We start from the raw sequence: 71,707 nt of genomic DNA, 5'->3' as shown, positions 1-71,707 counted from the left end.
GAGGGGAGAGCCTGGAAGTGGAGAGACCAAGTATGAAGCTTATGTAACAGTTGAGAAAAGAGGATAAGAGAGTCTGAACTAGGGGAGTGGAAGGGAATGGGTGAGAGAAGATAATGACCAATTAGTAACATTGGAATGAAGAGGAAAGATTCCAGGATAGACCCGAGGTTGCAAACCTGGGTGGCTGGGAAGACAATGAGTTCTAGGCTAGCATTTTTATATAGTGCCTACTACGTGCCAGGCACTATGCTAAATGATTTACACATATCTCATTTGATCCTCACAACAACTCTGAGAGGTGGGTGCTATAATATTTTGCATTTTACAGTTGAGGAAACTGAAGCAGGCAGAGGTTAAGTAAGAGATTCATTCTGCTAGTAAGTCTAAGACTGGATTTGAACTCAGATTTTCCTGACTCCAAGCCCAGTACTATCTACTGTACTACCTAACTACCCAACATCTTCTAAAATTCCATTTTGATTAAACACGTTGAGTTGGAAATGTCTAACAAACATTTGGTGATGTGGAATGGAGACATTAGAATTGTATATGGACCCCTGGGAGACCTGCACAGAATCAATCGTTGGACTTATGGGAGTGAGATCAAATGAGAAAGAAAACAGAGAAAAATGAGGAGCCATGCAGAACAATGGGCAGAAAATTAAAAGAAGGTTGAGGCTTGATTTAATGAGCAACAATTCAATGGTCAGAGGCATCCAAAAGTGGAATGGTCCACCTCCAGAGGTAATGAGCTTCCCTTCACTAAACGTCCACAAGAGATGTGAGGTAACCACTTGTCAGGTATTATAGGACCATTGACAGAGACCTGGAAGGGACTCAAAAGGCTATCTGGTCCAGCTGCCTCATTGTTCGGATGAGGACACCAAGGATCCCAAAGGGAAAGTGACAAGCCCAATGTCACACAGGCAGTGAGTGTCAGAGGCGGGATTTGAACCTGGATCCTCTGACTCCAGAGCTCATGCTGTTCCACTGTACCAAAATGTTAAGAGATGGTGCACATGCTTTAAGTGGAGGTTACACTGAAGAGCCTGTGATATCTCAACCATGAGACAGGCAGCTTACTATAGATGGAATAGGGGAGGTCTAGACAACAGTTTGTCTGAAAAAGATCTAAGAGTTTTAGAGGACTGCCAGCTCAGTGTAAGTCAGCAGCCATATAATGCAGCCCCTAAAAATCACTGCGAAGCTCAACAGCTTTGGGAGCAGCAAAGTGTGGAAGACAAGGGAAGTGACAGTCCCACAGTGCTGTGCATAGCTTATTGCCCCAAAGGTCAGAAAGGGGTGTTTTGGGTAATCCTTGTTTTGCAAATATAGTTTGAAACACTCTTCTGTTCATTTTCTAGCAACAAAACAGAAACCATGAATCAAAATAGCAAAGTTTTTCCATTAGAATTAGCAAACAAGGTGAAAATCACCCCAACCCAAGGGACCCAGTTACCCACAAATGCCTAATCTGATGGCTCAGATTCCTAGCATGGCACTCCAGCTGGAACCCTCCTTCAGGCTCTGCGTCCCAGTAGTCAGCCATGCTTTGTGAAGCCTCCTCTGAAGAAGCCTCCTTTGATGCCATTCCTCTCTGAAACCCAAGTGACTGTTTGTTTCCAGAGATGCTCTTCTGCCACTAAGAGATCTCCATTGAGCCACTTCCTAACAACCTCAGCGCTAGGCGGCTGCCATCCTATGGGGCTGCCTCCTGCTGCTTGGGTTTCTGTCCCAAAGAGGGTGTTATCTCTCTTTAGTGAGACTTTCCCTTCAGCTAACCTAAAGATTTTCAGCTCTTGCTAGTCAGGTCCACAGTCATGCCCACAGAAAAGGGTCCTTCCAGTAAAGGAATCCCTCCCTCCTCAACACTCTCTTTCCCTCTCAAGAAGAATTCCTCAGAGTTCACTAGATATTTATGTTGGGGAGACTAAGGTTGTCTTCATTCCCCTGCCAGCTGCAATGTAAACTATCATGGATGGTGCTTCAACAAGGCTTTGAGACCTTGAGAAAACTGGAAGAGGTGGAGCCACCAGGATCTCTTTGCCATCCATTTTGGGTGGAACCAGTAGGATCCCTTCATCTGCATTTTAGCCACTCTTCCCCTCCTCAGAGCAAGAACTGTCTTTGTTTTTCCTTACAGTCTCACCGAAGTACTTAATAAACAGTATGTGTTTGTGTAGGTGTGGTTAGTTCCTTAATATTTTTGACCTTTGAGGATGAGCCTGACCACTCTTTTCTATATCACAAAACTGGGCTTGCTCTCTTGCTTGTCAATTTCCCTTTCAAATTATGGTAGCCAGAACTGAATACAAGATTGCAAATGTCTTCTGAGCTGGATCAAGTCAAGTCAACAACATTTATTAAATACCTACTATATGCCAGCACTGTGCTGAGCATTGGAATATAAAGGAAAAAACTGACAAGCAAACCTAGGACCTATCCTCAAGGAACTTATAGTCTAACGTGAACACCTATGTACAGGCAAGCTATCTACAGGCTAAATTGGAGATTAGAGAGAAAATATTAGAATTCAAAGGCATTGGTGTAACGGGACGAGTTAGAGCTGACCCCTGTCCATCGTAGGACGCCACACTGAGAGTCTGCCTAGATAACCTGGGGGCTTGTCAGTAGGGGTGGAATTAGATGGATTTCAGGAGGAAGGGTCTCGTCTTTGTTTGCAACATGGCAGTTCTTTGTCCAGCTCCAGATGTCCAGTGGAGAAGACACCCATATAAGGAAAAGTGTTAGGTGATAGGTTTAATGTATAGGCTTAGGAATGTTCACGTAATTAAGACTACATATGCATGTGAGCTAGCTGGAATAAACGGAGTTCTCACCAACTTGCCTCCCGCCTCATTCATTACTCACTAGATCAAGGTCTCTTGCTGGACAAGAGCCTTGGGTCGGGTTTAGGGATCCCCATAATGGTCTAGGGGACCCCAACACATTGGAAAGTGAGATTTTAGCTGAGAGGAGAAAGAAGCCAGAGAAAGGTGGTAAAATCACATTCTTTCCTCTGATCACTTGCTACATACATACACAGATACAAGGGTGAAAACACTGTTCAGTTAGTATATCAAGCTGCCAACTCATTTGGAGTTCACACTTCAGGAAAAACCAAGAGTTTCTTTCACATCAGCTGATGTCCCAGAAATCCTATCACCCCCTCCTTATTTTTTTTTTCAGAAAGACAAGTCTTCATTTCATTCATAGCCTCAGATCGGTGCTCTCCCCCGTGCCCCCTCCTTCCCCAGCCTCCCCGGCAAGGGTGGCTGACTTCTACTCCTCCTCTGAGTTCAATCAGAGAATCCCAAAAGACTGGAGTGTCTCTACTCTGACTCAAGAGTCTCATTCTTGGGCATACCGTTGATTATCAGTCATTAATGCCAGTTAGCTTTTATCACTAGTATTTGCTAAGACGGTATAGTAAAAGTCTGGGGTATACCCCCTCCCACAAGTACTCAAAGAGTCAGGGGTGCAGGAGGGATAGGCATAAACTTGGAGTGTGGAGGTGGTGGGATAGATCTGTGTGTAGTGAACATATGTGACCAAAGGCTAAACTCACAGGTCTCTGTTACTACTGTCATTTTCATCCCTTTATGAGCTCCCCAGTGATGATTCTCTGCTGGACTCTGAGACTTTTGTCTTTATAAGGTTCCTAGTGACTGTGTCTCTCTGTCACAAGAAGTCAGATCCTGGAAATTGCCTTCATTCTTTTTCTCATGTGCCTGACTTTCCACGTTTATCCATAGCTGTCTGTCACAATCATGCCATTGGCCATTGCTAACAGCAGTGGACTCTGTTAAGTACTCAGATTGTGTGTGTGTGTGTGTGTGTGTGTGTGTGTGTGTGTGCATACACAGAATGGTAGGGAAAAGAGAAAGAGGGAGATAAGGAGGGAAGAGAGAGAGAGAGAGACGGAGAAAGAGAGAGAGACAGAGAGACAGAGACAGAGACAGAGACAGAGAGAGAGACTTTCTCCTCCCCAAAGTGATTCCCTCTCAAGGGCTTGACTGAAACTCCTTCCCAGTTTTTCCTCCACCTCTCTAACTTGATTTTCAAAATCCTTTTTGAGCTCTTCCATGGCCTGAGCCCATTGAGTGGGCTGGGATACAGAAGTCTTGACTTCTGTGTCTTTCCCTGATGGTAAGCACTGTTCTTCCTCATCAGAAAGGAAGGGAGGAAATGCCTGTTCACCAAGAAAGTAACCTTCTATAGTCATTTCTTCTCCCTTTTCTGGGCATTTTCCCAGCCAGTGACTTGACTTCTGAATATTCTCTCCACACCCACTTCGCTTCCAGATCCTCCCAGCCAGTGCTTGGGGTCTGAGATTCAAATGGTGCTTCCCAGCCTCAGGGCTTTTTGCGGGGGCAGGGCTGCTATTCAGCGTGAGATCAAGTTCAGGTGCTCAGGTGGGGGCGGGGCTGCCACAGAGGGCTCAGTTCCCTCAGGGGGTTTATGCAGAGACCTTCAACAATGGATCCAGGCTCCTGCCTGCTTGGGGAGCCCCAGTCTGCTCCCACTTCCACTGCTGCCTCCCGAGGGGGCCCGAGCCACGGGGACACCCCACTCCCCTGTTGGCCACCCAAAAAGACTCTCTCACCGACCCTTGTCACCTGTGGGTGGAGGAACCCATGCGGCTGCTGGAGATTCTGTCCCTGAAGCTGGCTCGGATCTGCTCCTCTTGGTGCTGCAGCCAAGGTAGGGCTGGGCTGGGCTCCCGGTCAGGGGCGCAATGGACCTTTTGGGTCAGGTCTGTCTGGAACAGAAATGTCTTACGCTCCATTGTTCTGTGGCTTCTGCTGCTCCACAATTTGTTGCTCCAGAATCTTTTTTACAGATATTTTATAGGCAGTGGGTTCGGAGCTAGCGTATCCTGCCTCTTTCTATTCTGCCATCTTGGCTCCACCCCCTTGACTGAAACTCCTTTCGCAATGAATGGGCATGCCATTGGACTGCAGGATCCCAACCTGGCTTGCTGTATTTTATTTTGTTTTGTTTTAAATATGCAAAGCAGGCTGTGTCTGCTTCAGTCAGTCATGGAGTGTTTTCTGTGTGGCACCACTTGGCTTTATTCAATGACCAAAGTGCTTTATTCCTTTCAAATCAATGAACTCATTTCATTTACCTGATTCATCCCTTTGACCCAGTTCGTTGAGCCTTCTTTGATGACATTAATTGGGCTTTGGCTAGAAACCTCCACCTTGCACTTTTGCTTCATGTTCTCATGGTGGGGTACCCATCCACAGGACCCATCTGCCCTGTCCCTGCACTGTTCAGAGTATTGGAAGCTTTGCTTCTGGGGAGCAGAGAACATAACAAGACGCCATTGCCTAGTCAGGGAGGGAGTGAGCTGAAGGACAAGGAGGGAGTTTCAGCTGGATTTCTATCACCAAATACTTCCACTTCCCAATAGAAGATCAATTCCTTTAGAGAAGAGACTGTTTCCACTTTCATCTTTGTATCTCTGGCACCTAATGCAGTGGATGGCTTGGGGGCTTAATCCACACTTTTCAACCGTATTAAACTGAATTGAGAGAAGAGGTTGCCAAACTTTGAATGGACTGGTCCTGAGGACCCTCTGCAAGAGGAAGAAAAAGATTTAGCCTTGGTCATACAAGAGACTGCCGTCAGACTTGGATCACACCAAGCTCTCATCACTCTTCCTGGTTTGACAGGTAGGATGCCTGGTTCTTCATCCTCCACACCAGGACATGGTAGTAGTCACAGCTCTTTAGAGAAATGCAAAACCTCCTTCAATGCTTCTGATATCACAGATAGGAGAAGTAGTCAGGGGCCAATCAGTGTCCAGGTCCTGGTTCTGACTTAATTAGATAGCTGTTTCCACTAAACTAGGTCAGTATGAATAGCTCACAGGTAACTTCATATGAGAATAGGGGTTACAGGACATTAGTTCATGTTATAGAGTCAAGGAAGTGATCACTGGGTTCCACTGCTTTGCAATCAAATGGTGACCAAGGAGTTGATGATAAGAAACATCTGTGGAAGAAAGCATTGTGACATCCTCTCAGCACATCCTTCAGACCTCCCTCAGGCATCCATTTCATTGGTTCTCTCTCCCAGCTCTGGAGTCTTCTGAAAGTTTGAACAGGTTCCCCTCTAAGTTTGTGTAGACATGCATTGTTGTTGATTTGATTTTACTTCATTAATAAAAATAGTGAAAACGCAGATGATGGCAAAATGGACAAAGCACTGGGCCTGCAGTTAGGGAGACCTGAGTTCAAATCCAGCCTCAGATACTTGCTACTTGTGTGCCCTTGGGCAAATCACTTAACTTCTGTCTGTCTCAGTTTCCTCAGTTGTAAAATGGGGACAATAATAGCACCCACCTCCCAGAGTTTATGTGAGAATAAATTGAGAATCTTTGCAAGCCTTAAAGTGATATATTACTTATTTATAATCATAATAGAGTAGGGCTAAAAAACAGAGTCCTATTCTAGGTATCCTCCTAGAGAGAGGAGGGAGGGAAGGCATTTCTACGGTACCTACTATGTGCCAGGCATTAAGTTAAGTTCTTTTTACAAATATTATCTCATTTGCCCAGATTGGCAGGAGTCACTTGGTCAGCACTTTCATAGAGCATTCAGAACACCAGTGATGAACTTAGCCAAATGCACCATCATCCAGGCCATGTCTCTCCATCTTGTGTATAAAGATATCCGCAGGGTGTAACAGAAAGAGCACTTGAATTCTGTCTCTGGGTTTAGCTCAGCTTCTGGCACTTAACTGTGGGACCCCAACAAGGCAAGTAAGCTCTCTGAGCTGCCCCTCCACAGTCCCCTAGATGTTATCTAAAAAGTCATAGAGGGATTATGATCTGCATTAATGCAACAAGTTCCCACACTGGGAATTATCTAAGCTGATGAAGTGACTAATGCATCTTCTGGAATTCACAAGGATATGTGTCATGGGGGAATTGGCCAGTGGGAGCCCTCTCTGCTGCCAGATAATGTAGAAGAGACTGAGGAGTCTGCTTCCAGAAAGATAGGCTTTTGGTCTCTCCTAAACCAAAACAAGAGCAAACAAAGACTCCTTCGGGGACAATGTTTGCCCTCTTTCCTGCTTGGCTGATCCAAATGAGAAAGACACCTAAGGCTTGGAGTGTGTGGAGGCCTCATATCCTCCCTCCACCCCAGGCTGCCATGTGACCCCTCATTCTGGGTCTGTGAAGGAGGATCAGTCTAGGCTGCGACCTTGGGAGCTTTGAAAGGTGGGGAGAGTGGGGTCCTGAAAATCCATGAGATGAGGCTACTGCCAGATGGAGTGAACAGCTAAGCCAGGGGAGGAGTAAACTCCCAAACAATTTGCTTGATCCAACACAGCAGTGAATCAAAGGTGCCACACCAGAGAGACTGTCACTCCTCCTCCTCCTCTAGGCTGCCTCCAGAAGTGATAGAGTAAGAGGAATGCTCCTAAGCGATTGCTGGAAGGCAGATCCCGCTCTTCCTAGGGGGGCAACTCTGACCCCAGGTGTTGGGGGAGTCAGAATCTCTTTTCAGCTCGAGAGCCACTTGATAAATTCTCAGTATGAACATTTACACCTTAGAAACTGGCAAAGCCACAAATCAAAGCTTGATTCGTTGTTTTGCTGACAGTCTAGACTTTTAAAATGGTGGGGGAAATGTCAATAACACACATTAAACTTAAAAGTGTGTCATATCTACTTTTTTTTTTTTTTTTTGGTAAGTCAATTGTTAAACACTTACCAGCACACTGGAGGAGAGAATGGTTTATATCTCTGTTCCTGCGCGATCTTTTCAGTAAACAACTTTTTGTAAATTTATGTTAACTGACATTAAATAATTCTAGATCACTAATCACTGGAGGATATTGATAATACAAGAGAAACATTCATTGTAACTGATGGTTAATGTTGGGGAGACACACTGGAGTAGAGGTTCAGGCTGACAGCATTAGAAAGATACCTCAATCCCTGTGATGAGGGTGAGGGTGAGGGGTTACTCCTAGAACCCTGAGGAGGCAAGAAACTTGACAGGATGAGAAAGAGTTGGAATAAGGATCCCCAGGGTTTATAAAGGCTACAGATGATATTTTTATAAGGGCTTGAAGTAAAACAGCCTATGTGGTTTGACTCCTTCAATACTACAAAAATGTGATAAGACAGGAAGTAGACCAACATCATGGAATAGAATGGGACCCTGGGTAGGTTAGTGCGAAACCACACAAACAAAATCAATGCTTATTGATTAAGAAGGGAATTGGTCTAATGGGGAAAACATCTATATCATATTTCTCAGTCAAGAGATCACCATTTCATCTCAAGGAGATTGTCTGAGGGATTGAATTCCTCCCCCAAAGGAGAACACAGCCAAGGCTGCTAAACAGGTGAAGTATTAGCATTCTCATAATTCCCCTTCCCACTCCACAGACTCTCTATTCCAGGAGGAACTCACCATCTCCAGAAAGGAAGCAAGTGCAGGCCTCCACACATGTAGCAGATGAACTGCTCTCTTCCCCTGGGAACTGAACTGCCTATACTGCATTAATGTAGACCAACTATGGCCTTTGGCCACTCCATATCAAGGGACATTCAGAGCCTTCTTGATGACTCACCAAGTACCTAGAGTGACATTCACAAACCTCTCTCTGAGCATTTATTCATGAAATTTCCCTTTTCTGTATAGAAAGAGGGCTGCATCCATAAACTCTCATCTAAGGCTTACTCACAAAATAATCCCGAGGCTACTGCCACCCTACAAATCCCCCTTCTCCTGCTAGAAGACTCAGCTCCAGAACATGTCCCATCTCTGATGGGAGGTATTGATACTTCATCAACTTCCTCCTTTTCCAAATATTCAAAGGCGATGGTTGTCTGGATTACATTTTATTTCCAATTATTACAGTTATTGTTACATATTATTTCCAATCCCAAACCCAGGTTTTGATATCTTCGAAGAGTAAAATTCATTGAAAAGTCAGGGAAGGTAAGTCTACCTCACCCCGTGGCTGAGATTTCACATTTATCATTCAACATTCAGAAAGGAGCTTGATCTCATAGCCGTGGGCTGTGGGCTGTGAGCTAAAAACACATTTTTTTATTCTATACATTCTCAGAATAAGCAGAGCAAACAGCAGTAAAGAAAGTTCGGATATCATTGAGGTTATCCCTGGCCTGCATCTGACAATTCTTAATTCATCCAAGTCAGTCTCCAAACTTTTAATATTATTAAAGTACAGAAAACAGGCTGACCTTCTCTCATGGTTTTTATTCAGTTCTTTGTATGTAGGAGTATCATGCGGCTATGAGATGAAGTAGCATGGAAACTGGAAAATGCTTCCACTCCACAAAATGTAGCCATTCATTGTTGGTGGAATTGCACTGTAGTCAAAATGACAAAAGTTATCCTATCCTTTGACCAAATATTTACCTGGCTGGGAACATACTGTGAAGGCAATATTTTTAAAAATAGAACTGTCTGTTCGATGATTTTTCATAGCAGCAAGAGTTATAATTTTCTAAACCTGGAAGCAAGTTAAATGACCAATATTAACGGAATGGTTAAGTATGCTGTGATACATTAATGTAATCAATCTCTCTGTTGTTGGTAAGGCCCACACATGTGACAGATGTAAAGAATATGAAATAATCTGAAGAAAAAGAAAAACAAATGGATTCGAACAAGTGTACATGACCTCTGACCATTCCAATGGGAAAGTAAAGGTGATGAATGAACCAAGGATCCCAGTGAAACCTTAGAGAGACTGGTGTCAAAGCTGTTTGATGCTTTAAGTGTTGGAATTAAGATATTTAAGTCTGAACAATGGCCAAATTAGAGGGAGTATTTAGTTTACTGTTAAGTTAAATCATTTAAAAAACTAATCTATGCACATATATAACCTATATCAAATTACTTGAAGTTTCAGGGAAGGAAGAGGGAGTTCAGAGAGGGAGAAAAAAACTGGAATTCAAAATCTCATTAAAAAACAAATGTTGAAAATTGTCTTTATATATAATTGGAAAAATACTATTTACGTTCAAAATTATGCTAAAAAATAAAAGAAAAAACAAATCTAGATTTTTCATTGGTGATTCCTATTTTTCCAGCCTCAAAATTAGTCTCTTCTATTTTAAATGAAAAAGCCAACAACAGTGTTTGGAGATAGATATTGTTTCAGCAGGGAATCATGGCAGTTTGGGACTTCGAGATGCTGTATGGAGAAGTAAAAAATTGTTGGAAGTTGGAAAGAGATGTAAAGGTGACCTGATCTGTCTCCCCTCACAGAGGTGACTTGCCCAGGGTCAATCAGCAAGGTGGTTGCTGAACTCAGTTCTTCAGAAGCTTGCTGTAGACCTCTTTCCATTTCATCATGTTTCCTGGCCTCTATTTGAAGCTCATTTCAGAGAATAGATGGGTCTAAGAGTTAATCAGCCCACAAAACCTCACGGAACACTCCACATTGGTTGGATTGGACCCTGAGTTTGTTTATCTGGCTCAGAGCTGGAGGCTACCACAGAGGCTTGTATGCCTCAGACTCCTGCTTAAGCAACGTGAACTCAACCCTCAAAGCCCCAACTTCCTGGGGCCCCACAATTCAAGACCTCCCACCTTTTACCATCAAGCCAAGTGCAAAGAACATTGGGGGCTTTGATTTGCAGAACGAGAGACAAACCACAAGGAGAGCAAAAGCAGGAGGCCAGTGAGCTGAGCCCCGCAGTGCTCCCTTCCCACCAAGGGCAAAGAAGGCTCCAAACACCTGGCACCGATGTTCACTCGTTAAAGTCATACTATGTGCAGGGCACAAGACTGTGACTGGAAGGCATAAATCGCCAGCCCCAGAATCAAGGAGACTTCCTGCCTCTGCTGGGTCAACTTGGACAAGTACTCCCAGGCATCTGAGTATTAATTATTCCTAGGGGACTTTTCCTAACTGGTAGTGCTCTATGGCAAGGAAATGGCAGATCTAGGGGGGAAATGCAAGGCATGAGATCGCAGCTACAAATTCCAAAGATAAAACAATCCCAGTCCTGAAGGACCTGACATCCTATGGGAGAAAAGGACATGTATTTAGACAAGTCGATATAAAATATGTACAAAGCCACTTCCAAGGGTGGAATCAGGGAAGGAATTGAGTTGTGTGGGATGCGACCATAGAGCTGAGCCTTCAAGGAAGGGTCGGCCAAGTGGTAGAAGTGAGGAGAGAGTCTTAAGACCAGGGCTGTTTCTCACAACCAGGAAGAAATGAAGGCTGAGAGCAGGTGGAAGGGAAGGAGGCCCCAGCAAAGACTGGCCACGGCTGGGCTAAGATCACATAAGGAAGAAGGTGAGCACTTGCCTCACTTCTAGACTTCCTTTCTTCTCTTCCCCCTTTAATTTAAGAGGTAGTGTGAAAAGAGGAACACTTTGGAACCTCCTCAAGACTTCCCTTTGGTCCAACCTGTGGTCAGAAGGCCACTGGATTGCTTCCAGACATGAGGGACTTGATCTTCCACAGACCTAATCCCAAACTGTTAGACTCACAGTCAGAATACAGCCAGGGGATGCTGTTATGAGATGTGAATTAGGCCCTGGAGTGAATCAAAAAGGGAGAAAAAGGAGATGAAAAATAGGCAGCACCATTTTGAATGTCAGTTCAAGGAATATAAGACAAAGACTCAAAAAGCAGCATCAGACAAGTGGATGGTGGAGGTAGACAAGAAGCACAGTCACAAGAAATGGTCACAAAGAGAGGATTCTGGCCTCTGTGGCAGAGGTTGCTGGGAATTTCCTCCTCTTTGGGTGCCCATCACCCAAAGGAATCACCACTAAGATAGGTTGGAGAAGACGGGGAAAAGAGGGGCCTTCCAACAGAGCCATAGCAAGGATGAAGAAAAAGACTCTTGGGGTATTTTTCCCTCTAAGAAGAAAGGACTTTCCCTACAGAAAGACCTTTGTTATGGCCTCTCATCCATCTCCATAGGGGCCCATTCAACATGGAGGAGGTCTCCTTATGGGTCTTGTGATCTTAGTCTGGCACCGCATCAGACAGGTTCTATCCATACGTACCCAACTCATGGCTTTTCTGATCATTCAATCTTGACATCATGTTGATTAGATCACTCTGCAAAGCCTCCCTTTTGTCTATGGAGCAAAGTCAGTTCCCCTCTGTAGGCCTCAGTTTCTCCATCTATAAAAATGAGTAGGTTGCATTAGATGACCCCAAAGGCCCATTCTAAATGTAAATTCCCTAACCTGGCATTTTAGGCCCTTTGCTTAGATCTAATTCTGGGTGGTGCAATGGAAAGAATACTGAATTTGGAGTCAGAGGACTCCTGGACCTGCTTCTTAATATCTTTGTAACTACTTCACCCTCACCTTTCCAGAGGTAACCAGACCTCTTAGCTATACTCAAACAGTTGTCCTCATTCCAATCCAGCAGGAGTCCCATATCAAAAAGAGAGGGTTGATCTCTGCCAGGCTTCTACATCTTCACTCATGCTTATGGATTTTCCTTGCAGAGAGCTGATGAGCATTTCTATCATCGTGTTATAGGACTGTGGGCCTTCATGGATCTGTGTGAGTTGTTGTATCCAACTATTTGGAAGACTGGGTGGTACAGGAAGTGAAGGGGTAGCTACCTTGTGTTTACTCCTATAATATATGGACCAAGGACCCCTGCCAAGTACCCTCCTCAATGAATGTCATTATGGATCTACTCCTATCCTAAAGGTAGAAAAATTGGCAGTTGGGTGCCTTCCCAGACTGCTCTGATCTCAAATGACTATGGAGTACTTTAGGGAACTTTTTGTCTAATATAGATGTATAACCTACCTAAGGTGTCTTCTATAGATGAGAAATCATATTTTTAACTAAGTTTGAGGATAAACATACATGGGATTATAGAACTCTAATGCTGAGTCTAGAAGTATAAGGTAGAAAAGAAATGAGAGAAAAAGGAAAAGAAAGACAGACAGAGAGAGAGAGAGAGCTGGAATGGTGTATAGCTTGATACAACTCTCCATTTGTTACTCCTAACAAAGAAGGGTGACAAAGTACATGTAGGTGGAGGGGACAAAGCCTTCTCCCTTTCAATTCATTGGAAAAAGGAAGAAAGAGAACTGAGAAGTACATCATATGAGAGGGCTTGTGGTGCAGTGAAAAAAGCACTGACTCTTAAGTCAAAAGACCTAGGTTTGAATCCCCACTGGTGGATTGTGTATTTGTAGGAGAGCATGCCCAGATTTATGTGGGAAATGCTTTCTTGTTACTTTTCTTACTAGGCTATTTTATTCAGAATCTTTGCTTTAAGTTAACTATGTCCTCTGATTTAATTGAAATGGTATACACACTGATGGAGGCTCATTTGAGTGAATGTTATCTCATCAAGTGCCTTGAAACTCAGATAACCTTGTCTGGGGGACCCCCCATGTGAATTGAGGGGAGATGTTCCCAAATACTCCTTTAATTTACATGGATAAATATCATATCCTTCTTCACTAGAATGGAAGATTTGTGAGAGCAGATACTATTTTCTATTTTTTTCCTTGTATCACTAGCATTTAACACAGTGGTTTGAACATGGTAGTTGCTTAATAAATGCTTGTTGAATTGAATTAAATTAGTCTTGATATTTACTAGCTGCATGACCTCAGCATCTCCCCAATTCAGTTTCTTCATCTGTAAAATGGAGAACACACTTGTACTGCCTGAGAGGATGGTTGAGGGAAAGGTCTTTGTAAACCTCAAAGAAATGTCAAAATGTACAATGAGACCACCATGGTCCCTAGGAGGAGAGTGGAAGACAGACACATACACATACACACATTTTCTTCCAGTTGAAATACTTACAAACCTGTTCATAGTATGCCTTGCATGAGTGTCCAGATAGCACCACCAGAAGCAACACTTCTACAGTAGCTGCTCCTGTTGCACTCCTAAGGTTCCAAATTCCAAACTAAGCCATATCAAGTCTGACAAGGCTTCTTGGTGTGACTGCTCCTTGAGAGACAGAGCCAAAGGGCCCTGCCCTGTGGACCACAGAAAGTCATCCATTATATTCAGTTACGCGGAGGACTATATCTATCTATCTATCACCATCATCACCATCATCATCATTTACATATCACTTTTAGGTTTGAAATGTGCTTTACATATGTTATCTCAGATCCTCAAAACAACTCTAAGAAGTAGGTGCCATTATTATCTTCATTTTACAGATGAGGAAACTGAGGCAAAGAGAGGTTAGGTGACTTGCCCATGATCACTTAGCTAGAAAGCTCTCAAGCAGGATTTGAAACTCCTCACTCCAGGTCTGGTGATATATGCACTGTGTCCCCTAACTGCCTAATCAAGCAAAAGTCTAGCCAAGTCCCAACCTACCCATCCAGTTGTCCATCTCTGCTGTCACACAACTCTAGCCTGGTCTCTCTCTCTCTACCCCAAATTGATTGGTGGCTTGATGCATTTGCTCATCTCCTTGCCTGTGTTCGGAAGGACCTCTAGGCCCTTCTTCACTGTGGCCTTCTTTAATGGAGCCAGCCCAGATCCTCATTTTCCTTCTCTGACCTTTTGGGGACTTGAATTGTTCTCTGTACTGAACTGTGCATTCATTCACTCATTCAATGAGCATGTGTTAGGCAATTATTATATTAGACACTATTCTAGGCACTGGGTATACTGAGACCTTATCCTCAAGGAGGTTACATTCTGTTGAGGGAAAACATGTCTAAAAATAAGTAAATATGAAATATGTACAACGTAATTTGGGAGAGGCCACCTATAACTGAAGGGATCAGGAGAGATCCCCTGTAAGTGATGAGTGGAGCCTTGAAGCTGGGGGCTCCAGGATCCCAGGCATGAGGCTCAACCTGTATGAGTCAATTGTCTAACCAGATGGACCAAGCACCCTTTCAAAGGAATGAGGGTAGGGACTAAGCCCTGGGGGAATTGATTTAGAGCAGGATGGAGTCATAGAAGTCTGGGCTTTCATAGAAGCCATTTTCTTCTTTTCTGCTGCAGTCCCCAAATCGCTTCTTAGTGCAAGACATAGTCCACACTAGACACTTTGTAAAGACCTAATAAATTAGTTATCCCCAGTGCTGTCTGGTCATAAATTTAACAAATATTGGACTTTGCCCCACTTTGGGGGCAATGTGGCAGATTTCGGTGACAGATCAAGACCAGTTGGAGACCCAAGGCACTAAGATTTAGGGATGGTCACACATAGGTAGACCTTCATATCTAAAAAAATACCAGCAACACCAGCTAGCAGAGCTCAGTCCTAGAGTCAGCAGGGACCAGGGACCTCCGAGATTATCTGCTCCAACTCCCTCATTTTAGAGAAGGAGAAAACTGAGGAAAAGTGACTTGCCCACAGTCACTCAGGTAGCAAGTAGCAGACCTGGGATGGCCTCATATTGAAAAGGAAAAAGAAAAGCTTTTTAAAAATACCATAATTTTTTTTAAAATGGGAAATAGACTGTCTTCTATTATTTTATTTACAAGTTGATAGTTATAAAAATTGACATGTTAAGATCAGAGCATGAAAAGAAGTCACTCATTTCTTTTTAGATCATAAGGATGTGTAAAATATGGAAATTATAATGATCTTAAATCAAATAAAACTATAACCTATACAAAATTTGGCAACATTGAACTTGAGAACAGATGACAATCACTAAATGAAATTTAAAACCTTGACAGAAAGGTATTTTTTAAAATAACATGGTAATAGTAATCTCCCACATTATCTGTAATACTACTGAAAACAGACAGCAGAAACAAAAGAGGCAATAAAATGATTCTTTGATTAATTCATAATAGACTAAGTATATAAAGTCGTAACATATTTGATAAAATTTCTTTATCACCAAGTGGTGGTTGCAACCCGTATAAAATTCTATAAAATCATGATTTAGAGGCATTTAAGGGCTGTTTATGATACTGATATAAATTTAATGCTAAGAAAAGCTTTTAAAAGCTGCACATTTGTTTTCCTTTCATCTTTTGGATTACTTGCAGGTCTCCTGAATGGCCAAAGAGCTCTATTGATCTTGAGTAAATCCAAGATTTCTCTGAGACTGAGCCAGATCATCCTGGTCATTAGGGAGGAAATCCAGGAAAATAAAATGAAGTATAACTAGCTCCAGAGATGGCCCAAGATCAAAGTCTGGGACAGCTGAAGGGTCACTAACCAAGACCATGAAACCAGGCATCTGATTCCAGATCAAGAATAAAGCCTCCTGAAACTGACACACAAGAATCTTCTAATATCAGAAAATAAAGAACAATGATCTTGGACTTTGACATTATGGACTTTGACATGGTAGTGTTGTGGCTGCACAAATCCTAGAGTATGTGACAACGTAAAGGATAATCACATCAAAAGGTTTTTTTCCTAAAACCTGGGAGTCTAATGCAGAGTCCAAAGGCTGCTTCAGAGGAATGACTCTCAAGTCTGCCTCCCTCTTTTTCATCAGTGAGATGATGGACCATCGACACAGAATGAAGCGTTCTGTACATTTGCAGACATGGTCAACGTAAATGTCCTGTAGTTTGTCAGTCGGTCAGCATTTATTAAGCACCTACTATATGCCAAACACTGTGCTAACCAGTGGGGACAAAAAGAACCAGAGCAATAGTTAATATTCGTCTAGTGCTTAGCATATAAACACTGTCTTCACAACAACCCTGGGAGGTAGGTGCTGTTGTCATACATTGTGGAAACTGAGGCAGACAAAGGTTTAATGATTTGCCCAGGGTCACACAGCTAACACACACACAGGGTCTGAGGTAGGCTTGAATTCAGACACTTCCAGGCTCCAAGCCCAGCACTCTTATCCGCTGAGGCACCCAGCTGTTCTTGGATAAGTATCCTATAGGATCTCAAATTCAACAAAACCAAAACAGAATCCATTGTCTTTAATCCCAAACCTACTTCCCTTCCAAACTGTCCAAGTTCACAGTCCAAATTGTCCTTTGCTAATCCCTGACCCTTGCCCCACATTTCTGATGAGTTACCAAATCTTTCCAGTGTTGACACCATCTCTAGCCTTCCTCCCGTCCCCTTGTCTCCATTCCCACGGACACTGCCCCAGTACAGGCTCTCCTCACCTCTCACTGAGCCCACTGGGTAGCCTCCTAAGTGGCCTCTCAGCATCAGATCTCTCCCTCCCCCTCCATTCTCTGTACGGTTGCGATGTTGTTAAAGCAGAGGTCTAACAATGTCACCTCCCTGCTCAATAACCTTCAGTGACTCACTATTGGCTCTAGGATCAAGTGCAAACTCCTCTGTTTGACATTTAAAGCCCTTCACGACCTGGCTCCAACCTTCTTTCCAACCATTATTACACATCATCACCCTTGCATTCTTCCATCGGGTCTCATGAAGCTTCCTGCTGCTCCTCGAACACAGCGCTCTGTCTCTGCTTAGCATGCCTAGGATGTCCTCCCTGGTCACCTCTGATGCTCAGAATCCTTAGTTTCTTTCATTCCTTAACAAGCATTTATTAAGCACTTACTTGCTACTTGCTAGGCATTGTGCAAATCGCTAGGGGTACGAAGACAAAAGCCCAAAGTCCTCGGCCTCAAAGATCTTCCATTCTGCTAGAGGAAACATTGACAGATGAGTCCACACAGGATGGTCAGAGTAGAGGGAAGTTACCCTTGGAGGGAACACTGCCTGAAGCTGAGGATCCAGGACAGGCTTTCCTGTCCCAGAGGAGGGAGCCCATGAGATGGATGTTGAAGAAAGCCATGAAATCCAAAAGGAGGAGGTGAGGACAGAGCATATTCCAGGCACCTGGAACAGCTTCTTCAAAGGCCCAGGAGATAAGTGATGTGGCATTGTGTGAGGAGGCAGATGGGACCATAGAGTGAGGCAATGGAAGTAAGACTGGAGACATAAACTTCTCCAGGTTATAAAGAACTTTCAAAGCCAAACATAGGAGTTTCTGTTCGATCCTAGAGGAAATAGGGAATGCCCAGAGTTTATTAAGCTAGGGGAGTGACCTGATCAGGCTTTCCCTCTAGGGAAATACCTTTGGCAGCTGCATGGGATGAACTGGAGTAGGGAGAGATTAAACAGTGGGATTCTGATCAAAAGACTATTCATGTTGGGTGTGGGGGTGCACAGGTGGATGTTCTGCTGCTATGGAGGCTGGGGCTGGCCAATTAGCTGAACTCAGAAGTCCTGAACTATGGTAGGTGACTGTCACTCAAGTGTCTACACTAAATCTTACATCAGTACAGCAGCCCCTGGCGTGGAGCATCTCTAGGCTGTCCGATAATGGATGAAGTGACCCAGATCAGAAACAGAGCAGGTCAAAACAGAGGAGTCTGACCCAGGATGGACCACTGTGTATCCAGCCTACTAACATAAGCAAGCCTGGTCACAAAAAATAAAGATAAAAACTAACTGCATCAGTAATGGTTATTCACTTCATAAATAAATGCATCATATTATAATAAATATATTGATTATTTATTATAATAACCCAGGATATTGCAGTAGTCTAATAGAGAGAGGTCTTGGGCATCTCATCTGGGGGGTGGCCATGTGAGTGGAGAGAAAGGAATGTATACTCAAATGCTACCTTTTACATGGGACCTTTCCTGTTCTTCCCTCCTCATTTACCTTGTATTTATATTGTACGTATTTTGTACGTGAGAAGCAGTTCTAGGCAGTGAATAGTGAGCTGGCCTCAGAATTGGGAAGACCTGACTTCAAGTCTGACTTCGGGCACCTTCAGGCTGTGTGACCCTAGTCCAGTCATTGATCCTACTAGGGCCCTCGGGCAGTTTTCTAAGTTGCCTGGCAAATGCTGATGTCCATCGACAGACAAAGGTCCTCATAGTGTCCCCTTGCTAAGAAGTCAGTGGTTCAGTCCTCCGAAAAATAAATCGGCGTGTATTTATTGAGCACCTACTATGTGCTAGGCACTGGGGAGACAAAAACAACATAGTCCCTTCCCTCAAAGAGCATTCTGCTGGGTGAAGGCAACATATGAGTGCACTTTTATATAGTTACATATGTGTTATATTTGCTGTCTCCCCTACAAAATGTACTAAGTAGAAATCTGATAATTGCTTGCTGATTGATTGAATAATAATTACACTATTTTGTTCACAGAGCTACCACGGGGAAATAGATTGTCAACCTTAATGAGCTATAGAAAAATGAGGTGAGGGTTGTTGAGGGGAGCTGGGATTCCCCTGGTATAGGGAACTCCCAGTAAGGAAATTCCTTCTACCTATGTACTTTTGCCATATAGTCTTTAGAGAGTTTCCTCAGGCACTGAAAAGTAAAGTGACCTGACCAAGGTCACACATCCAATATGAGTCAAAGGCAGGACTTGAGAGGAGATCTTCTTGACTTAGGGTAGCTAGGGGGTGCAAGATGGATAGGGTGCTGGGCTGGAGTCAGGAAGACTCCTCTTCTAGAGTTCAAATTAAGCCTCAGACATTTCCTAAATGTGTGACCCTGGGCAAATCACTTAACCCTGTTTGCCTCTGTTTCCTCATCTATAAAATGAGCTGGAGAAGAAAATGGTAAATGACTCTAGTATCCCTGCCAAGAAAACCCCAAATGGGGTCATGAAGAGTCAAACATAACAGAAATGACTGAAAAACAACGTCTTGACTTGGAAGCCAAGTATCCACTACACCAACCTGCCTCTCAGAAATGTGCCTTATGGAATGTGAAATAACAAGTCCCATGACCCCATATATTTAGTAGGTACTTAATTATCTGTTTGTTGTCTCCTCTATTAGAATGGTAGCTCCTTGAGGTGAGGAAACATTCTGCTTTTCTATGTATCCCTGGTGCTTAGCACAGAACCCAACACCCATGTGAGGAGAGGGCCATGGGTGTGGTGAGGGTTGTCTTTGCATGGCTCAGAGGGAGGCAGGATGGACATCTTCAGCCTCTTCTCTGACCCCTCTCTGCTCTACCCTGCCCCATCCTTCTCCAAAAGAGACTCATTCTTGTTAGAAGAAAGAGAAGGAGGTTGGAGCAAGAGGCTGCTCTGCTCTCCTCAGAATGATGGAGTACTGAGCTAGAATCATTGCTGTCTGCTCCCCAGAATAGTATTAGTCTAGGAGTTCTAACTTCTGATTGCTTTGTCATTATTACTGGTGGGGGGAGAAGAACCACAAGCTTTGATCCCTTTCCCACTAAATACCAAATCTACAATGAACACACAGAATGAATAACAAAGAAACACATTTATCCAAATTGTAGCAAAACAGAAATCAGAGGACATATACCAGACAATAAAGAACAAAGGAGCTGTCCCATTGGGAGTAAGATAACTCAGAGAAAGAGAGAGAAAGAAGAGATCCTACATCTTACCCAAAGGCCTGACAAAGTCTCCAGGTAATCAGATTGTCTATAGGGACATGATGGAGACTTGCCTGCCCCCTCGTGCTTTCCCAGTCTTTTCCTTCAGCAGTCTGAGGTGGTTTTCAAGGCTCTGCCTGCTGACCTCTAGGAAGAGAGGGCCCATCATCACCACCAGAGGCAGCTTTGCTTCCTCTACGACAACTCAAGCCTAAAATCATCAGCTTGCAACACCAGCCACTGCCCCGCCTTGTGTGGCCAAGCACAACCAATCAAACACCTCTTTCTCATGGTGGTCAGCCAGTCAAGAAGGCAGTCTTTATAGGCAGTTACTCAGCACCAGAACCACTGGGAAAAGACTCCTAAAGAAGATGGAATTTAACTGAAGGAAACCAGGGAAGGTATAAGGCTCAGTGAGGCAGGAGAGGAGAGCATTCTGGGCATGGGAGACACCAGGGCAAAGGAGGGAAGTAAGAAAAGGAGCGTTGGAAATAAGGAACAGTAAGAAAACCAGCGGAATTGGATTATAGAGGTCATGGAGTAGAAAAATGCATGAGAAGACCCGAAAGGTAGGAAAGAGCTGGGTTGTGAAGGGCTGTAAAAGACGAAAAGAGGACTTTACATGTGCTCCTGGGAGTAATAGGAAGCCACTGAAGTTAATTGACATGATCAGGCCTATACTTTAGGAAAATCCCTTTGGCAGCTGTGTGGAGGATGGACTAAAAAGAGGAGGTAGAGAAGTTAGGAAGCTATTGCAATAGTCCGGGTGAGAAGTGCTGAGGGCCTGTGTGTCTTAAAGGAAAACAACTGCGAAAGGCTTAAGAATTTGAATCTATGCAACGACCAATCATAACTCCAGAGGACTAGGAATGAAATGAGTTTCCTGAACAAGCTGTGGTATAGGATTGTGATGAAATACTATTGTGCTAAAAAAAATGATGAGTGGGATGGTTTCAGAAAAACCTAGAAAGATTATAGCAAATGATACAAAGTGAAGCAAGTAGAATCAGAACATTATACACAGTACCATCATTCAGATGATCCACTGTGAAAAACTTAACTACTTTGATCAAGACAACTTCAAAGGACCCATGATAAAAAATTCTATCCACCTCCAGAAAGAGAACTGATGGAATATGAGGGCAGACTGAATCCTACTTTAAAAAACTGCTTTATCATTATTTTATGGTGTTTGTATTTTCTTTTGCAATGTGGCCAACATGGAAATGTGGTTTGTAGGATGTCACATAGATACATATAATAAATAAAAAGAAAAGTGCTTGCCTTCTCGGGGAGAAAGGAGGAGTGAGAAGGAGGTAGAGAACTTAGAACTCAAAATTTTCAAAAATTATTGTAAAAAGATTTACATGCAATTGGGAAATATTTAATGAAAGTTTTTTTTAATGAAGTAAACTTCCCACCTCCTGGTGGTGTACCAGAAGACAGATATTTTTAGACATGAAAATATAAGGCAAATGTGTTTTGCTGAACTGTTATTTATTACAAAGAATTGACTTTTACTTGGGGGTACAGTTAAATTGGGGGAGAGGGCAAGATAGTGATACAGAGAATAGAAAAAAAAAAAAGGAAGGGAAAAAACTACCAAGGAAGCATTTTAAAAATCAGAGGAAAACGGAAGAAACACCAAAGGAGTTCAGACAGGCTGGGCAATGTTGGCACTCTCACGTTAATATGTGAGAGAGAGAGAGAGAGAGAGAGAGAGAGAGAGAGAGAGAGAGAGAGAGAGAGAGAGAGAATGTCCCTCTATATAAACAAGTTATATGTAATAGAAGAGCAGTTTCATAATTTGTTGTCTAGTCATTTTTCAGTCATCTCTGACTCTTTGTGACCCCTTTGGGGTTTTCTTGGCAGAGACACTGGAGTGATTTGCCATTTTCTTCTCCAGGTCATTTTACAGATGAAGAAACTGAGGAAAACTGTGTGGAGGATGCCTTGCCCAGGGTCACACACTTAGTGAGTGTCTGAGGCCACATTTGAACTCTGGAAGATGAGTCTTCCTGACTCCTGACTACCCTGTAGTTTCATATATAATCTTTTCTTTTCTTTTGTATATTGAAATGTCTGTTCGTTAATGATTTACTAGTTCACAAAATAAAATTTTAAAAATCAAAAGAATTTATCAAGTGCCTGCTATATGCCAGGCCCTGTGCCAAGTGATGGGGAAGCTGGAACAGAAATGCATCATTCACTGTTTTCCAAGCTCACTCTCTAAGAGGTAGAGCTAAGGACAGAGGGCATTACTCCTACAAAGGTCCAGCATCATGAGGAGAAAGGTCATGTACCAGGGAGACCAAGAGTTTGCCTAAAACAGGAACCACATAAAAGGGATATGAGATAGAGAGCAGCAAGGTGATTGGGAGCCACTGGGAGGAAGGCTTCACCTGCCAGGCTGAGAATTTGTATTCTGTTGAATCAAGAGAGCCATGGAAAATTGTGTGTAATCATATGATCAGATCTGAGTTGTCAAAATATTCGTTTTGCAGCTATCAATGAAGTGGAAAGGGAAGAGCCTGGACACAGAGAGAGCATTGAGTCAGCTTTTGCAACAGTTCAAAGAAGAGATAGAGGCTGAATCAGTGGAAGGAAGGAAACAGATGTGAGAAGATGTGGTGGAGGTACCACCCACAAGACCTATCAACCAAATGGATGGAGGAAGGAAGAAAGGAGAGAAAAATGTTGAGGTTGACTTCCAGGGGACCAGAAGGACAGTGGTACCCTCCACAGACAGAGGGAAGTTTTGAGGCAGGATAAGTTGGGGTGGGGGTGGGGGGTCATCAGGCTAGGACTCTCTGAACCTACACCCTGATTATATCCAATGGACCAATGGATGCTTCCATTACCACTTGTTCAATGAGATGGCTTTCCTCCATGGAGGTCTCCAAGCAGGTCCTGGATGGTGCAGCCAACATCCGTGTTCATATCACGGTTACACTAGATGAGGTCCTTTCAAATGGGAGGATCCCAGGATTCTGAGACTGGCAGTTCAAGATTTTCAAGTCTTGTTGGTCCAGACACTCCCCCCACCCCCCTGCATCCCCTTCTGATCTCTCAGCCCCAATCAAGCCAGGATAGAGCTAACTCCCAACGGTAGACATCCAAGTCAACCCAATTCAATTCAGTCATCTGGTACAATGGAAAGAGCATGAAAAGAGCCAGAGCATTTGGGTTCAAATCCCATTTCTCTGTCACTGCCTATGTGACCTTAGTCAAGTAACCTCACTGTCCTTCTGAACTCCGTTTCCTCTGTAAAACAAGGAGGTTGGACAAGAATTCCAACGCTGGTTTTGGGGTCTCAAGAACAAACACACATTCCTAAGTATAAGCAGGTTGGGCTAAACTTGGTGGTGGTCTCTGGGCTGCCTCAGCATAGGGATCCTAGCTCTGATTCGAAAGGAATATGCATGTATCTGGCTCCATATATGTGGAAGCCTAGGTTGGAGGCTCTCACGGCTCAAAAAGGCTTGGATGCCTTGCAGGAAATTTTCTTCCTCTCTTGGCTTCTATACCCCCATCCAGGAAACTTGGGGGGATCTCTGCAGGGAAGTCCAGTGTAACAGGCAGTGTGGGACAGTCCTGAGGGAATTTATTTGGCATTCCAGATGGCCTGTTTCAAGCTTGGCTCTGCCACTTATCACATTTGTGATCCATGGGCAGGACTTAGCTCCTCTCTGGGCTGCCCTTTCATTGTAAAGTGAATTGGCAGACACTGAAAAACTGCAAAATGATGAGAGATGCTGTAGCCTAGGATGACTGAAGTGAAGCCGGTGCTTGGCAGTGATATGTTGGCCTATGGGTGCAGCAGGAGGCATACACCTGCAGGTGCAGCGCGTATGCCCGTCTATTTCAATGGATGGCCTGTGCTCATTTGTTAGGAGAGGAACATTTTAGTGGGAAATGAGTCACTGGCAAATGACAAGGATTTGCATTTAAAGCATCAATGAGACATTCACAAAGAAAAAGAAAGAATGAGGTTGGACAAGGTCACCCTCCCTCCCCGCCCCCGTCCCTTCACCACCCTGGTGCATCTGTGAAAACCTCACCCCCCCTGGATGAGGACCTGCCGCTTCTTTCCAAGATCCCCTGATGCAAGCAAAGCATCCTCCCACGCACATCCCAGCACCCCCACTGGGTATCCAGAGCAGGGCTCAAGTCACAATCCCCAGAAGCTCCCAGCGAGAGACCTCTGGTGCTCCTTCCCAGTGGGTCTTCTGCTCACCAGGGCAGAATTGGCGGGGGAGGGGGGGCGGTATCTATGGGTCTCTGCTGCCACCTTCTGACAAGCCGTTGGCATTCTTTCTAAACTAGAAGGGGAAAGAAGAGACAGAGAGAATGGGCTGGAGAAAGGGAGGGGGAAAGGAGAAAGAAGGAAGGAGTGGGACAGAGAGAAAGGGAGGAGGGGAGAGAGACTGATACATAGAGATAGAGAGATAGACACAGAGAGACAGGAAGACAGAGACATAGAAATGGAAAGAGATAGCAACAGGACAGAGACACAGAAAATAGAGACAGAGACACCAAAAGAAACAGAGGAGGGAAGGGAGAGAGATATAGATGTAGGAGAGAGGGAGAAGGGAAGGAAGGAGAAAGATATACAAAGACAGACAGAAACAGAGACAGAGGGACAGACACAGAGAGAAACATAAAAACACAGAGAAACAAAGACAGGAATAGACAGAGACACAGAGTGACAGGCAGAGACAGAGGAGGGGAGGAAGGGAGAGAAAGGGAAAGAAAGAGAGAAGGAAGGAGAGAGAGGAAAGGGGGAGGGAGGAGGAAGAGACAAAGAAGAGGAGAGAGAGGGGAGAAGGAGAGAGGGAGTGCAAGAGAAAGGGAGGGAAGGAAGGACAAAGGGAAAGAGAGAGAAAGAGAGGGGGAGAGAGAAGGGAGGAAAGAGAGGAAAAGAGAGGAGAGAGACAGAGAGAGATCTCTCATGGAGCACATGCCTCCAAAAGGGCCATAACTGGAGATCCACCCAAGAGAAAAACTCAAGAGTCCATGCAGTATGTCTGCAGTATATCACATCTCTGAGGATATTCGAAAAGCTTAAGAGTTTTAAAAGTTAACAATTAACCTAGCTTAAGCTACCCAGATGTGGACTGCTGCCTCAGAAAATCCTAAAATTTTAGATGTCCTTAGAAGGACTTCAGGCCAACCCTAATCCAACTCCTTCCTTTTACATATGAGAAAACTGAGGCCCGTGGAAGTGAAGACATTGATCCAGGGTCACACAGGTCATCCTTCCCCAGTATGAATGCTGCCTTCTAAAATTCAAAGCAGGTAGCAATAAACTTTGAACTGGGACCCCTCAGTTTTCAAAGTCACCCCCTGAGGCTCAGGGCCTCCCATCACTGGAGATCATGGGCCACAACATGATTTAGAGCTGGGAGGGCCTGAGGAAGGGCAAAGCTTCCTTGTGATCAGGTGCTGGGTCAAGTCTGTGAGTAGCCTCTGTGCTTCTGGCCTGGGAAAGACAAGGACACCCCAAAAATAAAATAATAAATATTAAAATAAAATTAAAATAAAATAATAAAGAAAGACCTTTGTTACAAAAGATGATTCAATGAGTAGGATAAAAGAATAAAGCTGGAAAACGCTTCTGGGCCATCTTACCTATCTTCTCGTGGTTTATTTTTACAAGTACTTATAATCACCTCCGCCCCTGCCCCGTTGAACCAAAAAGAAAAAAGATCCTTACCATAAACATGCAGAGTCCAGCAAAACAAATCCCTGCTTTGGCCACGCATCTTAAGCTACAGGCTCTTAGGCCAGAGCTGAGTGGTTCATCTTTAGTCTTCTGCTTTATCAACTGCAGTCCACAGAGTTCTAGTCTTCCAAATCTACCCCCCTCGCTTTACAAATGAGGAAACTGAGACCCAAGGAGCCTGTGGGACTTGCCCACAACTGTAGTTCGTTCTGGTACTTGCCCCTTCAGGGAACATGAGGGCATCCATTCCATTCTGGAAGCCAGGCCATTATTTCTGAAAGGCTCCTGGCATCTAAGGATTGGGTACTGGGGATATTGGTGTGACCCATTTCAATGGAAGTGTATCCGCGGTCATACCCTGTCACTGTTGTCATTCAGTCCTGTCCAACTCTGTCAGAAAACCCATTTGGGTTGTTTTCTGGAAAAGATACTAGGGTGGTTGGCCATTTCCTTCTCCAGCTTGTTTTGCAAATGAGGAAACTGAGGCAAACAGGATTAACGACTTGCCCAGGATCACATAGCTAGCAAGTTCTGAGGTCAGATTTGAACTCAGGAAGAGAAGTCTTCTTGACTTCAGACCTGGTACTCTATCCACTGCACCATTTAGCCTAAAACGCTCTGGCCTCTATGTTTAAGGCTTCTTGGAGTTAATTGTTTGTTTCTCTAGGCTCAGCTTCAATGACTTGAATGCCAAGGGTGACATATATATGTGTATATATAATATAATTTATATGTTTATATATACATAAACATATGTTGATAGCTGTTTCAATACAATTGACTTCCTTGGGGATTTCGTGTATTTTACTTTATACATGTAAAATCTTTATTCTGAGAAGAGGTCCTTTATGCTTCACCAGACTGCTGCCTGAGGGGTCCAGGACACAGAGAAGGTGAAGAAGCTCTGGTTTAGACTCTCTCCTCTTTACCCTGAGAAACAAAAAGGTGAATAATCAGATATTTTCAGGGGTGCATGCTGCTTGCTGAAGTGGGACGCTGGTTATCCCCACCTAACAGAGATCTTCTGACTTTCCTGAAATTGAGCGGACAAAAGTGAGAGCCTTTCATATCTGTTTTCTTATCAGTTCTTAGGATGAAGGCAAACAAAACAACAAACCAGATGTTCCCACAGATAGGAAGCCCCAGAACTTCAGCTGTATGCACCAATGATGTAACCTCCATGTCTTCTGAGGTGCCAGTTAAAGGATACTAAGCACTTTCTACTGAAGATGTGATCCTTGAAAAGGAACCTCATTTCAGGTCTTGCAAACATAAGGTTCTCTCTGAGGCAGCCCAGATGCTCCACAATGACCTTGGATGGATGTCCTGGTTTGCTCCTTCTGTGTTCCTACATTTTTGTTTTAATCTGATCCTGAGTGCAGAAGGAGGTATGCTTTGTCAGACATGGCAAAGACGTGGATTCATTTTGCTTAGCTCTACTTGGTTGTTAAAAGGGAGGTTTTTCAGGAGAACATTGTATACAGAAACAGCAATATTGTATGATGATTAACTGTGAATGACAACTATTCTCAGCAATATAATGATACAAGACAGTTCTAAATGACTTAGAATAAAAAACCTTCTCCATTCTAGAGAAAGAAGTGCTTTCGTCTGAATATAGATTGAAACATCCTTTGACTTTCTTTTTCTTGGGTTTGTTTATTGTTTTTTGTCTATGTTTGCTTTCATGTGACTAATATGGAAATGTTTTTCATGATTACACCTGTATAACCTAATTTAAATTGCTTACCTTCTCAATGAGGGGGGAAAGAAGGGAGAAAGAAAATTTGGAATTCAAAAGTTCAAAAAACAAATGCTAAAAATTGTTTTCACATGTAATTGGGGAAAATAAAATACTAAATAGATAATTTTAAAGGGACGTTTCTTTGGGGGATGAAGGGGTAAGGGGAAGCAGTCATCAGGAGTGACAATGTTTAAAAGGATCCATTTACACAGTCCTTTTCAAAAATGTGTCCTTGATGCATTGGCAAAGCAAAATGGACTCCCTGACTGGACATCACCTGATATTGCTTCTCCTAATTTGTGCCTAAAAGAGAAGTGGTAGATTTCATGGTTGCAAAAGTCCATAGGAGTAGTGTTCCATGGTCTTATTGACTCCAGGTTGTCTTTAGACTACATGATCACAGCATCAAATACTAGTCTAACTGACCTCTACTTGAAGACCACCACTCAGAGGGAGTCTGCGATGCCCTGAGCTACCCATTCTACTTTTGAGAAAGCACCAATCATCAGGAAACCTTCCCTGAGAAAATAATACATATGATAATAATGCTAGTGGTAGTAGTAGCAGTAGTAGTACTAGTAGTAGTAGTGGTAGGAGGAGGAGGAGGAGGAGGAGGAGCAGTAGTAGTGGTGGTGGTGGTGCTGGTGGTAGTGGTGGTGGTGGTGGTAGTGGTGGTGGTGGTGGTGGTGGTAAACTACCATTTATATGACCCTGTGAAGTTTCCATAAAAATCTCTTTTTGTTCTCATCACAGCCTTGGGAGTCAGGTGTTACTATTATCCTCATTTTACAGAAGACAAAACTGAGGTACACAGAGGGTAAGTGACTTCCCAGGATGACACAAATGATGAACTCTGGGGATAGAAAAAGATACAGTTTGGGACTTGGCCTCATGGGGATCCATTTTGCTTGACCACACTTATTACGGGTTTCTAATTTGAAGCAATGCATGTAGGGAGGAAGGGGATGTTTAGCAATAATGATGAAAGCAAAAAAGAACATTGCACCATTTTAAAGAAGAAAGTTCAGAAGGAAACAGAAAAACTAACTTTGGAAATAACTGTGAAATTGTTAAAGCAATGGGTAGAATTATCGTATGCTATTTTTAAAAGTTAGAGGTATGAAATGGAAAGTTATGGTTTCCTGCACAGTCCTTTTGTCCGTGTTTTGATGTGTATGGAAACGGGCTTTTTGTTTCTGTTTAAATTGAAGCTTTGTTGCTGAAGTTAAATAAATTTTTAAAATATTTTTATTTAAAAAAAATAAAATTTAAAAATACCTGTTTGGCAACTGAGCAGTGGACAAATTGGAGAAGGGTCAAGAGTCAAGGAGACCAAATAGGAGGTTGGTGGAATAGTGAAGGTGAAATATAATGAAGTATCAGTGTGATAGTACTAGAAACAAAGATTTTGTGGAGGTAGGAAAGGACTTGGTTGTGGATTGTCTGTGGGGGGGAATGAGAATGCAGAGTCAAAGATACAATTGAGTTTTTGAGCCTGGGTGTCTGAGAGGATGGGGCTGCTGTTGACAGTATTAAGGAAGCCCAGATGGTGGGAGGGTTCGGTGGGATTTCTGGTTTGAAAAACCCAAAGTGGAGAAAATATTGAGGAGAAGGCGAACAACAGTGCCAAATGTTTCAGAGAAGTCAAGAAGGATGAGGATGAAGAAGAGGCCATTCGGTTGGGTCCTTGAGATACCATTGGCCATTCAAAAAGGGAATGGTAGTTCCCTTTGAGTGATACAGTCAGAAGCCAGATCGTGGAGGGTTTAGAAAAGTGAAAGGTGAGGAAGCCAACACGAATGGATGGCTTTTTCCAGGAGTTGAAGGAAAAGAGGAGGAGAGATACAGGATGATATTCAGCAGGTTAATTGACTTGGCCGGGGTCCCACAGCTAGTAGGTGTCTGAGTCAGGTCTTCTCCACTCCAGTTCCAACGCTCTAACCAGGAGGTCACCTCCAGATCAGAGATCAGCAGGTCATCTAGTCTGGCAAGAATGTAGCATGAATAAACCTAAAAAGTGTCAGGTTTGGAGGAAGAAAATCTGGGTTCAAATCCCATCTTACTATCTCCGTGGCCCTGGGCAGGGCATGTCCCTTCTCTGAGACTCAGTTCTCCCTCTGTGAAACCAAAGGGCTGGACAAGATGACCTTTAGACTCCCTTCTAGCTCTAAATCTGTGATCTTGTGAGATAAGGCTGAAAAGGAAGCTTGGAGCCAGATTGCAAATGGTGCTAAGGGCCAGGAAAACATTTATATTCTTTTTAATCATCAGTAAGGAGCCATGGAACTTTCTTGAGCAGAGGAGTGGTCAGATTGGACCCAGATATTGGAAAGGTTAAGACAGTGTAGTTCAGTAGATGAGCACAGGCTCTAGGGTCAAAGATCTTGGGTTCAAATTCTACTTCTAGGACTTGGAGCTTGGACCAGGAATGTCACCTCCTTGGGACTCAGTTTCTTCATCTGTCAAATGAAGGGGTTGGACTAGATAACCTCTAAGGTCCCTTCCAGCTCATGAGGGGACACTTGTCCCTTGTAAGTCCACCCTCTTCCCTACTGTCTCCATTTTCTGATAGGACGCTGGGACCTAGAGATCTCTTAAAGTCATTGCCTCTCTTGGAACAGACAGGAGGACCATGGGAATACAAAGATGGCACCCACCCCAGCTCCTTCCCCTGTGATTTGGCTGGCAGGATGGGTCTACCATTGAATATGTTTTCTCTTCTGTGAAATGGGTGGTATACCGATCACTTGCCTCAAAGATTTTATGGTGAGATAATGCATATAATGTGCTCTACAAACCTTAAATAACTATAAATGTCAGCTACTTTTACCAGGATGGGGGTTCCCCTGGACTGCTGAGTGCCCATCCGACTTGGTTAGGTGGAAACACTCCTTGACTCGACCAATCAGAACTAGGTGGGACAAGAAGCTTACTCTCAGTGGATGGGGGACTTAGTCACAGCTTGAGGAGCCTGTATCGAAACAGAACCAGTGAGAGATTCTGAGGTTCTGGCATTAGAGACATGTCCAAATCTGAGCCAGAAAGCACCAGCAGCACAGGGTCAATCAGGGAATGCAGAATGAGGAAGAAAACTGCCCAGAGAGTGGGATTTTCCAAACAACTGTGATTGTCCTCCTACTTCTGAGCTTAATAGAAACTCTAAATCATCAAAGGAGGAGGCATTATTTTTACCCCCATGAGCTAATCAGTGTAAGAGATGGTACACTATCACCATCTTTCCCTCAGCACTGGATGCTCCCCAAGAAGGAGGTGCTCTCTACTGCCCAGCCACCTCTTAGAATGCCCATCCCCTTCTTTCTTCAAACGCCTCCTCTTTCCCATCCCTCCAAGTTCTAACACTGCCCTCGCAAATTCCCTTGTACCTGTTTTGCATATATAATGAGATAAGTTCATGTTATGTCCCCGATAGACTAGGAGCTCCTCCGTGTGGTCAGGGATCTTTCCTTTTTGCCTTTCCTCCTCAGTGTCTGCTTGGTCGTTTTCAGGTGTGTCCAACACTTTGTGACCCCATTTGAGGTTTTCTCGGTGGAGATACTGGATACATTTCCTTCCACAGCTCATTTGCAGATGGGGAAACTGAGGCAAACAAGGTTAAAGTGACTTGCCCAGGGTCACCCAGCTAGGAAGTGTGTGAGGTTGGATTGGAACTCAGTTTCTCCCTACTCCAGGACTGGTGCTCTAGCCACTGCACCACCCAGCTGCCCAACATTTGGAGTATAGGCAATGAATGAACAATTGAGTAATTGATACATACGTTGTATTTACTTATCTGTGTGCACTGTCTTCCCTTTCTCTCTCCCCCAGAATGTAATCTCTTTGAAGGCAGGAACTGTGCCATGCATAGAGTGGGTGTTTAATAAATACTTGGTACTTCCAGCTCTCAGGAAAGGCCATGCCCAAGGCTATGCACATAGTAGGTGCTCAGTAAAGGTTTGCTTATGATTGATGGGCTCCTTTGGAAAGAGGCAAGGGTCTAATGATGGGAATCCTCTCTCTTACCTCCCACCTGGGACAAGCTGGTTAGCAATGGAAGTGTCTTCCAGGGTGAGCCATGTTTCCCGATCCGCTGCAGAGTAAAGAGCCCTGAACCAGGCACCTCGGGGAGCCGAGACAAAAGCTTCCTTGGATAATGGAGCCTCCCACAGCAGAGGCTGGTAACTCTTTCAAGCGCTGACAACCCCCTCCCCCGTTTCCATGGTGACGGCCCAGGCTCCCGTTTCCATGGTAATACTTGCAGGAGGTTCCCGAGCTTCATATTTATTTTATAAACTGAATTTTTCCAGCAGTTTTTTTTCCTCTAGCCCAATGCCTAACCTTCAACAGGCCTTCTTATCTCAGGGAAGGCCCCAGGGCTGGAGAGAAAAACCAAAGGGTAGCCCAGGAGTACAGCCGAGGACAAACTGGAGAGAGTAGCTGGTGAGAGGAGTCAGCACGAGCTGAGCTAGGCTAGGGAGAAATTTGTTTACTTTTGGGGGTTGGGCTGTGAAAGGACAAGGATGCTTTAGGAACTGCAGATGTGGAAGGCTGAGTGAATCCTGGTGTCTGTCACTCACCCCCTCAAAAGCTTAGAGAGAATTAAGGGAATAGAGGTTGTAGCCTCGCATGCCCCCAGGAAGAAAAGTTGGAGACCAGGGGAGGGTTCTGTTGGCTGTGAGAAGAATTAGGCCAGAAGGAATCAAAAGAATGGATGGTTGAGTCCCTTTCTTCCCAGGAAGAGAAAGTGGTATTTAGCACTGAGACATATCAGAGGAAGAGGTTTGTAAAGGGCCGGGGGCAGCCGAGACCAGAAGAGTTGGAAGAGGAAATGGAAACTCACCTCTGTCCCAGTAGAGATTAAGTAAGAAGGGGTGTGTTTGCAGTGAAGGTGAGCCATTGTCCCTGGGGGCTGAGTTAGCACATCCCCGACAGGGCCAGCATTGGCATATCAGTCCCTATCAGGACCAGAATACCCAGCATCCTCTGCACCCCTCCAGGTGGCATTTCCTCCAAAAAATAGAGTCCAGGGAAGGGGTGAAGTCAAAAGGCAATCCAGAATGTGGGTGTCCCACCCAAATGGAAAGAGGGCCAAGACTTTTCCCGCCTTGTTTCCATACCTTGATTTGAGGGACCATGTCTGACTTGCTGACCCAAAATGGGTCATTCCCCTCTTCTCTCTGTAAGAGAATGGTAAGAATTTTTGCGTCTCCAAAATGAGGGGAAACTGAGGCACACAGAGAGATTTGAGACTTGCCCATGGTCACCTACCTTGTAGCAACAGCAGTAGTATCAGGGCTAAAACCCAGTCTCCTTACTTCCAGTCTAGTTTTTTCTCCCCTGCTCCATGCTGCCTTTATGGAAAGATATCAAAGTAGAATCAGCCCCTATGCTGCTTAGGCACCTGTCCAAAGAGTGTGATTTATGGGATGCTGATACGGGTCACAAAACATCCCTGATAGCCAGCTTTGGTACCTACAATTCCACCATTAGAAATTCATTCCTTGGGTGCCTCTTCTAGGCTCTTGTTTAAAACAGCTTGCAGGCTATAGAAAGGAGTAACTCGAAGCCCTTATTAGCCATTAACATTTTGGTGTGCATTATAAGATCACAGTTTTAGATCCAGAAGGGCCTTTAGAATATAATCCCCTCATTTTAGAGAGGAGAAGATAGGTACAGAGAGATTAACACAGCTTCCAAGTGTCAGTCAGGATTTGCATTCCGGTCTTCCTGATTCTATGTCCAGGGCTCTCTCCACCGTGCATCTTATCAACTAGTCTATCCTCCACTAATGTCTTACTTCCTTCACTCCGTCTCACTTACACTTATGAGGAGCTACAAGCTGGGCTGAAATGGAAAGACCCTCTACCCCCCCCCCCCCACACACACACACACACATACCTTTAGGAATAAACAGTCTGGAAGCTTTCTGGAGGAACGGGAACTGGTGTCAAACTACCTCTAAGCCCCATGTCCTCGGCTCTTTCCTTCCCTTCCCCAACGCCATCTGTACTAGGTCAACACACTCCTGCCTCCGATGGAGGCATGGTGCTTTCATCTTCCCAACAAGCAGGTCTCCCTCTGTCTAATGTGAAGATCAGAGACCAGGGACTGGAGGAGACCTGAGTCCCAGCGAGGTTAAGCGATGGATCAAGGCCACTTGGGAGTCAGTGTCATGGGTGGGATTTGAACTCAGGGCCTCTGAGCCCAGGCAGTGATCAAAGGTCTGTATGATGATGGGAGGAGGTCATCAGTGGCAGAGCTGGAACTTGCAGCCAACCATCTCTCTCTACCAGTGTGACCTTGAGAAATGAAGGGGGTGGGCCAGATGCCCTTCTGGGTGGCTTCGGGCTCTAAATCCTATGAATCCTCTGGCACAGTTCCATATTAAAAAGTGGTAGCAGTCTGGTAATTATCAGCATCCCGATCCAAGTCATGGTACAGAAAGTCATTCAGTGTGAATTGGATTCGTTCAACCGGAAAGCTTCCTAATTACCTTGGAACCGAGGTGTGAACATGAATGCAAAACTAAGCCTGGACATATTTGTGCCCAAACAAATCTGAGATTTGCAGGCTAAAAGAAAGGAGGACCATGGCTTAGAATGGTGGAGAGCTTAAAACCCTCTCGTTTTACTGATGTCAAAACAGAGGCATGAAGAAGTGACTTTTCCAGGGTCACAAGGTAGGAAATATCAAGTGTGTATGTATCAGAACCCAGCTCCTCCTGGCTTTGAGACCAACTCTCCTCCACACTACCAGCACATAGTAGGTGCTTAATAAATGGGGGTTAAATTTGGATTGAATTGTCAGATACAGGATGAGGCCCTGGAAGACCAAGGATAGGATAGAGTAGTAGGCAGAGTAGAGGTAAACTGAACTCCTGAAGTTCAGTAAACCCAGGGGGCCTCAGTTTCCCCACCTGCAAAATGGAGGGGGCGGGGGTTTGGTTGAACCCTTAGCGTCTAAGGGCCCTGCCCATTCAACTCCGAACCTAACAAGCTGATTATTGTAACCAGGCAATCAAGAGGGGAGCGGCGAAGCTGACCCAAGTCCCCAGCTCAGCCCTAAAGGATGTCAGGGTGAATGAAGCAATTCTCTTTGGGGTCCCTTGGCAGCCACAATCTTTCTCCCTCTGCTCCCGCCATGATCTGGCACTGTGTCGAAGTGAATTAGCCCCAAGCCACTGACCACCAGTCTGCAACCCGCTGACCTTAATGATGATGGTAAGGGGGAGAGGAGGCTGCCAGGTTTTGTCTCCTACATTTCAAGGGCTGAAGGTGGGGGATCAAAGAAACCAAATTCAAGTATTTGTTTCCCCAATAGCAAGGGAGTATGACATTGTGGATAAAGCCTACCTCCCACTTGGGAACATCCCAATTCAGGGCCAGCCACTGACCTCCAGGTTATGTGACCCTGAGCAGGTCGCTTACTTCCCAGCATCCCCCAGGAAATTCTCTAAGACCACGATGTCCAGACATCATTGCCACTATGGCCTGGTGGAGGAAGGTCCCACAGAGGGAGTCCTAGGCCAAGAGCCCTCTACTGGGAGTGGGGGTGGCAGGGAGACAGGCTACAATATTAGAATGTGATGGGGTCATCTGAGGAGAGAGCTGGGGGGAGGTGCATCCAAGCAAGAAATGAGGAAGAAGCACATTCCAGGCCTGAGAGGACCCAGCAGATAAGCGGGCTTGGTTAAGGGGAAAAGCTGGGTCTAGAAGTGGGAGTTCGAAGCCTGGAAAGGCAGGCTAGAACTGGAGCTCATAGAGAACCAGCCCTTCTGGGTTCCTGAGCAGAAACATGGTGAGACTTGGATTTCAGGAAGACAGTCCTCTTAGAAGAGAAATCATTTATCTCACAGTAGGATAGAAGACAGTGGATTCTAAGGTGATCTGGGTTCAGATTTGGTGTTTGGCCACTTACTACCTGCATGGCCCTGGGCAAGTCATGTGTCTGAGCCTCAGTTCTCTTATGATCTTCCATTTTTTTTCCCATTTTTTTCATTCTTTTGGTTTTGTTTTGTGATTTCTTGGTTTCTCATAAAATCATTAGCCTCCATCTGTTCCATTCTAATTTTGAAAGAACTATTTTCTTCAGTGAGCTTTTGAATCTCATTTTCCATTTGGCTAATTCTGCTTTTGAAAGCATTCTTCTCCTCATTGGCTTTTTGAACCTCTTTTGCCAATTGAGTTAGCCTATTTTTCAAGGTGTTATTTTCTTCAGCATTTTTTGGGGTCTCCTTTAGCAGGGTGCTGACCTGCTGTTCATGCTTTGACTGCATCTCTCTCATTTCTCTTCCCAGCTTTTCCTCCACCTCTCTAACTTGATTTTCAAAATTCTTTTTGAGCTCTTCCATGGCCTGAGCCCATTGAGTGGGCTGGGATACAGAAGCCTTGACTTCTGTGTCTTTCCCTGATGGTAAGCATTGTTCTTCCTCATCAGAAAGGAAGGGAGGAAATGCCTGTTCACCAAGAAAGTAACCTTCTATAGTCTTATTTCTTTTCCCTTTTCTGGGCATTTTCCCAGCCAATGACTTGACCTCTGAATATTCTCCTCACACCCACCTCTCCTCCTGATCCTCCCAGCCAGTGCTTGGGGTCTGAGATTCAAATGCTGCTTCCCAGCCTCAGGGCTTTGGGCGGGGGCAGGACTGCTATTCAGTGTGAGATTAAGTTCAGGTGCTCAGGTTGGGGCAGGGCCACCTCTCAGGCTCAGTTCCCTCAGGGGCTTTATGCAGAGACCTTCAACAATGGATCCAGGCTCCTGCCTGCTTGACGAGCCCTGGTCTGCCGCTGCCTCAGCTGCTGCCTCCTGAGGGGGCCTGAGTTATGGGGGCACCCCACTCCCCTCTTGACCCACCAAAGAGACCCTCTCACCGACCCCCGTCACCTGTGGGTGGAGGGACCCGCGCGGCCTCTGGAGATCCCGTCCCTGAAGCCCGCTCGGATCTGCTTCTCTCGGTGCCGCAGGCACGGCAGGGCTGTATTCAGCTCCCAGTCCCAGCGCCCAGTCTGCGGCACGAAGGACCTTTTGTGAGAGGTTTTCAGGTCCCTCTGGAACAGAAATTTCCTTTGCTCCACTGTTGTGTGGCCTCTACTGCTCCAGAATTTGCCGTAAGTTCCTTTTAACAGATGTTCTGTGGGTTGTGGGTTCGGAGCTATGTATAGGTGCGTCTTTCTACTCCGCCATCTTGATCTTTTCCCTCAGTTCCCTTAAAATGAGGGGGCTGAACTCAACATGACCTCTCAGATCCTTCCCAGCTCTACAGCTGTGATCCCAGGCTAGGGCCCCATCCACCTTTCTCTCTCATCCATGGGTAGGGGGAAGTAAGACCTCCATGATCATTTTCTCTGGGACAAGGCCTCAAGTCGTCCTATCCCTTTCCCTCCTTCCCTTGCCTGGCCCATAGGAAAGCACATTTATGGGGCTTGGACACTGAGATGGGAAAGAACCCCCCCCCCCCCCCCATCAGCCCCATCTCCCTATACCACACACCACAAGTCAGAGGTCAAAGATTTTATTCTTTTATGGGCATTTCCCAAAACAGGAATCTAACAGATGAAATATACAAAGCGACTGGAGTCCCATCCCAGGAGGGGAGCTGCCAGGCAGCCAAGGGCTGGACCCTTCAGTTAATGCAGAGGGAACAACCAAGGTCCTTTTGTTAATTAAAGTTTCAGGCTGCACATTGTTAGCATATTAAATGATTGGGGAAATCATGCAAAGTCAAGGACAAGGACACATTTTATATGTGCCCCAACCCCAAGGCCAGGGGCTGGGGGAGGGGAGTGGAAGGAAAAGGAAGGTTAGAGGGAGGAAAGAGGAGGAAGGAGGGAAAGGAGAATTCCTAAGAGCAAAGAGGAGGCTGGGTACAAATGGCCTTTTCAAATTCAAACCTGGACTGGATCCTGTCCCCCCACCCCTCACCCCACCTTTACCCCTCCCCTTTTAAACACCAACTCTAATTCTGGAGAACCGAATAACTCCAACCTAACTCCAAGTAGTATCCGGTCACACATGAAGCAAGGTTCAGTACTTTGGATGTGGGGCCCAAGGGCCTGGGAGCTTTTGGACGTGGGGCCCGAGGGCCTGGGGTCAAAGCTCCCTTTATCCACTTTGTAAAAGAAGGAACTGGACCAGACCATCTAAATCCTAGGATTAGGCCCTCACCTTAAGTAAGAGGATGAATGGCTGATTCCGACCCTGGCTCCCTCTTCCGATGTGGGTTCAGAAGAAGTTCTCACTCAGGTGGGCTCCAGAGTGTGTACCCCACTGGCTCCCTAATCCCAGTGATGCCCCACCCACCCCATGTGCTTAGAAGAGCAACGACCCTGCCATGCTCTACCCAGCCTGGGAGTCCAAGGACACTCTGCTTATCTGCCCCTACTGTGGTCAGCAGCACAAGTGACTTTGGCCTTGGGTGACTGGTCCCACTCACATTTTTTTTTTGGTTCTGCTACATGAACAGATTGTACTCGCCTGGCTCTCCATACTCCTCCTTCCCTGAGAACAATCAACCAGCCCTCCCTCCCTCCCTCTCCACCCGTAGGGCACTGGGCAGAAATGTGCTGGGGCATCAGCCTAACCTTGTGCTCTTTATCCAGCCCTGCCCCCATTCTCCATCCTCTACCCCTCACTTTACTCTCAAGATGGAGGAACCCCAGGTTAAGACCTTCCTACACACCCAGGAAGAGAGCAGTAACCTACAAAGAAGGCCCTTCGGGGCCATAGGAAACACATTGGCTTCAGAAGACCTGAGTTCAAATTCCAGCTCAGCTGTGTTGCCCTGGGCCAGCCTTCTCTAGCCTCAGTTTCTCCAATTGTCAAAGGAGAAGGTTGGATTCAATGACTTCTCACTTGAGCTTGACAATGACCTCCTAGGTCTAGATTGTTCATCCCACGACCCCTCCTCATCTCCAACCACTGAAACCCAAAGCACGGGTCCCACTGAACTTTTGTTTCCAAGTCACCGAATAAATGTAATCCCAATATCAAGATTGACCCCCCCCCCAGCCCCAAAGCGTCTGTCAGGCGCTGCTAAGAGATACAGGGGAGATAGAGAGGGATCCCAGGAGTACAGCACAGGCAGGAGAGGCAAAAAAACATTTGGAGCAGGCCAAAGTCTAAAGGAAGGCTTTCCCAGGGAGAAACAAAGCAAGCCTAGGGAGGGAGGGAAGGAGGAAGGGAGAGGAAGGGAAGGAGGCCAGCAGCAGGGAGGGGAAGGTGTGGAGGCCAGCAGTGGGGAAGGAAAGGGACAGGCCAGAAGAGAGAGTTCCACTACTGCTCGCAGATCACGGTCTCCACCACAAACGTGTTCTCAAAGTGTCGGATAGAGTGGCAATTTCCAGTGTCGCGCTTGTTGATGCCTGGAAAGAGCACACACAGAGAAAGGCCAATGAGCCACAGGGAGAGAAGTTTAGCAAAATGAGCCAAAATGGGCATGGCTGGTAGACTTCAGTGCCCTTGGTCTGTCAATGCCAAAGAAGATGGAGGCTAAAGGTCAGTGGTGATAGACAAGGGCTGGGTCAACCAATCTGGGGCCCTGGAACTTGGTCACATATTGTCCCAACCCCAAGAACTAGAAAGGAGAGGCTGCATGCTTTTTCACAGCAGAGAACCAAATTAAGAAAAGTTCAAAGTGTTGGGAAATCTTCCTGACCAGGAAGGGATGGCATAAAGGTGGACATCTTGCCCTGCCTGGCCCCCGGCCATGGAGGGAGGTGGGATCCTTGGCCAGAACCCTGAAGCTAAACCCAAAGAGCAAGATGGAGGAGACATGAATCACATGAATCTACACAACTCTCTATCCCTTCTGGTTTATCCTACCACCTCCTATGTGGAAGGTAGTTGGGGACAGTAGATGGAATGGTCTAGAATCAGCGTGTGAAGCCTAGCTCTGGTGCTCTTTGTTTTACCTTGAAGCATACTTCCCCCTCTGAACCTCAGTTTCTCCCTCTGTAAAATGAGGGGTTGGACTCCATGCCCTGTAAAGTATCTTAGATGTGTGAGACTATGACCCACTCAGCCCTGGGGAAGGCAGAGTCCAGGCTCTTTGTGTTTGCTCATATATTAAGGAAGGTAACCTAATGCCCCACTTGAAGCAGGGGTCTTCCCCCATGATGGTGGATGCTGAGGTTAGGGAGAAAGCCTGAAGCCTGGGCCAGCTCTCAGAGATGGGGCTGGTGCTCTCTCTTACGTCTCCTTGTGGTACGGCGCCGCAGTCTGTAGGTCTCTTTGCCACTGCACAGGCGGTAGATAAACGAGCCCAGCTGTTGCATGTCGCTGACGTGTTCAGTGACAATCATCTCCTCCTGGATGATGTACGTCTGGGGCAGGTAGGTCCCCTTCTGAAATAATGGGGCCATGCACAAGCGTCAGTCACCAAGCTAGGCTCCCAAAGGGGCCATGGAGCTCAATAAACAATATTTCAAATCCTGTTTATGTGCCAAAAACAAAGATTCCCTGCCCTCCAGAAGCTAATGTTCTATGAGGGAAACTCTGAGAACCTGGCCAAGTCAATACAAAATTATCTCCAAAGTTTTGGGTGGAATAGGAAGGGAAATGTACAAGCTACAGGGAAGATTAAAAGTAGCTTCATGCAAAAGGTGACATTGGGGTAGGGAGTCCATAAGGCAGAAGTGGGAAGACCTTCTGGTCACAGGGCACAGCCTGAGCCAAGGGTAAAAGGCTGCAGATACAATACTGGGCACAGGGCAGCCAGTAGGTGGGTCTGGCTGGAGTGTGGCATGTATGGAGGGAGGTGACAGGTCTGCAGGGTCAGACTGGTGCCAGTGTAGATGGCCTGAACTGCCAAGTAAGAGTTTGTTTTAACAAAGGAGACTGAGGCCCCTCAGGGATGGTGACAAAACTCAGATCCACATTCTAGCATTAGCCCTGGCAGCTGGGAGGGGCAGGGAAGAGGCCTGTACCTACCTTCACATTCACCAGCAGCTCCAGTAGGTTCCTTGGGGGCATCACGATGGTGGTGTTGAGCTCAATGACGTAACACTTGTCCAAAGCAATGTCATGGTAGGCAGTCAAGCCCTGGAACCAGGAGAGAAGCAGCCACTGGTGAGGGGCCTGTCCCCTCAGCCCATCTCCCACTCCAGCCTAGATGTCAGGGCCTACCCACTCCAGGAGGGTCTGGGCTACTGCCAACCCTCTCCAGCTCCTTCAAGTTCACCACATGTCAAAAACAGTTGATGAATGGAGGTGATAAGAAGGATTCCTCCTCACCCTCACCTGGCTTCTGCCTAAGAATACTCAGTTTAAGAGCTAGGACCCAGGTGGCACAGTACATAGAGCGTGGGATCAAACCAACCCCCATGCTCCCTGCTCCCGTAATCTTGGGCAAGTCCTTTGACCTCAATGGGCCTCAGTTTCCTCATCTGCAAAGTGGGCTGGGCTAGATGGCCACTCAAGTCTGTTCCCATGAAGATCCCATGAAGCTCTCTGGTTCTCAGTTTCCTCACATGTAAAACAAGGGAGTGAGGCCAGAGGACTTTTGATGTCTCTCCTAGCTCTAGCTCTAAGATCTTGAAATTCTCTGAACCTCCCAATGGCTCACTACCCAGATATCCAAATCTCCAGTCCTTCCTAAGTCTCTGTGCAATTCCATGACCACATAGCAGCCCTCTCACAGCAACTCACATGAGATCATGTCTCTGAGGTGCTTTGGAAACCTGCCGGCCTCGCTACAAATGTCAGCTCTTACCGAGGAAGCATTTAAAAATACACAAAAGGAAGTAAGAGGTAGCTCAAGAGACCACAGACAGCCAGAACAATGTTGGTGCAACCACATTAAATTCAATATACTTTGGGAAGAAATAGGCCAGAGAGGGCAAATTCGTAATTTCATACACAACACTTTTCTTTTACTGTTTTGTGTATGAAAACATTCACATTCGCAAATTACTTTCTAGTTTATAATTTAAAAATTGTAAATTTTTTGAAGAAAAAAAGGTCATCTCTTATTAGCATAATTGAAATATATATTGGTCATAGAATGACAGAGCTGGAAGGGATCCCAGAGACCCCTGAGTTCAGCCATTCTCATTTTACAAATTAGGAAACTGAGGCCTAGAAAAATTACTTAGGACAACAGAATATAGATCTCTATCTGGAAAAGACCGCCCAGGCCAATAGTCTCATTTTCTAGACAAGCAAACAGACTCAGAAGTTAATACAGCCACTAATGGCCATGCAGACCCTAATATATAATATTTTTTTAGAGAGAAAATATGGCATAACAATAGACTCTCTACAGACATATGTAGGGACCCCAGCTCCAATAGCTGAAGCGTAATGGGAAGATTCCATTGCTTCTTAAAGCTACAGGAACATTATTAATCCTCTTTGTGGAAGAGACTTCTGAAGCTGGTGGAACACTGCAACCACAATGAGGCATTGCTGAGTCAGTGACTTCATCTGATACGGATCCCATCTCATACAGAATTCCTTTCCTGACAGCCATCCTTTTGATGCGGCTGTAAGAATGAGAAGGACTGGGCTTTGAATGACGTCACAGACTGGCCAACAGGGTCACCTTCCTACAAACAAATATCTCGGCCTCCCTGGCAAAGTCATTGGGAGCAGCCCCACCAAACCCTTACCCGCTGGAAGTCATGGATGATGTCGGCTGGGTCGCCGCCCCCAAACTGGGGCACAGGGATGTTGATATGCTCATAATCCTCCTTGATATAAATCTCCACGTTCTCCTGAAGTTCCAGACGGTTGTGAAAGGGGGAGGAGAGTGAGTCCTCATAGAGGACCCCACAGCGGAATACGTTCTCCCGAGGCCGGTGCGAAATCTTAGGAGGGACCAGGAGGATGAAAATGGAATTAGGGCTAGAGATGGTCTTGTTCTCTGGATCTCCCCCCACCCTCATCCCCTCATAAAAACCTCATAAGTGCTTGCTGACTGATCACCATCCCTGATTTACAGGAGATATAAATGGAGGCTCACAGTGGATGAGTTACTGAACCAAGTTCAAATGGGCAACACCAAAGAGAACCAAGATCCTCCGATCTTAAATGAGGGTCCTCCTTCTACTATAGGGCACCCAATGCTGGGGAAGTCAAGGAGAACTCGCCCTCCTCTCACTCCTTCAGTATTCTGTGGGCTGTCCCTTCTCAGTCTTTGTCCATCGGGCTACAGAGGCCTCATCTTCACAACTTGCTCATGTGGACCCACTCCGATTTCCCAGCCTCCCTCTCCTGGGTCCCTAGAGAAGGGGAAACCTAGTGGTGGGAGCTGAAGTCTCCAAAGAGGAAGTCTGATGGGGAAGTCTGAATCATGCTGGCTCATGGGAAATGGGGAATGAATCAGCAAAGCGTGGCATCCCTGACCCAACATGACCTATCTGATGGGGTTTTTTCTCAGTTTGCAGAAGGACAAGGAAGGGAAAAGGAGAACACAAGCCACTATAAGCCAGGAAGCCACTGAACTTGAGAAAATTCCCACCGAGAAGTGGGAGAGTTCACACTAAAGGAGGGGGTCTGTGGGAATCACCTCTTTTCTGTAAACTTATTTGAGTCAATGTAAACTCAGAGAGGTCTGGGACCCACTCTGGTCCCTCTTTTCCAGGCTTTAGAAGACATACCCAAAGACCAAGTTTAGTCCTCACTGACTGAATTGAGGCAAACACTATTCCTTTCTGCAAGAGCAAGATACCTGCCTTTTGCCCTTCACCTCCACCCAAACTCTCACCACCCACAGACCCTACTGATCAATCAGACAGGGAGCTGCTATCAAACCTAGCACCAGAGGTCTAGACATTAAGTCAATACACCAAGAAGGTCTTAAGAGCCTAGCACTGGAGAAATAAAGAGGAAATCTGAGAGTCCCTCTATTTAAAGGTAGCGATGCATGGGTGTGGAGTGTGGCATCTAGTTCATTTTTTTTCATTGCATGGATCAATTTGACTGATGTTCTCCCTCTTCTGCCTTCTTTTCCCCTTAAATCTATTTTACATGGAATGACTAGGGATGAAAAGAGGAGATAGAAGGGTATGCTTAGTAATTTAGAATTATAAACTTTTCTCAAGTGGGGATTGTTTTAGTTTTTGTATTTGTGTCTCCTGCACCCAGAATGATGCCTGGCACATGGTGGATGCTTGATACTTAACTGCTTCAATCAAGAAGGTCTCAGGTGGACAGTGACACCTGAATTGTGTTCAGAGGGGAACTAGGGATTCCATGAGGTGGAAGGGAGGAGGAAGGGAGGAGGAAGGTCATTCATTCCAGGTGTGGGGAGGAAGGCAAAGGCACAAAGGTGGGAGATGGGATATTCTGCAGAAGGAGCCTTTACCAGGCCAGCCTGACCAAAGCAGAGAGTTTGTGAAGGGGAGTAATTATGAAGCAATGGGGGGGACCCAGATGGAGGAAGATTTTCAGTGTTAGGTTGAGGATTTCATATTTTATCCTGGAGGTAATAAGAAAGTCATTAAAAATGTCTGAATGGAGGGTTGGCACACTCAAGAGATCTATGTTTTAGAAATGTCAGTCTGTAGTGGGGAGGGAGGGGGAATCAGACCCGCTTACCTGAGGTATCAAGTAGTGCCTGTACATGTAGACAGAGGCAAAAAGGAGGCCCAGGAGGAGGACGATGCCCGTGGTCAGGGTGAACATGCTGCTGATCAAATTCCTTCGGGCTGCCGTGGCACCTGGGGGCAGCCCATCCTCCTGGAGAAGAGGGGGAAAAGAGGTCTTAGCCTCCTGACACCAGATGGGCCCATCCCCAGCCTCCAAGGCATCAGTGGCTAAGGATCAGGAATCTAGAGAGTATAGCATTCAGCATTTGGAGTCAAAGGGCCTGGGTTCACATCCTGACTCTTAATGCTCACATGCTGACCTGGGTGACTTGAGGCTAATCAGAGCCCTCAGCTTCTTCATCTGTATAATGGACATAACAGTAGCACCTGCTTCACAGGATCAAATTATATAACATGTAATACTGTATATTAATACAAACCTTAATATGATACAGATAGCTAGGTGGTGCAGTAAATAGAGAGGCATCCTGGACTCAAGAAGACCCAACCTCGTGGTTCAATCTGCCCTCACACACTTCCTAGCTGTATGACCCTGGACAAGTCACTTCACCCTCTCTACCTCAGAGTTTCCTCATCTGTAAAGTGAGCTGGCGAAGGAAATAGCAAACCCCTCCAGTGTCTTTGGGGTCATCCACAAGAACAAAAGCATTGCCCACCCAGTCCTTCACCTCTCCAAGGACAATTAGAGGTTGTTGAGCCAGGCATTCATTGAATCATAGCAATCAACCTCCCTCATTTTATATATCTGTCTAGAGGGATCTCTCCAGGGCCAGGTACTGTTGAATATCTTTATAAATTATTTTAAGGCAATTGTGCAGATGACACAAAGCTAGGAGGAACAAATACACTGGATGAGGGATTTTTCAGAAGCAATAGCTTTGCGGGTGCTCCCTGAGTGGTGACTGGAATTCAGGGATGAAGATCACACTGCCAGTATAGGGCAGAACTTGAACCCAGGTCATCCATTATGAAGCTTGTCTCTCATACTATGTTAATATACAGATGGGCTGCCACCTGCATCACTAGAAAAAACACCTTCAATGAGACAGACCCTGGGATCTGGTTCAACCTCTATGTTTCACTGAGCAGGAAACTGAGGAAAGAAAGCAGCGTGAGCTAGGTCACCTCGGCTGAAATCATCCAGCCCAGTCCTCTCCTTCCACCGGAGGTTGAGATGAGTCAGCTCTGTGAGTTTCCGAGGTCACACAGTAAGGGGCAGAGCCAGAATCTTCTTCTCCCCAGCCATGCCTCAAAGATCCTAGGGGTGGGAGTTTCTCCAACTAGACAATAAGCAGTCAGTGGGCAAGGATCATTCGTTCCACTCTCCCACCTGTCACAGCACTGGGCATTTGGGGGACTGGACCAACTCTGACCCAGACCCAAGAGCTCCAGAGGGGCAGCTCTCTCCCCTGCTCCAAGACACTGGAATATCTGTGATATTTTTATGGGTAAAAGACAGGAAGATAACTCAAGGGCATCCATGCTTCCTGGCTGCCAGCCACTGCCTGGGGCCTCTGGCAGCTGCTACATCCTTGGCTTCCATCCCCAAGGCAACGGCCTCAGAGAAACCTTTCTCCCTTCCTTCTCTCCTCCTCCCCTTCCCTCCCTATCCTGCAAAGATCACAGCCTGGCTTCCCATCAGGGTAGCACAGGAAGCAAAGAGTGGGGCACCTGCAAGGGGGGGGCGGGGGGCAGCGGGCAAGGCTAAACCCTTCCTTGTCCCCTCTCTCAGAGAGGGAGCTCTGCTCTCTGGTCTCCTCTCCCACCCTCTTGCTAGAACATGGCCATGGTAGGACATGCTTAGGGCTGGGAAGGAAGGAGCTCTAGCTCATGAGGTGAGCCCTCTGAGCTCCACAGTCTTCCAAATGAAGGGACAGGGCTCAGTAATGTCAATGCCCCCTGTCCTTCCAGCTCTGCCACTCTGGCTCTACATGCCAATGACAAACCTGCCTGGTTTGACCATGACTTCACTCTACCAGAGCTGAGGCTGCTAATGATTTTGGGGAACAAAACAAGAGAGGTCATTACAAGGCAGGCTATCGAGGGAGGACAGAACACCCAGCTGACTGCATCTTATCTCAAAACACTGGAAGCAGGGTGTTAAGGCTTTGTCCCAAAAAGCAATGAGAAAGCTGCCTTGTGATGTCTAACAGCTCAGGATGGAAGAAAAAAAGTGGAAACCCCACCCACCCACAGCTCATCACAGCAAACTGGCTTCTCCTGGCTCCTGCCCCAGCCACACAGTGAACAAGGTACTGGGTCGGTCCTCCTCCCCCTTCCCCTACCCCCTCACTCCTCTGGAGTGGCTCCACAGATGGAGACAGAAGGAGGGAGAGTCAGCTGAGTGGATGCTGAACTAGAGTGGGGAGAGACCAATGGGCTCTGGCAACAGTCCAGGCACGAGGTGAGAAGGGCTTGCACCAAGGTGGCACCGTGGCAGAGGGGAGAAGGGGAGGCAGAAAGGGTCTACCTTGGCAACAGATTGTATATGTGAGATGAATGAATCCTAAAATTCATACTTTGATAATCCACACTGGCTGCTCTCCTGCATTAGTCCCAATAAGAGATTTAAGAGGCTTTGTAGATGTGTACACACGCACGCATGCACGCACACACACACACACAATCAGAAATTGAGGCTCCATGGACAGTCGCCTTTAAAATTCACACAAAGAATGATCCCAGAATCCCAGAAATGTGAGAGTTGGGAAAGTCTTTGAGAGCTATCCAGTAGCAAACCTACCGCTAGGAGCAGAGATGTAGAGCTCAAAGGAAACTTAAAGACCATTTAATCTAATCCTCCCATTTTCCAGATGAGGAAACGGAGGCCCAGAGAGGGGAGTGGCTTTTCATGCAGTAGTTAGTAGTAGGGCAAAGATCTGAACCCAGATCTGCTGATTCCATTTCCCTTCCCTTGTTCCATGCTGCCACTGCCTCAGGAACCCCTCTAGAACTAGGTCCCTTAGCATCTGCCAGAAGAACTCCAGTGAGGACCCCACAGCCTCTGGAGCCAGCCTGCCCCACTCTGGAACAGTTCTCACTGTCAAGTCTTCCTGGCAAGGAGCCTACGACTGCTTCTGGATTTTCCCCTAGAGCTCCTAGCCCTACCCTCTGGGACCAAGAAGCCCGAAGCCAATCCCTCTCAACAAGATAATCCTTTGAGTATTGGCACATTGTTATCCTGTGACTCCCCCAGGCTAAATATGCCCCAAGTCCTCCAATGGGATGAGCCTGCAGCCTCTGCCAACTTGCATGCTATTCTCTGCACAATCCCCAAATCCAAGATGGAACCCAACATTCAGCAGGATCTGATCAGGGAGGCATAGAAAGACATCTTGCTGCTGGAAGCTGTGCCTCTCAGTATATAACCTTGGCTAATTCCTAGCCTCTCTCTGGGCCTCAGTTTCCTCATCTGTAAAATAAGGAATCTGGACCACTGGACCTGCTTGCTCAGAATCTACAATCCTACGAGCACATTCATCCCTTTAGTTGACATTTCTTACTTTTGACTTATAGCTAATTAAAGCACAATGAACTCATCTAAAGAGGACAATGTCTGGGGGCAGTCCCCCTACCCCACAGCAGGATGGCACAGCATGGGCCAAAACAGCCCTGCTGCCCAGAAGGTAGAAGTGGAGTGACTGGGTCATCTGAGTCAGCAATCGCTCAGCTCTCAGGGCTAGGATGAGTTGGAGCTTTCTGAGCTTCAGAGGGACAAACAGTCCCAGGGATGCTAAATCAGCATGAGCTCCTAAAAATGATGGGAGAGGAAGGGGGTGGGGGAAGAGTTCGATTCATTTCAGTTCAACTAAAATGAATCTACTGTGTTCCAGACATGGGGGTTACAAAAGAGCTGACACTTTCCTCGAGGAAATGTGAACTCAGATATCAAGTATGTTCAGAGTGAACCCAAAGTATGGACCCTCTGAAGCCAGTACAAAAGAGACATTTCAAGCCCTTCACCACCTAAGCTCCAACTTCTTTCTGGACTGATGACTTCACATCTGTCACACTCCACCCTCAATGGCCAGGCATGTGGCCAGTCTACCAGCCTATTGCATAGACCCCATCCCCACCCAAAGTACTTTGTATTTCTTCATCTGTGTTTTCTAAGCTGGGCACAGTGGACAAAGTTTCAGGTCTGGAGTCAGGAGGACCTGAGTTCAAATCCTCACACATTTACTAGCTGTGTGACCCTGGGCAAGTCACTTAACCCTGTTTGTCTCAGTTTCTTCATCTGTAAAATAAGCCAGAGAAGGAAATGGCAAACCACTCCAGGATCTTTGCAAGAAAATCCCATGGGTCATGAAGAGTTAGACAGTACTAAAATGACTACAGGACAACAAAAAACCCACAAAAATATTAGCCAGTAAAATGAAAGTGCATTGAGGACAGGCAGTGTTCCATATTGTCACTGCCTCCCCAGTGTCTGGCAAAAGCAGGCATTTAAATGCGTATTGAGAGGTTCAATAAATGTGCTGCTTTACCTTGACAAGTAAATTCCAGGATGGTTTAGAAATGAGCATTTATCTGGACTCAATTAAGAGTGAGTTACATTGCAAAACTCAAGAATTAGTATGGGCCAGAAAAAGAAATGAGAAGACACTCCCCTTACTCATAGCATATATTTTCTGATTATTTCAAAATGTGGGTCATTCTGCTCGTTTTCTCCCTATTCCTTTATCTTTAAAAAAAAACTTTGTTATAAGGTATGGCTGTCTGGAAAGGGGGGGAGGGATTGTGGGAGGAAATGAGACAATATAAAAAACATTAGGTCAAGGGCAATTAAGACAAATAAGGCCATAGTCTTATGTTACTCTTTGAGTGATTTAACTAGGAGCAAAGACAGGAAGCGAGGATGAGAGGCAGACTTGGAACTGATGCCTAGAAAACCTTAACAGTCAGAAAGGATGAACAAAGAAATATGATTTCCCCCTTGACTTCTTTGGCTCCTTCCTCTCCTTCACCCTTAAGAAACATCCCCTTCCTTTTGGCAAGGTCTCTTCTCTCTCCTCTCCCCATACCTCCCTCCTTCTCCTTTCTCACTTGGACCCCTGCCATACCCTCCTAACTGATCTCCACACAGAATCTGGATGACAACATACTAGAAATGTCATAAAGGGATATTTTTCAGATCCAGGTTTCACCAGGTGGTCAGTAAGCTCCTTTCCAACTCAGAGATTCCATGGGTCTACAACCATCTACAGTCAGTCAAGATGCAAGTGAGATCCAGGTCTCTGGGCTGGGAGTCCCTGTCCTAAGCCTCAGGGCCTGGCTGCTGAGAGATAGAGAGTAGCTGTCAGACACAACAAGGACCTATAACTGAGACAGAGATGAGGCAAGGAGTGCAAGTCAAGCCTGTCTCCAGCCCCCATTAGAGAAATCTTTAAACATCACTGGCAAAAAAGAGCCCAGAAAATGATCTGTTACCCATACAAAGCGGAAAGGTTCAGAGCAATTGTTAAGAGACTGGTTAGCATTTTCCAGGCTCCAATTTGAGAAACAGAAAAATATTGCATCTAGTTGCCAAGGCAACCCATCTCCCTGTGCCGTGTGCTCCAACTCCACCTTTGAGCTGACCATATAAGCAAAAGCCTCATCCAGGGTCATCTCCAGTCATCCTGATGAATATCTGGTCACTGGATTCAGATGGCTCTGGAGGAGAAGTGAGGCTGGTGACCTGCACAGCCCTCCCTCTCTCAAAACAAAGTCAAGTGCAAGTCATGTCATCATTTCTCTGATGTCATGGTCTTCTTCGGCAAGGAAGGACGAATACAAAAACAATAAGCAAAAGCCTTCAAAGCTCAGCACAGCTGAAACTTCTCTACTCTGGCCCTTTCCATCTCAGCCAACAGTGAAATTACTCAAATGAAATGATTTCGTAATTCTGGGGCCCGAGAAGTCAAGCAACCAACATGCTGAATCACCCCATTAACTCACCGGGAGCCCCATGGACCAGGGAGGACACATCACCGGCTAGAGTCAGCAGCTCAGCAACAATATCCAAATTAACTCTAGGCTAATTAAGCTGTAATTGGTTGCTATACAACAGGAAACATGCCAAGGCAACCAATCTTCCCTACCACCAGTAGACTTCGGGGGAGTGGGGAGCAGCGGGGTGATACCACTTTCAGCACCATGGCCAAGGCCAGACAGCATTAAAAGAAGGGCAGCCGTGGAGAAGAGGATTAGGAGCTCCCCCAACTCAATGTCTACTGATGCAAACACAGAGGGATCAAATTCGACCCTGTTCCGCATAAGACTCTACAAAGCCCTACTCCCTTTTACCCTCTGCCTGGCAAGGGAGGCCTCTTCCAGTTCATTTTAACTAATGAGTCCCACACTCATCCATTAAAGTACTGGGTGATGGGGAACGTGACCAGACAGCAATTCCTGTGGGAGGAAAACCTCCCAGGGAGTGTTATTGAACTATGAGCTCAAGAAAAATCCAAAAGGTGGCCTGGAAGCAGAAAGCAAAGGCAGCCTCGGGAGAAGCCACGAATGAAAAGCCAAAGGTGAGGGCAGAGTGGGAAAAAAAACAAGTCTAATGGCATCAGTGCAGAGGACAAGACCCAGTTCTGACACTGCCTGGGTATGGGATCATCCCAGCAAGGCTCTTCACCTCTGAATCACAGTTCCTCATTTGTGAAATCAAGATCATGATAAGTATACCATCACACTTCCATATGTCTCCCTCATAGGGCTGGTGAGAGCCAAGGGGACCAAGTGATCTACAAGCTATAAAGAGCAACAAGAATGGTTATCAACATGAATTATTTATTGGAGCTTTTACTGATTTCATAGCATCATGGGGGAAGGGACTCTAAAAGTCACTGAGTCCTCTCATTTTAATGAGATAACCAAGGCATAGAGAGATAAAAGTCACTTGCCCAGAAAGTGTCTAAAACAGAATTTGAACCAGAATCTTTCAGAATCTTAAATCCAGTGTTCCTAACCCATTAATCTACTCTTTGTTGCCTTTGTTTCATTTTCTCTTTCCCCTTCCCCAAAACTAGGCAAGCCATCCCCTTTGATAAAAAAAAGAGAAAGGGAAAAAGCAGTTCAAAATTGAATCTACACAACTGAATCTGCCAGTATATGCCTTGTTTCATCCCGATATGGGGGGAACTCAGCAAAGAAGGGTGGTTGGGGAGTGCTGGTGGTGGTGATAATGACCAACACGATATTCGCCATCATCATCATTACCATTATCCCTAGTGTGACCACGTCTGAAGCAGCACAGTGTCCCATTCTAGGAAGCACATTTTAGAAAGGACATAGCTAAACTGAGAAGGAAGATCTAAATTGGCTGGTCTCTTATTCATACTGACTCCCTAACCCTAGGCAAGTCAGCTCACTCTCTGACTAATAAATGAATTCCCCATATGCACCAGCTCAAGGAGATCCTCACACCAAGGAAATCACAGGGTTAGGACACCCCACCCCCCAAATTGTCAAATGGCATCATTTCCATAAGAGAGCAACCAGTAGAGATGGGAGAAGGGAGAGGATGCAGCAGGAAGTTCAACCAAACCCTAAAAGTGGGGCAGTTAAGGGACTCGGTGACTTAGGGAGGTACTAAGAACTGCCTTCTAACTTCTGGAGGGCTGCCAAGTGGAAGAGGGATTAGACATTCTGCTTGGCCCCAGAGAAAAGAACTGGAATCAATCAGTAGCTAGAAATGAAAAGATCAGTTTTCCACTCAAAATACAGGCAAGTTTGTAATCATGAGCAGTCCCCAAAAGGAGGCAGGAGGACCACTAACTAAGGAAGGCTTCCTTCTTGTGGACAGGTTGGGTGGCTGGCTATTGCTGTGTGTTCTAACCAAGTTAATTAAGCTAGATGGCATCCACACTAGTGTACCTCATATCCAATGTCTGGGCGACCTTGAGCAAATCATATCCACGTGGGCCTCAGCTTCCTTATCTATAAAAAGAATATTTAGATGTTTTCAATCATGTCCAGCTCTTCCTGTGGTGGGTAATTAACAATAACTGAGGAAATAATCTAAGCTATATGATTTATTAGCAAAATAGGCATAATAATACAGAAAAAGATTTTTATGTGTTAAAAAATCAAATAAAACCAACTAATTAAAAGAAAATAATTAACCAGGGCACAAAATTAAGTAACACGATTTCTAATTGCAGGAAAGAATAAATAGAGACTTTCCAAGTCAGGAAGGGGTGAGGGAACAAAGGAGGTGCCTCCCCCAAGTGTCAAATGAACAAGGAAACAAGAACTGACTTGATCAGTACTGGGCCATTTTTCAGATAAGACGTATGAGTTGCTTGAGGTGTACAATTGTGAGAAAACTCCTTGTATCAATCTTTAGATCTGATGGGGTTTCTGGTCAGTATAACCTGTGTCCTTCATTAGGGGTCTCTCAGCAACAGGTACAGGTGGTCCAGCTTCCTAGCCATGCAGGGCTAGATTCAAAAAATGCACTAAAGTTTTCTCACAAGACAGAAATTGGATGAGACCCATAACTGAACAGAAAGGGAACTTAGCTCCTTCCAGAATTGAGTCACAATATGGAGTCAGTGTGGGTTACTTACTTCACACAAGAAAGTCCATGAAGGCAGGGAGCAAAAGTGTATTGAGCACCTACTGTGTGCCAGGCACTGTGTGTGCTAAGTAAGCACTGGAAATACACATAATAGCAAAAAAAAGACAATCCCCTGCCCCCCGCAAAGAGCTTGCGTGCTAATGGAGGATGATGTCAACACCCAAAAGGAAGCAAAAAGCCGAGGAGGGGAAGATTCCCACGAGGGGAAATGTCCAGGAAATAAGTATGGCTGGGAAAGGAATGAAGGCTAGCCAGCCTGGGGAGGCCCTGACCAATGACAGAAGGGGGCTGGAGAAACAGAGGGACATGTGGTCCAGGAGATCCCAGGGTGAGACAGTAGCTGAGGTATGATGTGGAAGAAAATCAGAAGAATATATGGCCAAGGGGGTGTGGAGGGAGCATGGGGGTCCTTTCCAGGTCTAGAGTATGATACTAAGCAGGAAACCTGGAAAAAAATCAGAGGTCCCCCTTGCCACTGGTATGGTAAGTTACTGTCACTATCATGACAGTAGTGACAGAAGTACGTTTATAGATAGAGCCAAGATTTCCAGAACCTGCTGCCCTGCTTCCAGCCCCATTTCCATCTCCAACAATCTCCAAGATTTCCATCTCATGTCCACAAAGACCGCCACCCCTCTACCACTTTATAGATGGACTTTGAGAATTTCTGTGACTGAAATACTCCTGCCCCTGTGGCCACGCTGGGATTGAACCTCCTCTCACTTGGTGAGGTTGACCTTTGGATGACAACTGGACGTCACCACTGGCTCAAACTCAAAGATTCAGTTGGTTCTCCCTGGAAATCCCATCAATTCCAGCCTACAACGTAGTATGAGCTTATTGATTATGACTTAAGAGAGGAACCAGACAGCCACCAAATCAGCAGAGAGGTAATAACACAGCATGTGTTGTTGGCCTGTTGTCTCTCCTATTAGACTAGATGCTCCTTTAGAGAAGGGATCGGTTTTCACCTTTCTATCCACAGCACAATGCCTGGCACATAAAAGCTTACTGACTTATTAAGTGTTTTAACTTCAAAAAGTCACTTTTTTCTCTGGGTCTAAGTTTCTAAGCTTGGCCTAGTTGACCTAACATCTCTTTCCAGCTTTATCTAATCCTATGAGTTAGTTAGATGAAGTCTCTTTTATCAATATACCCTGGAGGCAATATCATCTAATAGCCTTCTAAGGAATGAGGTCAACATGATGCCAGGGTTGTGATGATAAAAGAACAAAATCACCGGCAACCTTTCCCATTTTCAGAAATCTTCCCCTCCAACACTGAGATTTTATCCCTAAGTTCCTTTAAAATGGGGTTTCCAGGCTCTTCTCTCTCTACCTAGTTAAGCAAGCCACTCATCCCCACCCCAGTTGTAGAGCATTAGGTACTGAGGTGATGCTACTTTTGTGGCCAATCAGAGAAAACACTTGTGGATCTGTTCCATTTCTTGCTTTTTGTTTTCCTCCTTCTAGGTCCCTGGAATAATCTGCCTTAACTCAATTTGGGGCTTCTAAATTTTTCTCCTCTTCATTATTTTGTGAGGTAAAGCTGCTTCTATTATTTTCCTCCTCAATACTTTACAAATAAGCTTTCCTTATAAACCACTGTGGCCCTTGGCAGCCATGTACCTGCTTGACAGAGATTAAATCTTTGACCTCATGCCTAGAATGCTCTGCCCATCTCCTACCTCCCCACTCCCATGGTGGATCCTCCTTGCCCCTCCCCTTCCCAATTCCTTTGTATTGTGTAGGGATTAGCTTTATGTCTAGCATACCCCCAAAGAGACTCCTGGGGGGCAATAAGGTTTAGTCTGTGCATCTCCAAGTGTCTAGCAGAGTAACCTGGCACTCACTCACTATCAATAAGTATCTATCACTTACTAAGTACCTACTGTGTGCTGGATACTATTGATGGGGCACTAATGATGGACCCCTAAAAGGCCCTGGACTTTCCCCCACAGTCCAGCCCCTGGCATTTACCAGAAGCATCCCATCCATCCTAGCATAATCCTTTCAACTATCTTTTCCTTATGGCCCTCCAACTCATACCAGGCTACTTGCCATTCCTTGATCCCAATCAGAGTTTTCTCACAATCTTTTACTGTATAAAAGTACCAATCTTACCCGCATTAAATTTCACAGGTTCTTAGACTCTCACTTGCTATAATAAACCATCACTACTCTGACTGGAAGAAAGCTCAAGTGGCTGAATTCTTTCAAGCCAGACCCACCCTGTACCCTTGCATTTTGGCATTCCTAGCACCTCTAGACTGTATCACTATTGGAGGCATTAGAATACAAGACCAAGGAAAGAAACAAGCCCTGCCTTCAAGAAGCTTCTTTTCTGTAGCAGGTATTTAATAAAAGATATTGAACTACACATTACTTCTAAAAAGTAGGCAGCAGAAAAGGGCTCAGAGAATGAATGAATGAATGAATGAATGAATGAATGAATGAATGAATGAATGAATGAATTGCTAAGGTCTGAACATAGAAATAAAAAAGAACATTCATGACCTTCAGTTCACGAAAGATTAGAAACAGATAGGCTCTATTAGAATGAGGCTGAATAAAGACTGCCTAAAAGATCATGGGGAGAGGGGAAGGACCCCTCCTCACTTCAAACCACCCTCCCACCCCTTCCCGCTAGAGCTCCCCCTCCAAGAGGCCTCCACTCCCAGGTCTCAGCTCTCCAGAGACACAGGCTTCTATTGTCTAGTCTACAAGAAAAGGATTCTAGAGATGGCACAATTCAGTAAAGGGCTTAAAATGAGATACTTGGAAGAGATGATCCAAGCTCTGATATTCTACAACCCTCCAGGTTTGAAAGACAAAGAAAGAACATCATTGGCTGCAGGAAGCCGGGGGAAGCAGCAAGGCCAGATTGGAGAGCTAGCCTTGGTGCAAGGGAAGGAGGATGAGAAAGAGAAAGGAGAGGGGGAAAGAAAGATGGAGGCAGGGGAGATAGGTTAACATAGCAAGGCATGGCTGTGTTTGCCAGAAATGTTGCTGGAGGTTACAAGGAGGTCTCTGAAACATTAGAAGAGGGGAAAAACAGGATTCTGGTCAGCTCATGGTAGGAAAACTGTCTGCTCCATGACACCTCCACCTGCCAAGGTCCTCCCCTTCAGGTCCCCCAAACAGGCAATGTAAATGCAGGAAGAAAAAAGTTCCAGTCTCTGTGTGTCTCTGTGTCTCTCACACACAAAATGAGTCTGTCCCTGGGCCAGTCTCTGTCTCTACCTTTGTCTCTGTCACTCTCTCTCTAACACACACACACACACACACACACACACACACACACACACACACACACACACACACACGCACAGAGTCTGTGTCTTTCTGTCTCTCTCATAGTCTATTGGTGTATCTATCTCTTGTCTGTCTCCCTGTCTCTGTCTGTCTCTCATACACATAGTCTATTTGTGTGAGTCTCTATTTCTGTTCCATACACATATACTCACACAAACATACATGTATATCTGTAGGTCTCTCTCTCTTGAAGCCCCAAGAGGAGGGGAGGAGGCAGGATTCCTATTTATGATCTCACTGCCTCTAGCATCAGATGACCAAGGCCTCTGGGAGCTACTTTACCCATAACACCATGAGGAGGGGGAGGGGCACGAAGCTTCAGCTCTCAGCCAAGATCAATTGTACAAATGCTTGGCAGGTGCCTAGAATGTGCTGCTGGCTGCTGTGTGCATTGAAGGCCTTGGGAGGCACCTTGGCTCCAAACCCCAGGCTCCATCTTACTGATTCCCCCAATAAGGCTCTGAGCCAAGAGCTGAGTTGGAGACCAGAGAGCATAAAAAATCACTTTCATAAAGTCTTTCAGGCAAAGATGAGACACTTTTCAAAAAGCTAATTTTAGAAAAGGTTTAGAAATGATTTGCTGGAAATATAAGGGGTGAGAGGTTCCAGGAGCAGAGGGAGGGGGGATAGGCAGACCACGAACAAGTAAATCGACAGATCAGCATTAATTGAGCACCTGTGATGACCCCGGAACTGCAAATACAAAGAGACACTGCAGGGGCTGTGGAGAGGTTGATTGGGGAGGTACCTAAATTTGCACAAGGCTACTTCCTCCTTTAGAATAGAAGTTCCTTGAAGACAGGGATGGATTTTTTTCTTTGTATCACCAGGGTCTAGCCCAGTGTCTAACAGCAATAGGTGAAATGAATGTTTGTTGATGGATTGGTGGAAGCTAAGTGACCATCTCTGGTCTTTCACCTAGTTAATGGCACATGGGGTTCAAAGCCCCAAATAGAGGGAAAATAGACTTTTAACCAAATGGGTCCAGCTCATAGCAAATCATGGGATGTGGAAGAGCCAAACTGGAAAGGATGCCATCAGGAATCGAGTCCAGCACACATCTCACTAAGAACTCTGTCTACAACCTACAGCCTCCCCAGGCAAGAGGTCACTCAGCCTCTGCCTGAAGACCTCCATGAAGGCAGAACCCAACCCTCCACTTTGATTCCCCCCAACTCCATCTTCTTTCCTCTCTTCCATTCTTCCCGCTCCCCTCACCATTGAGGATGATGCCTATATATGATCTGCCCCTAGCTTGCCCTGCCCCCCCTCCCAGGACAGGGTCCTACGAGACCAGGTTAAAAGTGAAGCAGTTAACTCAGATTTCAAAGGAAATAGGCCAGGTCAGAGACGGGTGATCACAGAGGGGTGCCCCTAATCAAAAGCTAGTGCCATCTGTGGCACCAGGAAATGGGGAGAAAATTACAGGGTTTAGAAAATGACTGTATTTAAAGTGTTTCTTTCTCCTGGCACCACTATCACCCCCCCCACCCTTCACATACACACATTCAGACACCCACATGCACACATTCAGATACACACACACACACACACACACACACACACACACACACACACACACACACACACACACACACACACACACACACACACACACACCCCTCCCTGCCTATGGAAGTCTCAGACAAATGCAGGAAAGCCACAAAAGGAACATTAAGACCAAAGAAACAAGATGTGGTGGGATGGATAGAAGCATAAGTCACTCCATGGTAGGCAGAATCTCCTGCTCCCAGTGCTCTCTATGGCATCTGCCCCCAGGAGCAGCAGTGTAAAGAGAAACCCCCAACACACAGAAACTCTGCTTGGTGCCACCCAAGTTGGTCAAGGTCAAGGCTGGACACTGGTGGGACCAAGGCTGCTCCTTCCCCCTCCTGCTGTGGGGCCTCAAGAGTATACAACCTAACTCAACCTCCTAACAACCTAACCTCCCTTGATCTCAACGGAAATTAATAAGCACCTAAGCCAGTCATTCATATGAGGAGAACAGGGCCAAGAGGTTTGAATGAAGTGCCCAAGGTCATAGAATAAGAGATGGGCCAGGATTCAAACTCACTTCCTTTGACTCCAGGTCCAGTGTTTCATCTGCTATACCCAGGAACCTGAGAGAATTGATACCTGGGTGCCCATGATTTTCCCATTTCAATGCACTGACTTCCACTCCCCTGGAGAACTGGATCCCCCTGCACAAGCCCATTGAGAAGAAAGTGTTCTACCGGGGAAAGAGCACAGCCTCCAGGGAGGACATCATAATGGGGGGATGAGGGATGGGAAAGGGGTTAGAAGATACCTGTATCTTCCAACCAAAACAGGGAAGAAAGACTGTGACAGGCCTTGAATGCCAAGCTGAAGACTTTCATTTTATCCTTGAGGCAGTGGTGATGGAGCAGAAATCATGTTGGAGAGACCCCTGGCTTTGACACTGATTCTCTGGACTCACCTCCAGTGGCTTCCTTACCCTGGAGAACCCTTCTGGCCTGGTGGTCCCTTCTCCCATTGGTGACTTCCTCCTAGAACTTCACTCCCACTGAGGTAAGGCCCAGAATGCTTTCTTCCCTCGGTGCAGCTTCTCAGGCCCAGGAAGGATCCATTCTGTCCCCTCCCCCCACTGTTCCTGTTAGGATGTAGGTCTCTTGAGAACAGGGATGGTCTCTCTGCAGCCATTGTAATCCCTGCACTTAGCACAGAGGTAGGCCCCGAGTTTAGTGCTTAATAGTGGTTGATTTAATGCAAAGGACTCAAGCCTTCAGTCAGCTGTTGTCATCCTCTAAAAGCCATGGCAGCCCTTTTCCCAGGTGCATAGGCTTCCCTCCAGCCTTCCCTATCCCCCACCCTCATTCCCATCTTTGCTTATCCGATCCACCTGGCACCTGGGACACCCTCCCCCCCATCCTCCATCTATACAACTGTGAGAACCAGACCTCAGAAGTGTTCAGACAGAGCTGGGACTAAAGGCTGAAGTGCAGGTGACCAGAGTCAGGGCCTAGCAAGGTCAGCCTGCTGACAGGCCAGAATCAGGCAGGAAACAATTGAAGTGGCCCAACAACCAGCCACCAGTTCCTTTGTGCAAATGACTAAAGGCTAATTCGCTTACGTGACAAAGAAGTGAGGCAGACAGCCTGGGCGATGGTCCAGGGGATCAATGGTCAGCCAGGAACTCTAGTTTGTCAGGTAAGCTCAGGAAAACAGGAGATCACTGAGATAGAATCAGGAAACCTCCCATAGCTGGGCCAGCAGAAGGCTCTAATGCCATGACCTTGGATGAGGTGGCTGTCTATGGAGAAGCTGCCCTGGGAAATGAGATATACAGCCCACCCCCAGAACTTTGGGCCTTTCCTTGGGAGACTATGGTTTGTCATGCATGGAATCATGTCAGGAGCAAATCTGTAGCATCCTTAAGGTAGTACTTGGCACACAGTAAGCGCTTAATAAATGCTTTTTCATTCATTCATTCCCACATACATACCACTGCTCCCTCCCTCCCATCCTGGGTGGGGAGGAGGCTGGTAAAGTGAGTATGAAAGGCCCCTGGTTCAAGAGCCAGGGCAAAATGAAGGCCCTGAGTCCTGCCATGGCTCAGCTGCTAAGTAACCATGTGACCTTGGCCAAGTCCTTTCTCTTTTCTGGGCTTCAGTTTCATCCCCTAAAACAATGAAAGGATTGACTTAGGTGGTCTCTTGGTTTCCAGTCAGCTCTGATCCAGGAGCCTTCACTTCTCCCAGGAAGGGATAAGAGTGCCCAATCCAAACCCCTCTAGCTCCAGATTTGAATTCCAGCTATGCCTCTTGGTACCAAGAGATAAGTCCCTTCTTCTCTGAGCCTCAGTTTCCCACTCTGTAAAATGAACAGGTTGGCCTCAAAGATCCCTTCTAACTGGAACCAATGAGGCTGAACATATGTCCTTCATCCCTCCGCTCAGTATGTGTCCAACTTCAGGTTCTAGAAAAAGCCTAAATGTCTGGCAATCCACACTATCAGTAGCCAAGAAAAAGAAATTCCATGAAGGGAAAGCCCGATGCAGATAAATCTGACTTAAGAACTCAGACACTTCCCCCCCAAGGCTGTTTTCTGGTCAGTCACTGACTTCACCACCACAGACACAGGCAAGACCTAGCCCCTCCCAGCTAGCCTGGCTACTCCTTCCATCGGAGGTGTGGCTCCAGGAGGTCAGCTACCAAACCCCTCCAAAAATCTCCTCTCACAGGCCCAGGGCCAGTGATGCTCAGCGTGATTTAGCCCTGGGTACCAAAACTGAGGACAGAAATCCTCCACAAAGACCAGTGCCTGGGGAACCACCAAGCCTCTGGGAGTTGGGTTGGACCAAATGTCACTTGCAATTACAATGGAATTCCAGTTAACCAGCATTTAGGAAGAGTCGTGCAGGGCCAAATAGGAGGGGATTGTTCCCCAAACACAATACTGCCATACATGGATGGCAGCCATGAAAGGGGGCCAGCTGCCAACAGGGAACAGCAGGGGTTTTGGGGGCTGCCCCTGCCCCTATTGTTAGCATCTACATGGGCAAGTGGGTGGCTTAGACCCACTACAAGCTGCTCCCTAGAGCCAAGACCTCAAACTCAAATTTGGGTAGAATTCTGGTCAAAGAGCTGACTAATAGGAGGCTACCCCATCACCAGTGGGCAAGACAGTGAAGAAGTCTGGACCACTGAAACTAGGATGGTTTCTGAACTTCCTAAGAAGGCACAAGGAGCTAGAGCCAGAGATCTGAGAAACTCAACTCTAACTGTGCCTCCACAAGCAAGCAGCTGGGGAGGGGGCCAGGCCTGTCTCTGGGTCAGTACAAGCCTGGGGCGGCTGGGGGGAGAGGCAGGGACCAAGCCAGTCAAACAGGTTTTCACTGATTCACAGACCTCCCAGGTTCCAGATACCCAGGGATGATAAGGTAACAACATCTGCCCTCAAGGGTAAGGGGAAAAAAGACAAAAGATAACGGTCCCAGGCCTCTCCCACAAAGGGCTTCCATTCTCCACACCCGCAGGGTAGATCTTGGGAAAGTCCTAAAAGAGGACCCCAAGCGACCAGAAAAGGAGAGTGACAGTGCCAGGCCTCAAAGGTGCTCTGCACCCAAAGACAAGACCAGCCCAGCTCTCTCTTAGAAAGCTCCCAGGCTGGATCTAGGAAAAATAATCCAGCCCTTAGTAGCCCCTGGGCCCAAGAGACACATTAAAGGAAAAGGCTGGTATTGGACCACAAGGGGCTTCTGATGGGTTCTAAACACACTAATGGTAGAACAAAGCAGGCTCTATCTGAAGAGTTACAGTGCCTACAGCCACATAGGACCTAAATTGCCAAACAGTCAGACGCCCCTCATTGAACAGAAGACAGATAAGCTCACAGGCAGCTGGAGCCTGGGAACAGAGAGTACCAGGTAACCTGCTGCTCCTTCCATGTGTTTTCTTTCATGTTAGAAATAAGGGGATGGTGAGCCTACCTTCCAATCCCACCTTTGACACTTAGAGGCCATGTGGCCAATACAGTGAACTGACTCTCAGTTCACTTAACAGGTAAACACTCTCACTTTCATTGTAGTTCAAAGAAATATTTTGCCTTTTCCAACATTTCAATGTTAAATGGAAAATCTGTTTTTCAGGCAGATCAGCCACATGGATGTTTTTCAATAAATTCCTTTTAATTTTTTATTCCTGAGGATTTTCCATTTAACACAATCTCCTATCTCTGTGCCTTTGCCTAAGCCATGTCTCATGCCAGGAATGCCAGCCCTTCTTTACCTCTGCATCTTTGATCTCTAGCTGGCTCCAAAGGTCATCCCATATAACTACCTTCTACATGAAGCCTTTCATAATTGCTCCCAGCTGCCAGTGCCTCAGATCTTCTTCACTTCCTGCCCCCCTGTGCCTACCCCATTACCTAATTACAATATACTTATATGTGAACTGGGGGCAGCTAGATGGCACAGTGAACAGAATATCAGGTCTGGAGTCAGGAAGACCTCAGTTCAAATCTGGCCTCAGATACTTACTAGCTGTGTGACCTTGATCAAATCACTTCACCCTGCTTGCCTCAGTTTCCTCATCTGTCAAATGAGCTGGAGAAGGAAAAGGCCAACCAACCACTCCAGCATCTCTACCAAGAAACACTATAGCAATTGTCCTCATTTTACTCATCCACTGATCAGTAAACATCTATTTCCCATAACCCTACCCTGTGCTAAAAGCTAGGAATAGAAAGACAGAAAGGAAACAGTCTCTTAGGGCGTTTACGTTGTATCAGGAGGCAACTTGTTAACATGTGGTTGAGTCGTTTTGTTTCTTTTTCCTGTCTGACTCTTCGTGACTCCATTTGGGGTTTTCTTGGCAAAGATCCTGGTGTGGTTAGCCATTTCCTTCTCCAGTTCATTTGACAGATGAGGAAACTGAGGCAAACATGGTGAAGTGACTTGCCCAAGCTAGTGTCTGCTGCTGAATTTAAACTCAGGAAAATGAGTCTTCCTGACTTCAGGCCCTGAACTCTATCCACTTTGCCACCTAACTGCCTGATACCTATAGTAGCTACCCCAAAGAATTGTGAAACAAGTGAAATAGCTTACATAAATCTCTTTGCAGACCTTATGGTGCTGTATAAATGTCAGTTATTATTAGGCAAGTCAAGAGGCAGCCTGGTGTACCAGATATGGGGGGGAGGGGGAGAAGAGAGAAGAGAAATCTATCCAGTACATAAAGACCTGGGTTCAAATCCTGCCCAGATCCTACACACACATACTAGCTAAGAAATCACTTAGATCATATCATCTCTAAGCTCCAGATCTATGACCCTAAGTCACGGCCTCAGTTTCCTCATCTGTAAAATCAGGGGTTTAGGCTAGTTCATAGCTAAAGTCCCTGTCAGTTCTATGACCGCATAACCCCTTTGGGAATCATGGTCCCCTGAAAGTGGCTTCTGGTTCACAGATGGACAAGGAATAACCCAACACTGAGGAAAACCCAGACTTCATGGTACCCAGCGAGGGAGGTGAGGGTAGAATCACTATTCTGGGAGCCCAGGTTAAGACCCCCTAAGACACCTCCAGCTCCAGATTCTGGGATGCTTTCTTCCCCTTTGACTTTTCTCTCTCTGTCCTTTGTGACTGAGCTCCAGGCCTGCTGGCCACCAGGGCACTCAGGGGATTGAGGAGAAGTAGAACAGATCAATCATGCCAATCTGAGCAAATCCCCAAAATGAATGACCCGCTGGGGAGCCTCCCTTCTCTGCTCTGTCCCCCACAAACCTCATTCATTGGTTGTTTCTCCCATACAATGAAGGTCTCTAGCCCTGCTCTCTGGGTAGGGGAGGCTTCACAGCAGCCAGTTCTCTCCTCCAGAGCACAGAGACCCTGAGCTGCTTCTATCTTGTGCTCCTTGCCCAGCCAGGCTCACGAGGACAGACCTCAGTTGTGCTCACTTGGCCCTGCACCCCCCCCAACATGACTGAGCCAGAGGGAGCCCTCCTGTGTCTTTTAATCACTGTTTCAATGGCTTTGTGGGAGAATTTGAGCTGTGACCCACCACTGGCACCACAGATACTCTAGGGATGGGGATGGGGGTGGACAGAAAGGATCAGACCTGAGAAAACCAAATCAGCCCTCTCCTCCCTGATGACCCACATGGGCTATGCTCCCTAATCACCTTGGAATGGCATGCCCCCTCCTCTCAACCCTACGCCCACTTCCTCCAGTCTGCCTCCCTCCAGCATTTACCAAGTGGGGAACATGTCAACCCCATTTCAGATACCATTAATGCTGGTTAGAGAGAACTAACCAAACCAGTTAGTCAGCAGCACCCTGATGGCCAGGGTCTCTTGCTGTGTCCCAACCACCTCCCATTACCCTCTTTCATGATTTCCATTGAGTCCAGGCAAACTGACTGAGGTGCTGTTGGCCAAACTCAGCACTCCATCTCCCATCCCCACATCTTTGCCCATATTCTCCAACCATGGAATGTACTCCCTCCATAACAATGACAGCTAGCATTTATGTAAGGCTTTGAGGGTGGCAAAGCTCTCTTCATAGATTATCTCATTTGGTCTTTACAACAACCCTATAAGGCAGCAGCTTACTATCTCCATGTAACAGTTGACAAACTAAGTCTGAAAGAGAAGGCCTTGGCCAGGGTCAACGTTTATCTGAGGTAGGATTCTGACTAGTAGTCCAGCACTAGGACCAAGAATCTCTACCTTGGAGGTTCAAGGTTTAGTTCATGGATGCCCCTCCTCTGCCCAGTAAGAAATCCTTCTTGATCCTTCACGTCAGTGATTCAGTCGGTAAGGCATTACATATCTGGATAATCTGAAGGACTTAGATTCAGATCCTGGCTTTGACACTAACTGTGTGAGCAAATCACTTAACTTGTCTGGACCTCAGTTTTCCCAACTGAAAAATGAGATGGTTGGATCAGATGACTTCAAGGGTCATTCCAGCTCAGATCTATGGCAGTATCTCTCCCTCCCTAAATGACATTCTTTATCTGTTGATGGGTTCTATCATCACCACTCACAGTACAATGAAGGGCCCAGGAGGGCAGGGACTTTTCATCTCAATCTGCCAGAGCAGCACAGCCTCCGGCATACAGTAGGTGCTTAACAGCTATCTGTTGGATTAGATATACTGAGACAGATGGTCTAAAAATTAACATAAGGAAGGGAAGGAAAGCAGAGTAGAAATGGCTCCTTACCATTTGCCAGAGAGCCTTCTGCCAAAGCTTAATCTCCCCAGAAATAAGCTTACTTGAGGTAGGGCCCTGCCTTTATTGGGGGTGACCTCTGTCTGGAATATGTCCAAAGCCCCCCACGGAGGTGATATCTTTTGTAATGAATGATACATACACATACACACATACATACATACACACACACACACACACATACACACACACACATACACACACACACCTGCCCAACTTCAGATAGGATAAAGAAAAGTGGGAAGGTAGTGGAGACCAGCCAGGCAGCTCAGACGCAGGCATTGGAGCTGGCTATGTATGTGTTTGGGGAAATTCTGGAACAGCTCCCTCAGACTCAGAGGAAGAAAATCAGGATGTCCCTGGAGATCCTGAATATTTGAGACTCCCTTCTGACTTCTTCCCAAAGAGCTGAACCTGGCCTGAGAAGCTAGCAGGGTCACTGACCTCAGCAGGATTCAATTCAGATGTGTCTGGATATCAAGAGTCCCCTAGGAATGTGGTCTGGGATCCATTAAGTGTGATCAGCCCAATTCAGAGTGAAAATTATCAGAGTAATTACCAGAATTCAGGTACTGGACATGTCTACACTGACCTAGCAGTGCTTCTGAGAACCTAGGCAATTCCTTCCTATTCCTGGGAAATCCTGACTCCTTCAAATCCTGAGAGTGAGCCCTTTGGAGAAGACCTTTACATGTCTACTGGCCAGGGGAGGGGAGGAGGGATGAGCCGACTGGTCCCACCACCAGGGCACATCAGGACAGCTGATGTGCCTGGCACGGAGGAGAGGCTCAATGCCTGCCTGCTGAACTGAATTCAAGGTTTGCCAGTTATTACTGAGCAAGTCCAGAATGGTGGAATAGTGAATGGCCCCACTGGGCTGGGGAGCAGGGGACGACAGGCAGGGCTAGAGAAATCTGTGGAGAAAGTCCCCCAGGGCACAAGGAGATGTGTGGGACCAGGAGCCTCTTTCCTCCCTGAACCATCCCCCACACTGAAATGGAGACATCTTCCTTCCACACCCCTTTATTTGGGGAGAAGATAAGGTGGGGTGGGGAGTAGAAGAGATTGTAAGATTTTCTGTGTACTGTTGGGGCAATAGGGAAGAGGAGTGGAAGCCCCCACCTTCTAGAATTTTGATTAGAATAGTATCCACGTCTTAAGAAACGAACCCACAAGGGGGAGAGTGCCTAATTTATGGAGAGATGATGGACTGTGTGGTGGCAGTAATGGGGTACAAGGCAGAGCAGGCAGGGTCGGTTTGGACATATCTTGTTCTCTGCTTGGGCAGCCCCCCATTTTCCATCTCGCCAGCACCAATGAACTTCAGATCAGTCCGCCTTACATAAGCCTCCCCTCTCCCCGCCCCCCCCCCCCAGTCTCCTTTTCTCTCCTCTTCCCCCTCTCCCCTCTCCTCTCCTCCCTGGCTTCACTCAAGAGATGGCCCCCACTGAGACTGAGAAGGGGCAAACCCCACCCCCCCATCCAGGGAAGAAAGTGGACAGCGGCGGTGCCCTCACCCCGCCTCCCATCTTTCCATCTTCTCCCCCGACGAGCGTAGGGGGAAGGGACTTTTCACAGCTCCCTCTTTCGCAGCTCCCCCCAATTCTCTAACCCTAAATCAGGGGGCACGGGGATGGGGATGGGCTTTTTTCCTATGGGCCTGGTCCAGCGAGGGCTCTACTTCCTGTCCCTCCACCCCCCCAGCTCAGGTTAGGCTGGAGGAAGGGGCTTTGCTCCACGCCCTTCCCCCACCAATTCCCCCTAGCTCAGGCGCGAGGGATCCTAAGCCTCCCTCCCCCATCCCAGACTGAGCTGAAGGGGGTGCCTTAAGGAGAGCCCCCACCTCACCCGGCCGACCTTCGGGCACCCCTGGGTGGGAGGGGGAGCATCTATCTTACTCCCCCCACCCTCTACCTCCCCAGCTCACCACGGTCTGCGGCAGGAGGATTTCCGAGTTGGCCCCATCACCGGTGGCCTCCTTGTCCGGCTTAAGACCGGCCACGGGCGGCTGGAAACTAATCTTCACCATGGCCCCAGAGCCGCCAACACAGTCACGGTCACGGTCAGGGTTGCAGGCGCCCCTGAGAACAGCGTCCAAGCCCAGCCCCGCAGCTTCAGTTCTGGCCCCGAGCACACCACACCGGAAGTTTGGGAGGTGGGTTTTTCTCCCTCCTCCTCCTCCTCCTCCTCCTCCTCCTCCTCCTCCTCCTCCTCCTCCTCCCCTGGTTGTCCCCGAATCTCCGCCCCTCCTCTCGGCCCGGCCCGCCCCTCCTTTCTCACCCAGCGCGAGTTTCCCCCAGAGCAGATGCCCGGCGGGCGCCTGAGGCACTGCCCCCTGGGCACCCCGGCCTCACCTCCTCTCCTCCTCCTTCCTCCTCGCCTCTAGTTTCCTCCAGTCCCCTGTCACCCCCAACCCCCTTCTCTCCCCTCTTCCTCTGCTCTCCTCCCTCCTATCCGCCTGCCCCTCGGCTTCCATCTTTGGACCACAGGCTATTACAGCTGGATACGACCTCAGAGACCTCCAGACATCGGAGATGGTACCTCAGAGGCCATCTAAGCAAGCAAACGCCGGATCCAGGGTCAAGAGTTCCGAGGTTCGAATCTTGCCTAATTGGGTGGGACAGGCGCGCGCGCCCGCATACACACACACATACGCCTTGGACAAGTCACTTTCTTCGATTTCCATGCAGCTGACACAAAGTTACTAAATCCATGAGAGGAGGAGGAAGGTTGGAAAGATTGGAATGTACCCACAGTTTACCAGGGGAAGAAGAGATATTCTGTCCCCAGTAGCAGTAGCAGCCCCTCCAGTCCCCTGGCAAAACTAGGGTGGGGCCGTGCTGTTATGTCCCAGGGTGCCAAACTGCAGAAGTCCCCATCAGCACCAGGGTCTGGGGCCAGAATGAAGTTAGACAGACCTGAGACACCTGCTGGCTGGGCAACCTTGGGCAAGTTCATTAACCTCGCAGAAAGTGTTTCCTCATCTAGAAAATGAGGGGGGTTGAACTCGATGGTCCCCAAGTTCCCTGGTAGTTCTAAATCTATGATCCTGTGATTCTTTACCAGAAAAAAAAGGGGGGGGGGGGGAAGCTTAGCAAACGACAATAATAATTCATCCAAATAAGAAGCTGGAAGTAGTGCCCCCCTCCTCAACCTGTACACGTGGGCTGGGAGGGGACTATTTTGTGCTATTTGCCCCAAACATGAAAATTACCACTTACAGCTCCCATGCTTACTTTACATCATTGCTTGTTAAATTGCAAATAAGCAAACCGGCCTGATTGGTCCCAGGGTGGTTAATGTACTTGTTGTCTGGCTCCCGGAGACTTCCCTTATCTTTGCGCGTCAGCAGAAAAATGAATAAATAAAATGGACTTTGTGTCTTTTTTTTGTCCAGATCTACATGGCAAATCATAAGGGGGCTGAGAACGTCTCCGTGCCCAGTTAAGTGATGCAGTCAGTGGCTATGGTACTGAACCATCAAGAAGACCTGGATTCAGATCCTGCCTTTGTAGCTGTGACACTTTCTAGCTGTGTGACCCAGGATAATAATAGTGCCGACTTCATAGGTTTTAAAGATGGAATTTTTGCACATCTTAAAGCTCTGGAGAATTGCTGTTATTATTTAAAAAGGAGCTGGGGTTTTCTGTCCCCAGCTCCCTGATGACCAGAGGTAGTTATAAAGTTGTCTTTGAAGAACACAGGAGCTATATTGCCCCCTCCCACCCTCCTTCTCCTGCCCTTTGTTCAGAGCTGTTCCAATTTGTTGAGTTTTCAGGGCTAAGAAGAAGCCAGATTGCAGCACTGGCTTACCACTCCTGCAGCAGAATCCCAGGCATCCAAGCTTAGATCTCTAGCCACACCACCTAGCCTCTTCCTAATTGACTAGCTGATTGACTGATGGTTGATTGAGGTTACTGTGGTGTAGGAAAAAAATAAAACATCTCAGACTTGCACCCCAACTCAGAGATTCAGAACCTCCAAGCCATCTAGTCTGATGTGTCCATCTAGTCTGACTCTATCTGAACAAGAATCCTCTTTCTTCTTGCCAGATGTGGGGTCAGTCCACTTCCCTCTCAGGACCTCCAGGGGGGTTTTATTCATTACTTCCCATTCTTTTCTTAGACCACTGAAATTGTTGTGTTTTTTCCATATACAAGTCCAAAACTTGCCCTGGAAGTTCCTGGCACTCCTGTGCCCCCGTCCTTAGATTCACTGATTCCTCCCAGAATCTCCATTCTAGGGGAAACAGCCAGGCCAGTCCCGTCTTTATTTCTGTCCAGGTTCCATGGCTGATCCTCTGGACTTTCTCTCCCATATCCCCACTGAGGATCTTCCTTCCCTTCATTTTCCTTGTCTGCGTCATCTCCCCCCATTAGAATGGATGGTCCATGAAGCAGGGACTGTTTCTTCTTTCTGATTGTCTTTGTACTCTCAAGACAGTACAGTACCTGGCATATGCTTCCTGACTTGATTATGTGCGATTTGTACTCCCTTCTCCTAACTCTGCCCTTGAAGGCCCAGCCCAAGTCTTTTCTCTCTTCAAATAAGTGAAAGCAGCTTTCTCATTTCTCCACCACCACCCAAGTCTTATCTTCTCCAAGTTCCTCCAACTGGTCCCCATAGGGCATGGTCTCCCAGCCCTGGCCATCCTTTTGGACACTCTCCAGCTTTATCAAAGTCCGTCCCAAAATGGGACAACTATCCAACACTTCGCATTAGCTCCGATGTCATCTGACCATGCTACTTTCCAGGTGCTGGCTGCTAGAGCTCTCCATCCACCCTAAGGCTGCAATTAGGTTGTTTGTTATTCTTCAAACTGCTTCGTTGCACTGATGACTTGTATTGCATCTGTGGTCCACTCTAACCCCCAGACCTTTTTCAAAGGAATTGTTTCCCCAACCTGTCCTCGTGAAGTTGATTTTTTTGAACCTTCATGTATACCTCTACATGTATCCCAAATGAATTTCAATTTGACAGGTGTATCATTGATGCCTTCATCCATATTCATGCTCAGTTTCCTCTCTGCTCCAGAACAGTATTAATTCTATTTAGACACCTAGCATAGAATTGGAATTTCCCAGTATCCTTGCTTCCCCGTGAAATCTCCTCAGGGCCTTGTTGAAGTGTGTGTGTGTGTGTGTGTGTGTGTGTGTGTGTGTGTGTGTGCGTGTGTGTGTGTGCATGAGTTCTGTCTTAGATTAAAATAACTTTTAGGCCAATAGTTTCCCCACCTCTAGTGTTTTAATTAAACATCCCAGAAAGTTGATAAATCTCCTGGGACATTCAAGGAAAGCTGTCTTACAGGAAGTCATAGTCGGTATGAGAAATGCAGTAGCTTCAGTGTTCTGTTTGGAATCAAAAGACTCCCCTCTCCATTCTGCGACAGCCAGCACAGCATAGACAACAGGGAATTGGATAGATGTGTGACCAGGCAAGAAATTAACCTCTGTGCCTCACTTTCTTCATCCATAAAATGGACTCAATAACCTCTAAGTTTCCTTCTAACTCAAAAGCTGTAATCCTATGATCTACTCACTATGTGAACCTGAGTAAGTTCCATAACCACCTCATCATCTGTGGAATACCTGCCTTGCCTTCCAGAGTTATTGTGAGGGTCAAAGTACAAGGCTGATAATGATGAAGATAATAGGTGACCTTCTGCTAAGTGAAACTTGGGGCACCTGGCTAATCTGTCTGCCACTTCCATAGGTATATACTAACTCCTGCTGATTCCTTGCTGGAGACAAGCTGTCAGTCACAGATAACACCACCTTCCACCTTCCAAGGCTTTTCCCCTAGAGAAGCCAACATTCCAGTGGAGAAAGACCACAATATAAACAGTTGGGTATATATACTGAAGAGACAGGAGGTAAACTCAGAGGCGAAGGCACTTAGCAGCTAAGGCCTCCAGAAAATGCCTCCTGCAGAAGGTGAGAGTTGAGTTAAATCTTGAAGAAGTCAGGGAAACAGACAGAAGAGAGGAGGGTGAATATTCCAGGCTTGGAGAACAGCCAGCACAAAGAGAGTGTTGAATTGGAAATACTGCAAACAGGCCAGTAGAGCTGGAGTGCATGAAAGGTAGGAAAGGGCCAGGTTTTGAATAGCTTGATGTGGAAGGGAATGGAAAGCCACTGAAGCTCATTGAGCAGGAGGATTGTTACATGGTCAGTCCTATGCTTTAGAAAACCATGTTGGCATTGAAGGGATGTCCCTCAGTTGGGGACGGGCTGGGTAAGTTCTCATCTATGATTAAGATGGAAATACTATTGTGCTGTAAGAAATGATAACCAGGATAGTTTTCAGAAAACCTGGGAAGATTCTATATAATGAACTGATGAAAAGGGAAGCTAGCAGAACCAGTAGAACACTGTACATAGCAGTAGAATTGTAACACCGTAATATCAGTATTGTAACAACGTAATTATAAATACCTTAGCTTCTCCTATCAAGACAGTGATCCAAGACAATTCCAAAGGACCCATGATGAAAAGTGCTCTCCACTTCCAGAGAGAGAACTGATGGATTCCGAGTGCAGATTGAAGTGGTTTTTTTCACTTTCTTTTCATTTCTTGTTTTTGATTGTTAGGGGTTTTTTTATAACATGGATAATATGGAAATATGTTTTTGATGACTTCATATGTATAATTGGTGTGATGCTTGCCTTCTCAGTGAGTGGGAGAGGTGCAGGAGGGAGAGAGAATCTGGAACTAAAAAAAATTTAAAAGAATGTTAAAAATAAATTAATTATTAAAAAGAAAGAAAGAAAATCCCTTTGACAGCTGAGTAGAGGATG

General features: G+C 46.2%; 1 protein-coding gene across 2 annotated transcripts; it reads right to left on the bottom strand.

Moving 5' to 3' along the window:
* Positions 1–37,262: 37,262 nt before the first annotated feature.
* Positions 37,263–67,079, bottom strand: ITM2C (integral membrane protein 2C). Of its 2 annotated transcripts, none has more exons than XM_072640515.1 (6): positions 66,839–67,079; positions 44,304–44,444; positions 42,374–42,571; positions 40,695–40,805; positions 39,958–40,108; positions 37,263–39,127 (listed from the first exon to the last, which is right to left on the bottom strand). In XM_072640515.1, the coding sequence occupies exons 1-6, from the start codon at positions 66,938–66,940 to the stop codon at positions 39,039–39,041; spliced, it is 792 nt and encodes a 263-aa protein (XP_072496616.1). In that variant the 5' UTR covers positions 66,941–67,079; the 3' UTR covers positions 37,263–39,038. The 2 variants fall into 2 exon arrangements, with proteins under 2 accessions (XP_072496616.1, XP_072496615.1); XM_072640514.1 differs by lacking the exon at positions 66,839–67,079 and adding an exon at positions 52,178–52,235.
* Between the last annotated feature and the right edge of the window lie 4,628 nt (positions 67,080–71,707).

This window comes from Notamacropus eugenii, chromosome 2, assembly GCF_028372415.1.
Source record: "Notamacropus eugenii isolate mMacEug1 chromosome 2, mMacEug1.pri_v2, whole genome shotgun sequence".
NCBI lineage: Eukaryota > Metazoa > Chordata > Mammalia > Diprotodontia > Macropodidae > Notamacropus > Notamacropus eugenii.
The sequence above is the reverse complement of the archived record's forward strand: the minus strand, read 5'-3'. Positions and strand labels throughout refer to the sequence as shown.

Coding starts and splice junctions, on each gene's coding strand:
- ITM2C (XM_072640515.1), bottom strand. CDS start 66,940: ATGGTGAAGATTAGTTTCCAGCCGCCCGTGGCCGGTCTTAAGCCGGAC. Junction 40,806..42,373: donor TCATCCATGACTTCCAGCGG/GTAAGGGTTTGG, acceptor TCCTGGTTCCAG/GGCTTGACTGCCTACCATGA. Junction 40,109..40,694: donor AGCTGCTGGTGAATGTGAAG/GTAGGTACAGGC, acceptor CCATTATTTCAG/AAGGGGACCTACCTGCCCCA.